Source organism: Delphinus delphis, chromosome 18, assembly GCF_949987515.2.
Source record: "Delphinus delphis chromosome 18, mDelDel1.2, whole genome shotgun sequence".
NCBI classification, from domain to species: Eukaryota; Metazoa; Chordata; class Mammalia; order Artiodactyla; family Delphinidae; genus Delphinus; species Delphinus delphis.
Genome location: NC_082700.1, coordinates 43,112,370 through 43,184,458, shown reverse-complemented (window position 1 = coordinate 43,184,458; position 72,089 = coordinate 43,112,370).

The window sequence follows — 72,089 nt, the reverse complement described above, 5'->3', positions numbered from 1 at the left end:
TAATTCTAATGTTGGTGCATTTAATGTTGTCCCAGAGGTCTCTGAGACTGTCCTCAGTTCTTTTCATTCTTTTTTCTTTATTCTGCTCTGCAGTAGTTATTTCCACTATTTTATCTTCCAGGTCACTTATTCGTTCTTCTGCCTCACTTATTCTGCTATTGATCCCATCTAGAGTACTTTTAATTTCATTTATTGTGTTGTTCATCGTTGCTTGTTTCATCTTTATTTCTTCTAGGTCCTTGTTAACTGTTTCTTGCATTTTGACCATTCTATTTTCAAGATTTTGGATCATCCTTACTATCATTATTCTGAATTCTTTTTCAGGTAGACTGCCTATTTCCTCTTCATTTGTTAGGTCTGGTGCATTTTTATCTTGCTACTTTATCTGCTGTGTGTTTTTCTGTCTTCTCATTTTGCTTATCTTACTGTGTTTGGGGTCTCCTTTTTGTAGGCTGCAGGTTCGTAGTTCCCACTGTTTTTGATGTCTGTCTCCAGTGGCTAAGGTTGGTTCAGTGGGTTGTGTAGGCTTCCTGGTGGAGGGGACTAGTGCCTGTGTTGTGGTGGATGAGGCTGGATCTTGTCTCTCTAGTGGGCAGGTTCATGTCTGGTGGTGTGTTTTGGGGTGTCTGTGGTCTTATTATGATTTTAGCAGCCTCTCTTCTAATGGCTGGGGTTGTGTTCCTGTTTTGCTAGTTGTTTGGCATAGGTTGTCCAGCACTGTGGCTTGCTGGTCGTTGAGTGAAGCTGGGTGCTGGTGTTAAGATGGAGGTCTCTGGGAGATTTTCACCATTTGATATTATGTGGAGCTGGGAGGTCTCTTGTTGACCAGTGTCCTGAAGTTGACTCTCCTACCTCAGAGGCAGAGCCCTGACTCCTGGCTGGAGCACCAAGAGCCTTTCATCCACACAGCTTAGAATAAAAGGGAGAAAAAGTAGAGAGAATTAGTAGAAGTATGAGGAAAAAAAGAAGGAAAGGAGGGAAGGAAGGAAGGAAGGAAGAAAGAAAGAAAGAAAGAAAGAAAGAAGCAAAGAAGGAAAGAAGGCAAGAAAGAAAGAAAGGAGGGAGGAAGGAAGGAGCGAAAGAAGGAAAAATGACAGAAAGAAAGAAGATACAGTAAAAATAAAATAAAGTATAATAAAGTTATTGAATTAAAAAAAATACTTATTTAGAAAAAATAAAGGGACAGATAGAACCTTAGGACAAATGTTGGAAGCAAAGCTATACAGAGAAAATCTTACACAAAAGCATACACATACACCCTCACAAAAAGAGGTAAAGGGGGAAAAATCATAAATCTTGCTGTCAGAGACCACCTCCTCAATTTGGGATGATTTGTTGTCTAAAGGAGGGAAGGAAGGAAAGAAAGAAAGAAAGAAAGAAAGAAAGAAAGAAAGAAAGAAAGAAAGAAAGAAAGAAAGAAAGAAAGAAAGAAAGAGAAGTATAATAAAGTTATTAAAATTAAAATTAATTATTAAGAAAAACAATTAAAAAATAAACAATTAAAAAATTAAAAAAAAAACCCATGGACGAATAGAACCCTAGGACAAATGGTGGAAGCAAGACTATACAGACAAGATCTCACACAGAAGCACACACATACACATGCACAAAAAGAGGAAAAGGGAAAAAAATCACAGATCTTGCTCTCGAAGCCCACCTCCTCAATTTGGGATGATTCGCTGTCTATTCATGTATTCCACAGATGCAGTGTACATCAAGTTGATTGTGGAGCTTTAATCCGCTGTTTCTGAGGCTGCTGGGAGAGATTTCCCTTTCTCTTCTTTGTTCTCACAGCTCACAGGGGCTCAGCTTTGGATTTGGTCCTGCCTCTGCATGTAGGTCGCTGGAGGGCGTCTGTTTTTTGCCCAGACAGGACAGGGTTAAAGGAGCCGCTGATTCAGGGGCTCTGGCGCACTCAGGCTGGGGGGGGGAGGGAGGGGCACTGTGTTCGGGGCGGGCCTGTGGCGGCAGAGGACAGCATGACGTTGCACCAGCCTGAGGCCCGCCGTGCGTTCTCCCGGGGAAGTTGTCCCTGGATCCCGGGACCCTGCTAGTGGCGGGCTGCACAGGCTCCACGGAAGAGTGGTGTGGAGAGTGACCTGTGCTCGCACACAGGCCCCTTGGTGGCGGCAGCAGCAGCCTTAACGTCTCCCGCCCATCTCTGCGGTCCGTGCTTTTAGCCACGGCTTGCGCCCATCTCTGGGGTCTGCGCTTTTAGCCATGGCTCGCGCCCGTCTCTGGGGTTCGCGCTTTTAGCAGTGGCTCACGCCCGTCTCTGGAGTTCGTTTAAGCAGCGCTCTTAAACCCCTCTCCTCGCACCAGGAAACAAAGAGGGAAGAAAAAGTCTCTTGCCTCTTCTGCAGGTGCAGACTTTTCCCCAGACTCCCTCCTGGCTAGCCGTGGTGCACTAACCTCTTTAGGCTATGTTCAAGCCACCAACCCCAGTCCTCTCCCTGCACTCCGTCCGAAACCGAAACCCGAGCCTCAGAGCCTCAGCTCGCAACCCCGCCTGCCCCGGCGGGTGAGCAGACAAGCCTCTCGGGCTGGTGAGTGCCGGTCGGCACCGATCCTCTGTGTGGGAATCTCTCCGCTTTGCCCTCCACAGCCGTTGCTGTGCATTCCTCCGTGGCTCCAAAGCTCCCCCCTCTGCCTCCCGCAGTCTCCGCCTGCGAAGGGGCTTCCTAGTGTGTGGAAACCTTTCCTTCTTCACAGCTCCCTCCCACTGGTGCAGGTGCCATCCCTATTCTTTTGTCTCTGTTTTTTCTTTTTTTCTTTTGCCCTACCCAGGTACGTGGGGAGTTTCTTGCCTTTTGGGAGGTCTGAGGTCTTCTGCCAGCCTTCAGTAGGTGTTCTGTAGGAGTTGTTCCACGTATAGATGTATTTCTGGTGTATCTTTGGGGAGGAAGGCGATCTCCACGTCTTACTCTTCCGCCATCTTCAAGGTCCCCCCAATGCATCTTTTTAAGCCACATTAAATCATCTTTGGAAGATCAAATTTAATTAAACAGATGAATAAATAACAGTATATAGTATGACTTACATTAAAATCTATTTGATTTTCTTGTTTATTATAGTAAAATTTTTCTTTAAAGGTACATAGTATTGAAAGAAAAATATTAAAAAAGAAATATTTTTAAATGTTAAATATATTAGGGGACCACAAATGAAATCCTAGTGCATAGCTGTTGGTTGTTAAAGCCATTGAATTCAGGGCTTCCCTGGTGGTGCAGTGGTTGAGAATCTGCCTGCCAATGCAGGGGACATGGGTTCGAGCCCTGGTATGGGAAGATCCCACATGCGGCGGAGCAACTAGGTCCGTGAGCCACAACTACTGAGCCTGCGCGTCTGGAGCTTGTGCTGCACAACAGGAGAGGCCAAGACAGTAAGAGCCCTGTGCACCACGATGAAGAGTGACCCCAGCTCACTGCAACTAGAGAAAGACCCAACAAATAAATAAATAAAATTTTTTTAAAAAAGCTATTGAATTCTATGTCTGAATGCAAGTAGAGAGAACCACACTATATTTTGATTACTACAGAAAATGGAAACTTTCCCCAATAAAGAAAAAAACTGATTGCTTAAATGGAAAGAAATAGAAATAGTGTACTCCTCTTGCTTTTGATAAGGCTAAAACTTTCTATTGATTTCCCACTGGGGATACAAGTTAAATTTAAATTACTTTATCTGAGAGGAGATATGAGTATAACTATACATCTATATGCATATATATAGATATAGATACATAAAAAATTACCCCTTATATATATGCTTATAATCCCTAAACTAAGAATCAACCCAGATTCTACTGACTTGGTGACAAGATCCAAGATATTTTCATTATCACTCTGGATCAAGACATCTGAACTCATCATATAATCTTTGATTCTAGACAGAGGACCTCAGAGAGCTGAGTGGAGACAACCATAAAACCAAGAATAAACCATTCCACTTAAAATACTACTGTAAATCAAAGTTATAAATTGAATGTGTAAGATAAAATATCTAACACTACAAAGGAATCATCAAAATAAACAATCATATAATTAGTTTATGCTTTTAAGAATGAATATCATAAAATACTTTCAGTGAAATTTTATTGAATTAGCCTCAAAAGAAAATGATGAAATGATATCCATAAGTATCAAAAAATAATGGAACAAAATTGTATAGAAATGAAAGAAAACCTGAGGGTAGAAAAATAGTAATCTTAGAATGAAAAGTATAGTCATTGAATTGATAATGTAGTTAATCAAGAATGCTGGACATAACATCAATCTTTAATAAAAACAATTCTCATCTACATAGACAATAATCAACCTGGAAATGTAAATAATAACAAAAATCATAAGCTACACGGAAATAAGTTGTATAAATACTGTGCAAACCTTCTAGGAATAAAATAATAAGCCATATTATGGCAGATAAAATGGCATTAATAAATTAGGACATCAAATTGCAATGAAATGAACAATTCATCTTTATAAAGATTCCAATTCTTCATGGACTAACTGGTAAATTCAATGGAGCTCCATTCAAAAATCAAATAGTTTTTTTCTGTTTGTTTGATGGCTGGTAAGTTGTCTAGCTGATACTAAAATCTATAATAAAGATTAAGAGGAAATTCTGTTTCCACCCAAAATGGACTCACATGGACATAATCTATCCTTCTGTCTGAAACAAAATAAAACCAGCCAAAACATGTTAAACAAATTTCAAGAAACTTGGAGGTAGGCAACAAAGGACAGTAACTGTGAGAGACAAGATACAAACAAGGTTAGCCCTATGATTGCCCAAACTCCATTCCTTGAGAGTTTCCAGGCCATGGCACATGGAGAGGGAATAGGGACAGAAGCCATCCTGATTTGAGAAGAGTGAGCTGAGAGCTCACAGAGACAGGCTGGCAAAAGTGATTTTACAGAACAGAGTAGTGAAGTGGAGATAGACATCCAGAAATCTGCAAAGGGTACCTATCCATACATGTGAGAAAAATACATGAGGACAGGGAAAGGACTAGAACAAAAGATTAGTCTTAATAGTGCTAATGCCCTGGACTCACAAGGCCTCTTCACATCACCCAGTAATGAAAATCTCATGATTTATAAGGAATTGGGGTGAGAACACAGAAGAACACATATTTTCTGAGTAGTGAGAAATAATTATTCATAGAATGAACACTACTCTGTCTTACCTGACAAATCTTATCAAATCAGGTCAATTATCTCTCCAAGGACATTTCCCAAGAAACCAAGCATAGCTTCATTTTGAAGAGGTATCCATAGCTGAGGACTACATAATCCATTGTTAGTGTTTCCTCAAGATTAAAAGTCTCTTAAATCCTAGAACACACATGACCATGCTTTTCCAGGAGGAAGGTACTTTAATGACTGACTTCAACATAAGAAACAAAGTCTGATGCCCCAGAAAGAATATTATTTTCTTAAGTTGCTGAGATACGCCCCCCCTACACACACACATATACAGCATATACATCAGTTGCTAAGTACAGGTTGACAGTGTGTCCAAATTTCAAAGTGATTTTTCCCAGGGAGAGGAGATAAGATGGCAGAGGAGTAAGAATGTGGAGTTCACCTCTCTCCATGGATGCATCAGGGATACATCTATAGATGCAATGATTTTCACAGAACACCAGCTGAACAATAGCAGAAGACCTTGGACACTGGAAAGGACTATAAAGATCCCTGCATAACTGGGTAGGATGAAAAAAGGAAGGGAGAAGGAGGAGGAGAGGAAGCCAGATGGGACCTGCACCCCAGGGTGGGGGAGCCAAAGCAGAGGAGAGATTCCCAAATTCAGAGAAACCCCCTCTCTGATGGGGAGATCAATTAGGGCAGAAGGAAAGCATTTGAAACTGTCAAGAGAGGGTGAAGCAGCCAATCTGTGTCAGATGGGACAGATTGAGAAGTACACAGACAGTATGTACTGCAACCCTACATGCACCGGATTGGGACATGTGTTCACAGGTGTGCAAGGGGGCTGGGAGCTGGAGCGTGGGGATTAGAGAACAGACACGGGGTGAGAAATGCTGTTGGCTGTGGGAGATGGACAGAAGGGATGGGAGGGTGGGAATCCACAGCAGGGCATGCCTACGGAGGAAGGCTGGGCTGCCATGGAAGTGGGGTGCTACTGTTGAGTCACATGCAGGGGGAGGAGCCACTATTGTAGCCTCTCTTTCCCCACATGCCGGTGCCTGCAGACAACAATAAAAGAAGCCCTCCCAGGACTGGCTCTTGATTGACAGCCACCAAGCAATAAAAAAAGCCCCCTCAGAGCTAGCCCTCACCCACCTGCTGGTGGGCACCAGAAAATGTTCTCACTAGGGCCATATCTCTTGCACCTGTGGCTGCTGGCTTCCCTGCACATTTGGTGCCACTGGGGCTCCCACAATCCAAGCAGTCATACTACCTCTGCACCCTATCCTCACTGGGGCAGACCCAAGAGCTCCAAGGCAGCCTCAGGACCAGACTCCTCTGGGTGGACCACATGCAGAGGTTGGGAGAAAACCAAAGCTGAACCCCAGATATGAGGCGACTAAGGAAGAGGATCAAAAATCTTTCCATCAGTGTCAAAAGCTGCAGATTAAATACCCAAGATCAGCTAGGTAGACCATGCTTCTATGGAATATCTGAGTAGACGATGAGTGTTCCCACAAATGAAAACAGTTTAGCTCTGGCAGCTGTGAACTTTGTGGGAAAGTACATGCAAGAACAGAGCCAGATCAGAGTCTCAGTGGTCCCCACAGGGCTCACAGCAAGTCCAGAGACCAGCCCATAGGCAGAGGAGGGCCTCTTGGGGAGGTGGAGGTGGGCTGTGGCTCATGGTGTGTGCAAGGACACTTACAGCTGAGACCCCAGAGAAACATAATTATTACTATTATCTTTATTATGTTTTGATTCATTCTGTTGTTGGTTCTGTCTTTTTGTTTTTGTTTGCTTGTTGTTTTAGTTTTTTTTTTTTTTTAGTCTTTTGGGCTCTTTGTGTTTTATAACATACTTCTTATTTTTATTTCTTTTTATATATTTTTATTTTTACTTTGCTTTTCCTTTTTGCTGTGTTCTATTCCTTAATTTCTTCTTCTTCTTTAGTATATATATATATATTTCCATTTCTATTTTGTTTTTCTGTTGTTCTGTGTTTTCCCCCTTTTTAAGTCATTTTTATCAGTTTGTTCTGTTTCTTTGCTTCACTCTTCAGTTGGCACACTGCTTTGGTTTTGTTTATAGGTTTTGTGTTTTTGCTACTTTTCTTTTTAATTGTTTGATTTTGTTCTTGGGTTCTGTTTTTGTCTGGTTGTTCTTTTGAATTTTATTTTATTTGGTTCTGTTTTTGTGTCTTTTGTGTGTGTGAATTTCCTTGTTTCTGTATTTGTTTGTTTGATTTTACTTTTCAACATTTGCCTGGGGTTTTGTTAGTCTTTATTTTTTTTTATCCCCTTTATTGCTGGGATTAGCAACTTGCGGGGTCTTGATTCCCCAACTGGAAGTCGGGCCTGAGGCTCTGGGGTTGGAGCACTGAGTCCACGATGCTGGCCCACTAGAGAATTCCTGGCCCCAAGGAAGATTAAAGTCTGGGAGCTCTCACAGAGGCCTCTACCTGAATGCAAGACCCAGCTCTATCCAACAGCCTACAGCTCCCAGCACTGGACACCTCACACCAAACAACAAAAAAGGCAGGAACATGAGCCCACCCATCAGCACGTAGACTATCTAAAGTCATACTAAGCTCACAGATACCCCCAAACAGACTACCTGACATAGCCCTGCTCATCAGAGGGAAAAGGCTCAGCTCCATGCCAGAATGCAGGAACCAGTCCCTCCCATCAGGAAGTCTATGCAACTACTGGACCAACCTCACTCCTGGGGGCAGATAACAGAGGGAAGAGGGACTATGACCCTGCAGCCTAGGGAAAGGAGACATCAAATACTATAAATTAGACAAAATGAGAAGACAGAGAAATTGCTGGCAGACAAAGGAGCAACATAAAAACCCACAGGACCAAACAACTGAAGAGGAAATAATCAAACTACCTGAAAAGAAATTCAGTGTAATGATAGTAAAGATGATCCAAAATTTCTGAAATATAATGCAGAAATATAAGAAACATTTCACAAGGACCTTGATGAACTAAAGAGCAAACAAACAGTAAAGAACAACACAATAACTGAAATTAAAAATACCCTAGGAGGGCAGACAGCAGAAGCAAGAAGAAGTACAATCCTGCAGACTCTGGAACAAAAACCACATTCACAGAAAGATAGACAAAATGAAAAGGCATAGGACTATGTACCAGATGAAGGAACAAGATAAAACCCAAGAAAAACAATTAAATGAAGTGGAGATAAGAACCTTCCAGAAAAAGAAGTCAGAATAATGATAGTAAAGATGATCCAGGACCTCAGGAAAAAATAGAGGCAAAGAACAAGATATGCAAGAACTGTTCAACAAAGACCTAGAAGAATTAAAGAACAAACAAACAGAGATGAACAATACAGTAACTGAAATGAAAACTACACTGGAAGGAATCAATAGCAGAATAACTGAGGCAGAAGAATGGATAAGTGACCTGGTAGACAGAATGGTGGAATTCACTGCCATGGAACAGAATAAAGAAAAAAAGAATGAAAAGGAATAAAGACAGCCTAAGAGACTTCTGGGAAAACTTTAAATGTACCAATATTTGCATCACAGGGGTCCCAGAAGGAGAAGAGAGACAGAAAGGACCCAAGTAAATATTTGAAGAGATTATAGTCAAAAAACATGGGAAAGGATATAGCCACCCAAGACAAGGAAGCACACAGAGAGTTCCAGACAGTATAAACCCATGGAGAAACAAGCCAAGACACATAATAATAAAATTGACAAAAACTAAAGACAAAGAAAAATTATTAAAAGAGACAGAGAAAAACAACAATTAAATAAAAGGGAACTCCCCTAAGGTTAACAGATGATTTCTCAGCAGAAACTCTACAAGCCAGAAGGGAGTAGCACGATATATTTAAAGTAATGAAAGGGAAGAAACTACAACCAAGATTACTCTCCCTGGCAAGGATCACATTCAGATTCGATAGAGAAATCAAAAGCTTTACAGACAAGAAAAGCTAAGAGAATTTAGCACCACAAAACCAGCTTTACAATAAATGCTAAAGAAACTTCTCTAGGCAGGAAACACAAGAGAAGGAAAAGACCAACAAAAACAAACACAAAATAATGAAGAAAATGGTAATAGGAACATACATATCAATAATTAACTTAAATGTAAATGTATTAAATGCTCCAACCAGAAGACACAGACTGGCAGATTAGATACAAAAGAAGACCCATATATATGCTGTCTACAAGAGACCCACTTCAGACCTAGGGACACATACAGACTGACAGTGAGGAGATGGAAAAAGATACTCCAGGCAAATAGAAATCAAAAGAAAGCTGCAGTAGCAATACTCATATCAGACAAAATACACTTTAAAATAAAGACTATTACAAGAGACAAAGAAGGACACTACATAATGATCAAAGGATCAATCTAAGAAGATATAACAATTGTAAGTATTTATGTACACAATATAGGAGCACCTCAGTACATTAGGCAAACTCTAACATCCATAAAGGGGAAATTGTCAGTAATACAATATTACTAAGGGACTTTAACACCCCACTTACACCAATGGACAGATCATCCAAAATGAAAATAAATAAGGAAACACAAGCTTTAAATGATATATTAGACTAGATGGTCTTGATTGATATTTATAGGACATTCCATCCAAAAACAACAGAATACACTTTCTTCTAAAGTGCACATGGAACATTCTCCAGGACAGATCACATCTTCAGTCACAAATCAAGACTCTGTAAATTTAAGAAATTTGATACCATATCAAGTGTCTTTTCTGACCATAATGCTATGAGACTAGATATTAATTTTAGAAAAAAAAGTTGTAAAAAAACCCAAACACATGGAGGCTAAACAATACGTTACTAAATAACCAAGAGATCACTGAAGAAACCAAAGAAGAAATCAAAAAATACCTAGAAACAAATGACAATGAAAACACGGTGACCTAAAACCTATGGGATGCAGAAAAAGCAGTTCAAGGAGAGAAGTTTATAGTAATGCAATCCTACCTCAGGAAACAAGAAAAATCTCAAATAAACAACCTAAACTTATATCTAAAGCAATTAGAGAAAAAAGTACAAGAAAAACCCAAAGTTAACAGAAGGAAAGAAATCATAAAGATCAGAATAGAAATAAATGAAAAAGAAATGAAGGAAATGATAGCAAAGATCAAAAAAACTAAAAGCTCGTTTTTGAGAAGATAAAAAAATCGATAAACCATTAACCAGACTCATCAAGAAAAAACAGAAGACTCAAGTCAACAGAATTAGAAATGAAAAAGGAGAAGTAACAACTGACACTGCAGAAATACAAAAGATCATGAGAGATTACTACAAGCAAATCTATGCCAATAAAATGGACAACCTGGAAGAAATGGACAAATTCTTAGAAAAGTACAACCTTCCAAGCTTGAACCAGGAAGAAATAGAAAATATGAACAGACCAATAACAAGCATTGAAATTGAAACTGTGATTAAAAATCTTCCAACAAACAAAAGCCCAGGGCCAGTTGGCTTCACAGGTGAATTTAATCAAACATTTAGAGAAGAGCTAACATCTATTCTCAAACTCTTCCAAAATACCTCAGAGGGAAGAACACTCCCAAACTCATTCTATGAGGCCACCTTCACCCTGATACCACAATTAGACAAGGGTGTCACAAAAACAGAAAATTACAGGCCAATATCACTGATGAACATAGATGCAAAATCCTCAACAAAATACTAGTAAACAGAATCTAACAGAACATTAAAAGAATCATACACCTTGATCAATTGGGGTTTATCTCAGGAATGCAAGGATCCTTCAATAGGTACAAATCAATAAATATGATACACCATATTAAAAAAATGAAAGGTTAAAAACCATATGAGGGTCTCAATAGATGCAGAAAAAAAACTTTCAGCAAAATTCAGCACCCATTTACATTAAAAACTCTCCAGAAAGCGGGCATAGAGGGAAACAACATCAACATTATAAAAGCCATATATGACAAATGCAAAACCAACAATATTCTCAATGGTGAAAAACTGAAAGTGTTTCCCTTAGTATCAGGAACAAGAAAAGGGTGCCCAATCCCAGCACTATTATTCATCATAGTTTTGGAAGTCCTAGCCATGGTAATCAGAGAAGAAAAAGAAATAAAATAATACAAATTGGAAAAGAAGAAGTAAAATTGTCACTGTTTGCAGGTGACATGATACTATACATAGAGAATCCTAAAGATACCACCAGAAAACTACTAGAGCTAATCAATGAATTTGGTAAAGTAGCATAATAAAAAATTAATGCACATAAATCTCTTGCATTCCTATACACTAATAGTGAAAGATCAGAAAGAGAAATTAAGGAAACACTCCCATTTACCATTGCAACAAAAAGAATAAAATACTTAGGAATAAACCTACATAAGGAGGCAAAAGACCTGTATGCAGAAAAGTATAAGCCACTGATGAAAGAAATCAAAGATGATACAAACAGATGGAGAAATAAACCATGCTCTTTGATTGGAAGAATCAAAATTGTGAAATGACTATACTACCCAAAACAATCTACAGATTTGATGCAACCACTATAAAATTATCAATGGTATTTTTCATAGAACTAGAACAAAAAAACCCTTACAATCTGTATGGAAACACAAAAACCTCAAATAGCAAAAGCAATCTTGAGAAAGAAAAATGGAGCTTGAGGAATCAGGCTCCCTGACTTCAGACTATACTACAAAGCTACAGTAATCAAGACAGTATGATACTGACACAAAAACAGAAATATAGATCAATAGAACAGGATAGAAAGTCCAGAGATAAACCCACAAACCCATAGTCACCTTATCCTTGACAAAGGAGGCAAGAATATACAGTGGAGCAAAGACAGCCTCTTCAATATGTGGTGCTGGAAAAACTGGACAGCTCCCTGTAAAAGAATGAAATTAGAACACTTCCTAACACTACACACAAAAATAAACTCAAAATGGATTAAAGACCTAAATGTAAAGCCAGACACTATAAAACTCTTAGAGGAAAACAGGCAGAACACTCTATGACATAAGTCACAGCAAGATCCTTTTTGACCCACCTCCTATATTAATGGAAATAAAAATAAACAAATGGGACCTAATGAAACTTAAAAGTTTGGCATAACATAGGAAACCATAAACAGGACAAAAGGACAATCCTCAGAATAGGAGAAAATATTTGCAAAAGAAGCAAATGACAAAAGATTAATCTCTAAAATATACAAGTTGCTCATGCAGCTCAATATCAACAAAACAAACAATCCAATCAAAAAAATGGGTAGAAAACCTAAACAGACATTTCACCAAAGAAGAGATACAGGTTGCCAATGAGCACATGAAAAGATGCTCAACATCACTAATCATTAGAGGAGTGCAAATCTAAACGATGATGCAGTATTACCTCACACTAGTCAGAATGGCCATCATCAAAAAATCTACAAACAATAAACGTTGGAGAGGTTGTGGAGAAAAGACCCTCTTGCACTGTTGGTGGGAAAGTAAATTGATAGAGCCACTATGGAGAACAGCATTGAGGTTCCTTAAAATCTTAAAATAGAACCACCATATGACCTAGCAATCCCACTACTGGACATATACCCTGAGAAAACCATAATTCAAAAAGATACATGTACCAAAATATTCATTGTAGCACTCTTTACAATACCCAGGACATGGAAGCAACCTAAGTGTCCATCAACAGATGAATCGATAAAGAAGATGTGGGACATATATACAATGGAATATTACTCAGCTATAAAAAGGAAAAAACTGAGTTATTTGTAGTGAGACTGTTGGACCTAGAGTCTGTCATACAGAGTGAAGTAAGTCAGAAAGAAGAAAACAAATACCATATACTAACACATATATATGGAATCTAAAAAAAATGGTGTAGATGAACCTAGTGGCAAGGCAGGAATAAAAATGCAGACGTAGAGAATGGACTTGAGGACCCAGGGGGAAGGGGAAGCTGGGACAAAGTGAGAGAGTAGCATTGACATATATACACTACCAAATTTAAAATAGATAGCTAGTGGGAAGCTGTTGCATAGCACAGGGAGGTCAGCTTGATGCTTTGTGACAACCTAGAGGAATGAGATAGGGAGCGTGGGAGGGAGGCTCAAGAGGGCATATGGAGATATATGTATACATATAGCTGATTCCCTTTGTTGTACAGCAGAAACTAACACAACATTGTAAAGTAATTATACTCTAATAAAGATGTAAAAACAAACAAAACAAACAAACAGCAACAAAAAAAGTGATCTTCCAGCCAAGTAGTAAGCCATAAGATTCACAGTTGAGTTTGAATAATTAAGTCAAATTTTTGTTTTTCAAGAACTGTCTGAGGGCAGTCATTCCACCTGTTCTATTGTCTGTGCCATCCTCCAGGTGACAGTTATCCACCCCATGGAGCCACAAATATAAGTAGAGAAGATATACAAAGTAGTTGACAAGGTGTTTTGTGTGGGAGGTGCCAGAGCTGAAAACATCTCTTGTTCCTGATAGGTCATTGCAATGTAACTGGAAATGGCAGCCAAGAATGAGTTAGATTTAAGATTCATGCCATGGTTTGTAAGACCTGCACTGGGGTGTTTTTCTTCATGAGGATGAGTCCAGAGGTGGTTCCAAAAGACAGATGTCACTAATATCCTCTCTTTCCCAATATGTCCTATATTCTAAGGTGGCCCCTCCCCAGATGCAAAGTTTCTGTTCTCTCTCCACTACCACAAAGTCGGTGTGTACCATTCCAATATCTATAGACTTACCTTTTGCCCAGTCATCCTCTTCTTTCACATAGATCTTTCTTCTTCAAGGTCAGTTGTGAGAGGGACAAGGTAATTCTTGTAAAACGTATAGATAATATAAGACAATACCCATTATGTCTTCCACTCTGATCTACTAGTCCAAGGGAAATTCAGCAAGGAATATATTCAACAAAGTAGTAATTATACTTACGGTGTAAGATTGTGAAATTCAAAGAGAAAAATGTAGGTGGCTGGAACAGAATTAACACTGAATCCCCAAGGCCTTATTTTAACTATTCTGACACCTTGGAATTTCTATGAACAAGTTCAGCCTGGGTTGTCATAGGGGAAATAATAAACTGTCATACACAGAAATAGACAGTATGAAATTACAAATTTTTGAAAAAGTCTGTATATCCCCTGTACCTATTGTCTTCATCATTATCTAGATTGAGAAGAGATGATTCCTTTTGGAGGTAACACATTCAGTGAGAAAGCTGTCTTACTAAGGTCAAAGAAGTGAGGGAGATAGAGTCAGAAATCCTTTAGTGGATTTTTTGAGAAGTCCATTCTAGCACTCAACAATACCTTTCTATCAGTGGATGGTGGGGAATGTAGAAGATTCATTAAATAACTCAACATGAGCCCAGTGTTTATTGGCTTCTGTGATAAAAGGTCAGATGGGAAATGGTATAGAAAGGTGAAAAGATGACAAATAGTAGTTTTAAGGGCCAGTGTGATGTAGCCAAAGTCAGATGATCAGACTGAAACAGCATCACCATAACCTGAAAACATATAATCAATTTTCTCACATCTCTGATAGTCCTAATAGGGGGATCAAAATCATACGTAGTCAATCTGCAGGTAGGGACAGCACTCCTCTCAACAGGAGATGACTGGGTCAACTTTTGTCAAGTGTCAGAAATCTGGCAAACCTCTGCATCAGAAACATGGAATTGTTTACTGAGAGCCCAGTTTATGTTGGTGACTTGTTTTCATGCTTGATGTAATGATCAATTGAGACAGAAATGATGGAAATCTGGTTACCTTTTGATTAGTAGCTTGATTTCAGTCAGTTTAATCAGAGAATCTTTCCTTACTAATCAGTGGTTCCAAAGAGAGGTGTTTTAAATCTGCCAGTCATAGTTTTTCAAATGTCAGACAAACATCCAGCTCAATAGCAATGGACCAATGGTCAGTAAAAATATAACAAATTTCATTAGACAAAGTTTTAGACAGAGCAATAAAAACAGCTTTGATTTCTGCCCAGTGAGGGAAGCAAACATATCCATTTTTGGTCCTCCTTAGTTGGTGCTGAGGTTCAACAGCTGTAGCAGCCTAATGGACAACTTCAGTTTTCAGCCTATCTAAACCATCATTGAACCAGGCCTGGAATTTAAGAGAATCTCTTCAAATTAAGAGCCCAGGTGATTCAACAGCTTTGCTTCAACCACCACAGTTGAGGATAAATTTCCCCCTAAATTGATAGTTGCTGATTTTTCATGTACAGGTGAAATAACACTGGGACCCTGCTTTCTGTGTTCTTGAATATTACATACTCATTTCACAAGTAAAGTTTATTGAATTCTTCTCAACTTGTTAAGCATTGAATTTGAATGGCAATGTCATGACAGAGAGTCCATGGGTCAGGAGCCAAGTTTCAGTAAGAGCTAAGTAGCAAGCTAATAGCTTCTTTGTAAAAACTGGTAAAATTGGTAGTCATATCTGGAAGGTGAGTCCAAAACTCAAAGGGTGCCTCCAAGAAGAAGTGGCTTCTCTTTGCCAAAAGCTCCAATCAGCATAATCATCATTCACTGAGACATGTGGCTGTAAGGGATCACCAGGGTTGCAATGCCCCAAATATAATAGAACATGCTAACAGCTTGCTGGATGGATTCTAAAGGTTTGAATCTATTGGTTTGGGTGACACTCAAGATAAGCTTATGTATTTATATAGGTTTATATAAACCTATATAGCTTATAGGTTTAACCTATATAAAGGAACAAGTAGAATACCCAAGTGAGACATATGCTTTCTCCAATATATAAAGAGTGCAGTAAGGTGCTAGGTTTCTATTTAGGTGAAGGGGAGCTGAAGAGAGACATTGTCCCTTGACTGACAGAGGGATCAGTCGTTGCTAAGAAGTCCCCTTACTTTTGTCAGAGTTTATCTTTGGCACCTTCTGAAGGAGGTGTGATAGCACCAGGGCCAGCATCATTGAGACCTAGGCTTCTTATGTGTCATCCAATCATACATCATCTACAAAGTGAAAGTTCTGAACATTAGAAGTTAGAGCCATTCATGCTAAATCCTAATCCACTCAGGGTTGGAAAAACCATGGTAGTTTAGATTCTCCTGTTGGCGTACTACAAACACATATTGGAGACTTTGTGACATGAATGTGAACTTTTCTTGATCCTGGTATGTCCAAGTGATATTAGTCTGTGTAATGAATTTGGTTATAGTTGCAAAGTCTGGAACTGTGAGAGCTATGAGAGCAACAATTGATTTCACTTAACAATAATCCATTGTAAGTTTTCTTTTCCATTGGACATATAAGGCTATTGTATTGAGATATTGCATCTCATACTACTTCTGCTACCTTTAAGTCTTTAAAGTATTTGTTTTTATTTCTCCTCCTGGCATTCTACACTGGTTATGTTGAACCACCCAAGACATTGTAGGGAGATAAGTTGGATAACCATTTATGTATCCCACTAGCACTTCTATACATGTGAATCTTCCTGAATAGAAAAATATCTTTGGCCCTATGGAACAGGAGGCTCATGGGTATAATACATTAATTCCTACTAAACACTCATATGTAGGAACAACAATAATACAAATAACTGACCCAAAGGGAGCCATCAGCATGGTCAAGTTAGTGTTCTTCCCCACAGTGAACTCTGCCCAAACACTGGTAGCTGAATAAGGGCACATTTTCCTTCCACAGTCGTGGGTAAGATAACAACTTTGGATCCTGTATTCAACAGAGCCATAATTGATTGAGTTCTTTGCCTCAGAATACCCCAGCATACTCAGATGGGTGCATATAGACTTTGCTTCTTCCCCTTGATGGCAAGATATCCTTACTCACCTCTAATAATCTTTCACTATAAAGTTCCTGAGCTCTAAATGGAGGAGGATAGATTGATCAGGAGGCACACAGTGAGATAGTTGTTCTGTGTCTAAATAAAACTTAGCACTTAATTTTGTTTAAGCTCCATGGCAACAGTTATAGCTCAACCAAATAAACTTTCCAATATATTTTTTTAAAAAATTATTAGAGTATAGTTGATTTATAATGTTGTGTTAGTTTCATGTGTACATTCAAATGAATCAGTTATACGTATAACCACTCTTTTTTAGATTCTTTTCCCATATATGTCATTACAGAGTATTGAGTAGAGTTACCTGTGCTATACAGTAGGTCCTTATTAGTTATCTATTTTATATATAGTGGTGTGTATATATCAATCTCAACCTCCCAATTTATCCCTCCCTCCTTACCTCTGGTAACCATAATTTTGTTTTCTACATCTGTGACTCTATTTCTCTTTTGTAAATAAGTTCATGCACACCTTTATTTAGATTCAACATATAAGCAACATCATATGATATTTGTCTTTGTCTGACTTACTTCACTCAGTATGACAATCTCTAAGTCCATCCATGTTGCTGCAAATGGCATTATTTTGTTCCTTTTTATGGCTGAGTAATATTCCATTGTATATATGTGGTTTTGATCTAATGCTATATATTAGGTATTGAGGACCTCATTACTAACATCATCTGTTAGCCTTGGGAATCCCTGATTTAGCTCCAGAAGAAGCCACTAGGTCTATTTTCTAAGACTGGTCACTATACAAACATCCTTGAAAAGATGATCCAGAACAAAGACAGTCAGTGATTCTGTTTTCCAGACTTGAAGTAATGCAAAAGACCCATAGTGGGTTGTCTTTTAACAGTTATAATAGACATAATTTTGTTGGTGCTGTTTTTCTTATTGTTTTTTACAGAAATAGAGAAATAAAACCACAATATTTCACTCTTTCTTATATTAAGCGATTCTTAGCCAAACATACTTTCCTGTCTCTCTCTGAGTAATTCTTAACATACTTTTCTGTCTCTATCTGAACAATTCTTTGATAAAGATTACTTATCTTTGTTTGTGCTAAACAATACTGGGGTTAAGGAAAAATTATTTAGCTCTTTTTTGGGAAACACTTGTTTCTGAAAGATAAGACAGGAAACCAACTAAAATAACTTACTTATCAAGAGTCATAGCTTAATCATCAATACACACATCAGGACTATTACCTCCCTGTGCCATCAATCCAAAGCTATATGTTATAAACTAATGCCAACTGAACTGGGTTCCCATCTTGCAAGACTATCAAAATTGCACAGACCAGACTCTAAAATCCATCTATTTTTGTGTATTCAGGATGCTACAGGAAAATGCCACAGTCTTGTGGGGGGGGCTGTTTATAAACAACAAACATTTCACAGTTCTGGAGGCTGGAAGTCCAGGATCATGGTACCAGCAGATTTGGGGTGTTGTAAGGGTTTCCTAGTTCATAGACAGCTGTCCTTTTCCTGTGTTCTCACATGGCAGAAGAGGCAAGGTATCTCTGAAGCTGTCTTTATGAGGGGACTAATTCCATTCATGAGGGTTCCATACTCATGTCCTAGTCACCTACCAGTCGCTCCACCTCCAAAAGCCTCACCTTTGGGGTTAAGATTTCAACAAATGAATTTTGAGGAACTCAGACATTCAGATCATAGCAGCACATGAGACATTCTCCTTCTGAGACACTATTTAGGTTCTGTCAAGGCAGTGTTCCATTTCTTTTCTGTAAGTCTAATACTGTTAGCTTTGCTTGACCAACAATAAGAATGATCAGGTTAGCAATGGGTATACAATAATTTTAAAAGGTCAATATTTTTCATAATGTTTGGTTTTGAAACTTTGATATTAATTTTCCATATTTAATCATCACTTGACAAGATAGCATAGGTAGAAGAAGATGTGTATTTCATATTTAATAAAAGACCCCTAAGATTAATTGGACTAATGCTGGAAACAGGGACTCTGTATTTTCAATACCGAATGCACTAACATTAGATCTAAATTTCTCTTAATGCTCAAAGTATCTGACACTGCTAGTGCTCAATGCTCCACATTGCCTAGATGATTGTAACACAACTTGTGACTGGGGCCCTGGAACTTTTTACCTGGCAAACTTTAATATGATTTTCTTGCCATTCAATTTTTGTCACTGCTTATTCTTACAAATGATGTATTATATTTTAGGAAATTAATAGCTAAAAGAAAACTCTAAAATACACTTAAAATCTGTGCCATTTTTAAAACAAATAAAGTGTATAAATGTGTACAATTTTATTTATAGTAAGTACTTTCTTTATGCCTTGTTTTTATATTACCACTAAACTGAATGATTTTCTTACATCAATTTAAAATTCTATGGCCATTAATATGTTATACCACTCAAATAACAAATATTTAAGCTACCAGCCCTCTTTTTATTCTTCAAAATTCAGCCACCAAATCAAATAATATACAACCAGAAGATTATATATTTTATACTATTAGAGTAAGATTGGAGGTTTGGGGAAATAAAACTAAAATAAATTGCAATAGTGAAAAGATCTCTTTGGGAAACAGAATATAGATAACATAAAACAAGAACAGTAAGTATAACCAAACAATCTATTCATTAAATTATCTTGTTTCTTTATTTCTGAAGTATATTATTTTCAGTGGCTTTTTGATAGAGACTGGGGATTCTGAGATGTATTTTTTATTAGATACATTTCAGGTGCTTAATTAGCCCTAACAACATCCCAGTACTATTTTAATGTTTGTCTTCAAGTGATCACTCTACAAGAGAAAGTAAAATTTTTACCACTTGGTGGTGCTGGAGGATAATATAAAAAATAAATTATTTCTGGAGCACATTTTGAGAGAGCTGGTTATGGTGAGTTATATAAAATTAATGGAAGGACAGCTTCATTCACCTCAGTCATCCCCTATTGTTCATTTCTTGTTTTGACACAAAGAGTATAAATTAGACAGAATAGTTATTATTGATAGCTTTTGTCCTTGCTAACTAGCAAAGGGAACAGAGATCGTTTAACACAAATTTCATGTCATTGGAGACTGACAATTAATGATACTATTATTTTCATTTTTAAATTATCCATGCTGCAGTATGAAAGACTGCTCCAATTACACACTTTATTTTCATCCTCCCAAAAGGACAAGTTTTTGTATAGCCACTCATGTTTTTACTTAGCATGCTGACCAGTCAATTATATTATTCTGTTCTTGATGAGAATGCAAGTATTTTAACATGCTATTGGATGTGTTTATAACAAAATGAATAGTAAATACATGTACAAACTTGAGTATTCAATTACAGTCAATATTGGGATATTTTCATATGGAAAATGATAAGCAAATTACTCAATGCTATTTACTATTTTTATTAGTTATTAGAGCCTTGCCTTCAGAAATATAGTGCTTTATCAAAAGCAGGCACTCCTAAAGTGGTGACAGTTTTTCATATTTATTTGGCAGTGTTATTTACTTAGCTCAGCTTTGGGTTTCACACTTTTAAAAAATGCATATATTTTACAATTTGTATGAAGTGTTAGCAGTCATATATTCCTTCAACCACATAAACACAAGAGAAGAATTATGTCACTGGTATAATTTTTTTTTCTAGTATCTACTAATCAAGGGGAAGTCCATGAATTTCTTATGCCCAGAGTTAACCTAGAGTATAGTGCTCCACAGGTGGTGTGAAATGAAAGAACTATATGGAAAGCATTTTCAATGACAAAATGAAAGTTTTCAGTTTCAGTTCACTCCAAAGAAAAGAATCCAGCAGACATATTCTTCATCACATTTGTAGGCAGATACATTATTAACATCTTTGACATGCAAGAAAAGGTAGCCTGAAGGCCCCAAATTCTGGTTTTATATAGATAAAAGGATAAGCACTTTACTCTGCTACTGAATGACAACTGTTTTAAATATAAGGCAAAGAGTTAACCCGAAGCTTATTTGTAACTCTACGTGCCCATTCAACCTTAGGGTCATAGATTACTTGACTTGAGTTTCCGATGATCCTTATGATTATTTCAAATGCAGTTAGTGACGATGAGCGTAGTTAATGAAAAATAACTCATTACAAAATGCATGCAAAGACTAATATAACAGCCCATAGTTTAAAAATCCACTGACTTGGATGGAATTAATCATTCACTTTCCCTAATATAACACATAATGAGAGTGGGCAGTGTAAGTACCTTAGCAAGATCTACTCAGAAAGGTTTAAAAGAAATTCTACTAGGCTGCCTACTATAAGAATCTGAACTTTTGTCAGAATCTGGTTAATATTAGGAAATATTTTTAGCCCTGCTGTAGAGTAGTTTTTTTTCTCAGTTAATCTTTTACATTGTTATTCTTTTGTTCTTTGTAGATACAGCAAAAATAATTACCTTTATTTGATCAATTACTCTTAGATTTCCTTCACATCACATTTTCTTCTCCCTGTCAATTTTTGGCGTCCTTCCTTCTTCTTCATAATTACTTTAAGCCTAATAAACAAAGAAAACAAACAAGTATAACAAATAAAACATAGAAAATGAAAATTAATATGTTGATACCATGTTAAAATGATAATATTTTGTGTGTATTGGATTTAAAAAAACACTATCAAAATCATTCTAATATTTCCTTTTGATATTATAAGTGTCTATTTAAAAGTTTAAAATTACATATTTGGCTCAAAATTTTAGCATGCATTATCATTCTACAGAACAGCATGGGTAAGGAACAAAAATTTTAAAGGTATTTTTCCCCATGAAAGAAAAATAGATCCCCACAAATCTTAATCAGTTAATCAAACAAGATGCATTTGTTATTTGAAAATGTTCCTTCCATATTTTTTTTTAACACATCACTATTGGAGTATAATTGCTTCACAATACTGTGTTAGTTTCTGTTGTACAACAAAGTGAATAAGCCATATGCATACATATATCCCCATATCCCCTCCTTCTTTTTTTTTTAAAGTTAATATTTTTCATCTTTATTGAGGTATAATTGACAAAGTTAATATTCCAAAAAGGAAAAAATGTACAGGTAAAGTTGTCAGTTACTAATATTTTTACACTTATGACTAAGAGGTTTTTTTAAATAAAAAAAATGGAAATCAATTTTTATTTATTTGTCTAAGGTTGATTAATTAACTTGCTGTACATTTTAAGTTGAAACCCAAGCCTTCTGATTCTTAACTACAGTGCTTTAGTTTTGTTTGTTTGTTTTTTACACCTTTATTGGATTATAATTGCTTTACAATGGTGTGTTAGTTTCCACTTTACAACAACAATCCACTTTGTGGGGGATACAGTTCAACCCATAGCACCAGGATATCATACGACATTTATTTGTATTGTCTCCCCAGTCTGCTCTGGTCTGTGATATTTCAAATATATTTTTGTTTACTGTGCGAGTTAAAAATTGATATCCTTTGTGTTTTCTTCTTTTTTCTAAATGAACGTGATTTTTAAAAACTTGAAAAGTTTTTAAAAAGACTATTATTTTCCCATTGAAATACCTTGCATTCACTTGATGTGGGTCTATCCTATTCCATTTACTAAATGGCTGAACTTATGCCAAAATCATACTATCTTTTTTTTTTTTTTTTTTTTTTTTTGCGGTATGAGGGCCTCTCACTGTTGTAGCCTCTCCCGCTGCGGAGCACAGGCTCTGGACACGCAGGCTCAGCGGCCATGGCTCACGGGCCCAGCCACTCCGCAGCATGTGGGATCCTCCCAGACCAGGGCACGAAACCGTGTCCCCTGCCTCGGCAGGTGGACTCTCAACCACTGCACCACCAGGGAAGCCCAAAATCATACTATCTTGATTCCAGTAGCTTTAAAAAGTATTTTTATTTTATTTTATTATTTTTTTTTACAACTTTATTGGAGTATAATTGCTTTACAATGGTATGTTAGTTGCTGCTTTATAACAAAGTGAATCAGTTATACATATACATATGTTCCCATATCTCTTCCCTCTTGCATCTCCCTCCCTCCCACCCTCCTTATCGCACCCCTCTAGGTGGTCACAAAGCACCAAGCTGATCTCCTTGTGCTATGCGGCTGCGTCCCACCAGCTATCTATTCTACGTTTGGTAGTGTATATATGTCCATGCCACTCTCTCACTTTGTCACAGCTTACCTTTCCCCCTCCCCATATCCTTAAGTCCATTCTGTAGTAGGTTTATGTCTTTATTCCTGTCTTACCCCTAGGTTCTTCATGACGTTTTTTTCCCCTTTGATTCCATATATATGTGTTAGCATATGGTGTTTGTTTTTCTCTTTCTGACTTACTTCACTCTGTATGACAGACTCTTGGTCCATCCACCTCACTACAAAAAACTCAATTTCATTTCCTTTTATGGCTGAATAATATTCCATTGTATATATGTGCCACATTTTCTTTACCCATTCATCCAATGATGGACACTTAGGTTGTTTCCATCTCTGGGCTATTGTAAATAGAGCTGCAATGAACATTTTGGTACATGACTCTTTTTGAATTTTGGTTTTCTCAGGGTATATGCCCAGTAGTGGGACTGCTGGGTCATATGGTAGTTCTATTTGTAGTTTTTTAAGGAACCTCCATACTGTTCTCCATAGTGGCTGAACCAATTCACATTCCCACCAGCAGTGCAAGAGTGTTCCCTTTTCTCCACACCCTCTCCAGCATTTATTGTTTCTAGATTTTTTGATGATGCCCATTCTGACTGGTGTGAGTTGATATCTCATTGTAGTTTTGATTTGCATTTCTCTAATGATTAATGATGTTGAGCATTCTTTCATGTGTTTGTTGGCAGTCTGTATATCTTCTTTGGAGAAATGTCTATTCAGGTCTTCTGCCCATTTTTGGATTAGGTTGTTTGTTTTTTTGTTATTGAGCTTCATGAGCTGCTTGTAAATTTTGGAAATTAATCCTTTGTCAATTGCTTCATTTGCAAATATTTTCTCCCATTCTGAGGGTTGTCTTTTGGTCTTGTTTATGGTTTCCTTTGCTGTGCAAAAGCTTTGAAGTTTCATTAGGTCCCATTTGTTTATTTTTCTTTTTGTTTCCATTTCTCTAGGAGGTGGGTCAAAAATGATCTTGCTGTGATTTATGTCATAGAGTGTTTTGCCTATGTTTTCCTCTAAGAGTTTGATAGTTTCTGGCCTTACATTTAGGTCTTTAATCCATTTTGAGCTTATTATTGAGTATGGTGTTAGGGAGTGTTCTACTCTCATACTTTTACATGTACCTGTCCAGTTTCCCAGCACCACTTATTGAAGAGGCTGTCCTTTCTCCACTGTACATTCCTGCCTCCTTTATCAAAGATAAGGTGACCATATGTGCATGGGTTTTTCTCTGGGCTTTCTATCCTGTTCCATTGATCTATAGTTTTGTTTTTGTGCCAGTACCATACTGTCTTGATTACTGTAGCTTTTTAGAATAGTCTGAAGTCAGGGAGCCTGATTCCTCCAGCTCCGTTTTTCGTTCTCAAGGTTGCTTTGGCTATTCGGGGTCTTTTGTGTTTCCATACAAATTGTGAAATTTTTTGTTCTAGTTCTGTGAAAAATGCCAGTGGTAGTTTGATAGGGATTGCATTGAATCTGTAGATTGCTTTGGGTAGGAGAGTCATTTTCACAATGTTGATTCTTCTACTCCAAGAACATGGTATATCTCTCCATCTATTTGTATCATCTTTAATTTCTTTCATCAGTGTCTTATAATTTTCTGCATACAGGTCTTTTCTCTCCTTAGGTAGGTTTATTCCTAGATATTTTATTCTTTTTGTTGCAATGGTAAATGGGAGTGTTTTCTTAATTTCACTTTCAGATTTTTCACCATTAGTGTATAGGAATGCCAGAGATTACTGTGCATTAATTTTGTATCCTGCTACTTTACCAAATTCTTGAATAAACAACCAAACCTTGAACCTAAAGCAATTAGCGAAAGAAGAACAATAAAACCCCAGAGTTAGCAGAAGGATAGAAATCATAAAGATCAGATCAGAAATAAATGAAAAAGAAATGAAGGAAAGAATAGCAAAGATCAAGAAAACTAAAAGCTGGTTCTTTGAGAAGATAAACAAAATTGATAAACCATTAGCCAGACTCATCAAGAAAAAAAGGAAGAAGTCTCAAATCAATAGAATTAGAAATGAAAAAGGAGAAGTAAAAACTGACACTGTTGAAATACAAAAGATTGTGAGAGATTACTACAAGCAACTCTATGCCAATAAAATGGACAACCTGGAGGAAATGGAGAAATTCTTAGAAATGCACAACCTGCTAAGACTGAATAAGGAAGAAATAGAAAATATGAACAGACCAATCGCAAGCACTGAAACTGAAACTGTGATTAAAAATCTTCCAACAAACAGAAGCCCAGGACCAGATGGCTTCACAAGCGAATTCTATCAAACATTTAGAGAAGAGCTAATACCTATCCTTCTCAAATTCTTCCAAAATATAGCAGAGGGAGGAACGCTCCCAAACTCATTCTAGGAGGCCACCATCACCCTGATACCAAAACATGAGAAGAATGTCACAAAGAAAGAAAGCTACAGGCCAATATCACTGATGAACATAGATGCAAAAATCCTCAACAAAATACTAGAAAACAGAATCCAACAGCACATTAATAGGATCATACACCATGATCAAGTGGGGTTTATTCCAGGAATGCAAGGATTCTTCAATATATGCAAATCAATCAACGTGATACACCATATTAAGAAATTGAAGGAGAAAAACCATATGAGCAACTCAATAGATGCAGAGAAAGCTTTCGACAAAATTCAACACCCATTTATGATAAAAACCCTGCAGAAAGTAGACACAGTGGGAACTTTCCTCAACATAGTAAACATCATATATGACAAAACCACAGCCAACACCGTTTTCAATGGTGAAAAACTGAAAGCATTTCCACTAAGATCAGGAACAAGACAAGGGTGCCCACTCTCACCACTCTTATTCAACATAGTTTTGGAAGTTTTAGCCACAGCAATCTGAGAATAAAAGGAAATTAAAGGAATCCGAATCAGAAAAGAAGAAGTAAAGCTGTCACTGTTTGCAGATGACATGATACTATACATAGAGAATCCTAAAGATGCTACCAGAAAACTACTAGAGCTAATCAATGAATTTGGTTAAGCAGCAGAATACAAAATTAATGCACAGAAATCTCCCCCGCTTCTTGAGCCTCCCTCCCGCTCTCCCCATCCCACCCCTCTAGGTCGTTGCAAAGCAGAGAACTGATCTCGCTGTTTATGCCGCTGCTTCCCACTAGCTATCTATTTTACATTTGGAGGTGTATATATGTCAATATTACTCTCTTAACTCACTATTTGAGTGGAATATTGTTTTTAATGAAATGCTTCTTTCAATGTTTCAAACTTGTATTGTCATTTTCATTCTCTAAGTGTCCAATGACTGGTACTTTCTTAGTAAAACTATTCTTATGTGTTAGATTGATCCTTTTGTGTTAAGCACACAAACAAGTATGAGGGAAATAGTGATAAGTGTGAGAAAGGAAGGGCACCTGCTTAGCCTATCAAAGCAGCCAACTCAACCTAATCCCTCAGTCATGCTGTTGCATGATCCTCAGATGTGCTCCTCCACTCAGAGTCATGGCTACTAGATTTAGATGCTAATGGTACCACCAAGCAGAAACTTCCAACATTAAAAAAACAGCATGTGAAATATTATAACATGATATTTTCTTTTTTCTTTTTTTGCAGTATGCGGGGCTCTCACTGTTGTGGCCTCTCCTGTTGTGGAGCACAGGCTCTGGACACGCAGGCTCAGTGGCCATGGCTCACGGGCCCAGCCGCTCCGTGGCATGTGGGATCTTCCCGGGCACGAACCCGTGTCCCCTGCATCGGCAGGCGGACTCTCAACCACTGCACCACCGGGGAAGCCCTAACTTGATATTTTCTTGATTTGGTTGACGAGTTTCTATTAGGCTTTCATTCAGAATTCATAATATTGAAAGTTAACCCATCTGTCCTTTATCAAGAATACATTTTAAAAATGTGTTGTAGTTTCCCCTGAATTGCTGATTTATGAAAGCAAGAGATTACTTTGAAGGGATACCTAACTCCTCCCTCCAAAAATCCTGTTGTTACTATTTTTTATCTAGAAGTGTCCAGCTGTGTTTGTAAAACATGTCTTTTTCTTAATGTTAAGACGAAAATGAGATTCTTTGACAGCTAATTATATATATTCTACAGATAAAAGCATTTATTCTCAAAGAAACCCTTTCTTTGTTAGTTGTAGCATGTTCAAAAACATCATTTGTTCGGAGCATAGCAAAAATTATTCTCTCTATTATAAAAGTATAGTTTCATTTGTTAATATATGCATACATTCAGAAAATGCTGCTGACTTCCTGCTCTCTGCAAGGCATTGTACTATTTACAGCACCAGAAGGTAAGACTAAACCCATCATACTGGAAACTTTTCTTAATGGTAATTCTTTCAGATGATGAGATTTAGTGTAATAGAACCCAATTAAATTTCTGTTCTTTGTTGAATAAACAAAAACTACTGAATTCAAATTGAATTTTTAATGTTGAGTCATTCTTGTTTATTTGTATATTTTATGGTAACAATGGAGGATGACAACCAGAATTGATCAAATTATTTTAATCATCATGCACATTTGAAAATGCCAGAACATTGTAAATAGACTTCTATTATGATTTTCAAAAATATAAGTGAAAATAATAAAGAATAAATATTTCATAAAGCATTTCAAAATCATTTCAGGTAATCTTAATTTTAACAATGATAATTGGAAGTAGTAATTTTTCCTCACTTAGCTTTAGAATACCGATGACAGAGTCCAGGTAGAGTATTTCCTAAATAATATTGAATAATCACTATAAACTTTAGACTCAATCTTTCCCCCATTTGTTTTATCTTTCAATTCACTATAATTGTTTACAGAGTAAACTGAAATATCTATTTGCACTTAAATACTGCAAATTTAGAGAAAATATATGGTGCACTATAATGTGTTTGCTATGAGATTTCAATGACATCTTAAGCATTATCCCATTAAGACCAATTAATAATTAGTATTATCTAGGTGGTGGTTTTTCATATATTTTATTACTGTAAAACTGTGGATCAGAATATCTAAATCACTTTGCTACATGAATGGTGCATTTAATTGGTGATTCAGTTTATGGAAAAGTAATCCATAATTGAACTATTATGTTACAACTTTCCTTCATATGTTTTAGCTTTTTAAATCTCTTGATTAACAAAGTCTTACTATTCTTTATTTTTGAAAAGTATTCTGATAGTGGTGATTTTTATTTTGATATGTGACTGTAAATGAAAAGAGGCATTTATGACCATCACTACTTTCACAGACAGAATTTTCTTTTGCTTCTTACAGCAAATTTTAAGTAATAAAAATATAGTTATGCTAAAAAAACTCTGACTACTTTTTATTTTAGTGGTTAAAAGAAAATATAATAAAAATCAGTAGATAATAGTGAATTTAAAATGACCCATTGCAGTATTTTAAAAACATATTTTCTTTCTTCCATACATAAAAATGCTCTTCCTTAGAATTATTCTAAAGCAGTTGAATACTTTGGAGACAGGAAGAAATTAAATCTGCAACCAGTGTAGTCACTTAAAATATATGTGACCTTGAATAATTCCCTTTATTTTTAGTGTTCAATTCTAAAGCAATCAAATAATATAACTCTGAAAAGCAAATTTTTTGCTTATATTTTTGCTTAAAAAGGAAGAATGTAGAGGATTTAGAGTAAAATAAACCTACATGTGTTGGCTGCTTAATTGTTGTTGATATTATATTGTATGATAAGATTATCCAAAAAGTAACTAGTAATTATTGGTCAAACCTACCTAAAAGTATTATGTAATAAAAGCATGAGGGCTTTAGGAATTTGCATACACCAAATTCTATGGCAGCATTACTGCTATAAAGTGAATGAGTTAATGTTAAAGATGTGACTACCAGCAAGTGCTGTGAAGAACAAAGTTCCTGTAGATCAAATATGTACTTTGATTTAGCACTTGTAAAGTATTATTTTTCATTGGACTTCAATTTTGTTGTCCATCATTATGACCTTAATGGAAATATCTTGATGAACTCTTTTCTTAGTTTCAAATCATGTCTTTATTGTGGCTTACAAAGGAGCTGGTCCTTAGCTCTCTCTCCAATATTTCCAACTATATTTCCTTTCTCAGTTCCTCAAAAAAGCCAGTTATGGTTTTACTTCAGAGTATTTGTACATGTTCTGTACCTAGAGAATGTCCATTCCCCAAATATTCACATGGTTTCCTCCCTCACTTTATTCAACTCTCTGTTTAGTCTTCACCAAAACCAAAAGGGCTTTTCTGATTATATCTATAACAGCACTTCCTTCCTCTATATATCCCCTTACTGTAATTTATTTTTCATAGTATATACAATTAGCTGTCAATAAGTTACATATTTTCATCTGCTTAGGTTCTGTAACAAACAATGAACAAATCATCCCTGTTTAATCTAGTAAAATTTTATTTCTAATTCACATTATACTTTAGACTCTTGTCAGGATGTTCTCTTCCAAGCACTGACACTTGAGTCATGTATTCTTCCATCATGTGCCTCTGTCATTTTCTAAGGTCCTTGGCATTGTCAGTGAATTAACATAGAGATAGACAGTAAAGAACAAAGCAGGATGGCCAGGTTTAAGAGTGGCATACATTAATGTTTCCCTTAAGCCAGCACCCAGTCATGTGTGCTCATTATAACTGAAAGGGAGACTGTAAAAATATGAGTCTATGTGTGCTGTGTGCTCAGAACAAGGAAATGATACTGGTTATCCCTAAACAAGAGTCTAGCACAATATTTACTTTTCCACATGTTATGTTCTGTCCCCTGAACTACCCTTAGAAGGAAACAGTATTATTTGGTTTGTCTCCTGCTCTATCCCCATTGCCTAGAACAGAGCTTTGCATGTGGTAACTGCTCAATAAATATTTTAAGTGAAAAAATAAATGCAGTCTTTTATTTACCTTTTGCTCCACATTGGTCTAAAATCTGAAAACATACACTAGAGACAAAAGAATCTGCTAGCATCTAGTATTCTGAACTAACTGGCACAGATCAGAAATGTAGTTATAAGCTGGAAGCTCTGGCTCACCCTCATGATGGTCAGCTCAGGTTTTTATTTAATTCCTTTTTGTCACACATTGGCATCAAGTTATTGTATACATAAAATAGACTAAGTTCCTCTCACCATTAAATGGAATTTGCAAATACATAATTTCACTACAAAAATTATTTTAAAATTCAGTTTAAAATTTTGTTAAAAAATGAAAAAAAATCTTTTTGATGAGAATTTTGATTTATTTACTTTCTCATTCTTTTACTGAGAAAGTGGACTGAATATGACATTTAACTCAGCAGGGCACTGGTTTCTTTCTATAACATTTGCATATAATTTAACAAAACACTTTAAAACAGTCTTCTTGACCTCTACAATGATATAAGAAAGCTATTGTTTTATTGCTTCTATTTACAGAAAAGGAACATGGGGCTCAGGATCTGTCACTTCCAAAATATCACCAACTCATGAGTAGCTAGGTTTTAACCTGATATGTGTTCCACTTCACTAAGAAACACTTATGAACAGAGCTCTCATAATCTCCAATAGAATTTGCTCAACAAAATCATCACAATCATTAATTTTCAAATACATGTTTTGATAGTATTGATCACAGTTTCCTAATTTATTGGCTTAAAAAAAAGCATGAATCCAAGCTCACATGGACCTTTTTGTCAGACCTTCATGACAAGTTTTGTAATAGAGAATAAACCAGAAAGGGGAGGGGAGGTGTGATAGTACTCTACAGATGCAGGTCTAGCTCCAAAATGTGGTTACAAAAAGTTGAACTAATTTGCCTCAAATAGTTAGATGACCACCCACAATATGAGAGTAGTAAGTTCAGAAGGTATCCTCTTCAAAGAGTGGTTTTGCAACAATGCTCACTCAGGGTAAATCAGAGCTCATATTATAGGCAAACATTCAAGTGCAAAGTTTATCTTCCATGATGGATGTAGAAATTCACAATTTGAACTGTGACTCAGGGTGTGTTATAGCAACAGTGAGAAATTGAGTTCATATAAAAACAAAAGTCCAGTATTAGGGATGGAAACAAACAAAAGAAGAAGAAGAAGGGGTATAAATGGGATACTCCTTACTTCATAACAGGGCATCCATAAGCTTAGTGCTAGCACTTCAGATTACAGGTTTAAGGGCTGCAGAATCTTTTGAGGCCTTACCTATCAACAAAGAGACAAAGCTAAATATAAAATGTTTGGTGCTTATTGTCCAGATCCTGGACAAGACTGAGCCTGTAAACCAATGGTTTTCAGATATTTGTTTTAGAGCAGGGCCACAAGCAGTGCTTAGGTAAGCAGAATTGGGTGTGACCATGGGAGTATAACATCCTAGGGGAAGGTGCTTCTGGAAGGCAGGATGACTTTGAAAATTGCATAGTTTCACTTCTTAGAATTTGCAAGTGTTGGTTTTTAACTTCTCTATATATAGTTATTTAGAAGAAAGAAAGAGCAACATGAAGTATAGGAAACCAAATTGTGTAAATCCATGATAATGGTTTTCTTATGGAAGGTATGTATGCATGACAGCTATAAAATACTAACCAATAAGAAAGCCTTTTATTAAGAACTTTTTATTTTATAAATTCAGAATTTTATAGTTAAATATTACTTTAAAAAATTCATGGTGTGCCTTTACTTGGTAATAATTAAAAATTATTTTAATACAAAGTACATAAAGATATTTATGACAATAAATGGTCATATTATAATGCTGTGGGAGACAGAACAAGGCTGATGCCTTTTTCCTTCTTCTAATGCAAATATAGCTTTCAGTATTTTTGTTTTGTTTTGTTTTGTTTCAATGTTGTACCAGACAAGTTTAGTCACTATCTTGGCTCTTTATTCGGTAACTACGTGGGTGAATTTTATAAACCTGAAAATTCTCAAGTATAATCTGTCACCTTTTTAATAAAACTAGCCCAGTCTAGTTATTTTTTCTTATATTGAAAATTGAGTGGTTTAAATGAGTTTATTTTTTTTTATTTGGAGTAAATTTGCTTTACAGTGTTGTGTTAGTTTCTGCTGTGCAATGAAGTGAATCAGCTATATGTATACTTATATCTGTATACTGTATACTTATATCCCTTCCCTGTTGGACCTTCCTCCCAACCCCTTTATCTCACCCATCTAGGTAGTCACAGAGCACCAAGCTGAGTTTCCTGTGTTGTACAGCAAATTCCCACTAGCTATCTATTTTACACATGGTAGTGTATTTATGTCAAACCTAATCTCCCAATTTGTCCACCCTTCCCTTCGACCCCTGTGTCCACATGTCCTTTCTCTGCATCTAGATCTCTATTCCTGACCTACAAATAGTTTCATCTGTACCATTTTTCTGGATTCCACATATATGCATTAATGTACAATATTTGTTTTTCTCTTTCTGGCTTATTTCACTCTGTATGGCAAATTCTATGTCTAACCACATCACTACAAATGACCGAATTTAATTCCTTTTTATGGCTGAGTAATAGTTCATTGTATATATGTACCACATCTTCTTTAACCATTCATCTACTGTTGGACATTTAGGTTGTTTCCATGTCCTGGCTATTGTAAATAGTGCTACAGTGAATACTGGGGTGCATATGTCCTTTTGAATTATGGTTTTCTCAGAGTATATGCTCAGTAGTGGGATTGCTGGGTCATATGGTAGTTCTATTTTTAGTTTTTTAAGGAACCTCCATACTGTTCTCCATAGCAACTGTATCAATTTACATTCTCCCCAACAGTTCAGGAGGTTTTATTTTCTCCACACCCTCTCCAGCATTTATTGTTTGTAAATTTTTTGATGATGGCCATTCTGACCAGTGTGAGATAATACCTCATTGTGGTTTTGATTTGCATTTCTCTAACAATTAGTGATGTTGAGCATCTTTTCATGTGCATCTTGGCCATCTGCATGTCTTCTTTGGTGAAATGTCTAGTTAGGTCTTCCACCCATTTTTTAATTGGGTTATTTGTTTTTTTTTTTTGATACTGAGCTCCATGAGTTGTTTGTATATTTTAATCCTTTGTCCATTTCTTCAGTTGCAAATATTTTCTCCCATTCTGAGGATTGTCTTATAGTCTTGTTTATGGTTTCCTTTGCTGTGCAAAAGATTTTAAGTTTAATGAGGTCCCATTTGTTTATTTTTGTGTTTATTTTCATTACTCTAGGATGTGGGTCAATAAAGGTCTTGTGGTTTATGTCAAAGAGTGTTTTTCCTATGTTTTCCTCTAAAAGTTTTATAGTGTCCAGTCTTACATTTAGGTCTTTAATCTGTTTTGAGTTTCTTTTTGTGTATGGTGTTAAGTATTGTTCTAATTTCAGAAATCTTTAGCATTCCTATACACTAACAATGAAAAATCAGAAAGAGAAATTAAGGAAACAATCCCATTTACCATCGCAACAAAAAGGAGAAAATACCTAGGAATAAACCTATGTAAGGAGGCAAAAGACTTGTACTCAGAAGACTATAAAACACTGATGAAAGAAATCAAAGATGACATAAACAGATGGAGAAATATACCATGTTCTTGGACTGGAAGAATCAATATTGTGAAAATGACTATATTACCCAAAGTAATCTGTAGATTCAATGCAATCCCTATCAAACTACCAATAGCATTCTTCACAGAATTAGGATAAAAAAATTTACAATTTGTATGGAAACATAAAATACCCCAAATAGCCAAAGCAATCTTGAGAAAGAAAAATGGAGCTAGAGGAATCAGGCTACCTGACTTCAAACTATACTACAAATCTGCAGTAATCAAGACAGTATAGTATTGGCACAAAAACACAAATATACATTTATGGTACAGGATAGAAAGTCCGTAGATAAGCCCATGCAAATATGGTCACCTAATTTATGATGAAGGAGGAAAGAACACACAAAAGAGAAAAGATTGCCCCTCAAGAAGTTATGCTGGGAAAATTGGACAGCTAAATGAGTTTAATTTGATTTGTAGATATTCTGGATATTAATATTTATTAATTTTACATGTTTTAGCATTATATTCAAGTGTGTATTCTTTCTTAATATTTCTTTATGACATTGCTTATTGTGCTAAAAAACATTTTAATGTACTGTAATTGATTACATATCACATTACTTCAATGATTTATAATACTACAACTGCCTTATATCATTTCTGTATATGATTAGTCTAATTTTAACAATAGTTTTCTGTTACATTTATTGATGTCTCTACTCTCATCAGTACTACACTGTCTTAATTTTTGTAAATGTATAGAATATCTCTGCTAGCATTTATAAAGTATCTCTGCCATCTCTTTCCTACTACCTTTGCAGATTAAATTAGGGGAGGATTAAATGTATTAATTCATTGAGTCAGTCCATGAACAATCAGGTTGCCTTTTTGTCTTTCTATTATTTGTGTACCTATCTCCTAAGACACTTTTTATGTCTTTGGCTAGGTTTATTCCTGGCTACATTTTGATTTTTTTGTCAATTATGAATGGGATCTTTGTCTCCAAAGAGTGATAATTATTTTTACGTAATAATTTTTAGTTAACCAACTAGGTTATTTATCCTATTAATTCAAGTGTTGTGTATAAATGAGTTGCTGGATTTTCTATGTAGTCAACCAAGTCAAGTAAAAGCAACAAAGTTTGTATTTCTTTTAATGATTCTTGTTATTTACATATTGTTTCTGATTTTATGGCATTTGCCGAGTGCCTCCAATACAAGGTTGAGTAGACATGGTGGAAAGAACTATATTCATCCTTTAATGTCAGTGTTTCTCAATGCCAAGTTTACTATTTATTTTTAATGTATGTCATTTATTAAGTTAAGAACATTTTATTTCTCTTTCCTATATTCTCTTTAAATAACAAATGAATGTTGACATTTGTTAATTTTTTTTTTTTTTTTTTTTTTTTTTTTTTGCGGTACACGGGCCTCTCACTGTTGTGGCCTCTCCCGTTGCGGAACACAGGCTCCGGACGCACAGGCTCAGCGGCCGTGGCTCACGGACCCAGCCACTCCACGGCATGTGGGATCTTCCCGGACTAGGGCACAAATCCGCGTCCCCTGCATCGTTAGGCGGACTCTCAACCACTGCGCCATCAGGGAAGCCCTGTTAACTATTTTTAAACATCTGTCTGTGAGAGTCATAATTTATCAATTTCTAAGTAATTTCTCAAAATACTCTATTTAATTAGTTTTCAAAGTTAAATAAGGGCTGTAGACCCTTAAATGTTCAAAAAAACTTCCAAACACTACACAGACTTTAATGATTTTAAGAGAATCAATTTCAATAGTTTCAATGTCAATTGTATTCTTTCTTAATATAGATGTGTCTGAAAATATACCCTTTGAAAATTGTCCTTTTTCATGTAACCAAATAAAATTCTAATTTTAACCCACCCAGAATTTTTCTATGATGAACTCTCACTGATTATAAATTATGTTGGAATACAAAACTGAAGGAAAATTAAACATATTTGTGTCTGCAAATGTCCTTTAGTCAAGGTATCCTGAAGCCAAGAAGGGCATCGTGTCATGTTCTGCCTTATGCATGTTTTACTTAAGCATGCCTCATGTGATGTAAGGTTTGGCTATGTCAACCCATATTGAGATATTCAAGATCCAGATATATTGTAATGAAGTAGGAGATATGATAACTTTCATTTAATAACTTCACCTCTTCAACTTCTCTCTTATTGTAAAAGAATGGTCACTGCTAAGGGAGAATCCTACAAGAGAAAAGAAAAGAGAGCATACTTAAGGAACAATGAATGCTATTTATGTGATATTTATTTCATGTTAAAAAATCAGGACAACACTTTCTACTCTATCTATCTATTATAGATTAAATTAATGCCCCACACTTTGTATTCCCTCTCTGAAAACCAAACAAACATCCAATGCCTTTGTCATGTGACATTGCTTTGGTTCCCATTAGTCAGGTGAGTATTTATCCCTGATCCCTTCACATGGGGTTTGGCCTTCTTTGACCAATGGAGTTTAAGAAAAAGAAGAGAAATTGGCAGTTTTAAGTGTTGAGGCTAATACCATAAGAAGCATCAAAAACTTCAACCAACCTTTTTGCATGTTTGCTCTGTACCACAAGAAAAACACAGTGTTGCTTCTTAAGCCTGGATCCTGAGAAAAAATCAGTTGGAGGAAACCCAAATTGCCCCAAAGCCTAGACTACTTTCAAATAAAAACCAAGAAGGCAGACTGAAAGCTCACATTTGCTTTGCTGAAAGTGTGAGGGCAGGGTTAAGCTAAAAACTTATTTTCTCTGCCTCATACAAGACCAATACCTCAGACAGCAAGAAAAAACCAACAACTAAACTAGCTGCCTTCTCATGTATAATTGTGTGATGTTTAGTAATCATTGAGATGTCTCCCTATTTAATCATCGTGACTAATGAACACTGTTATGGGTAAAATTTATTTTGAACTTGATATTATCTGTGTTCTATGAGTCAAGACAAGGCATACAGCTCTAGATTTTCCCATGAACACTTGAAAAGAAGACAACAGGGACCCTCAAGGCAGATGCATGTTTTATGCATACGTGTTTTGTATTCCACTCTTCATTTAAAGAATAGACTCATCTTTAGTGTTATTATAAAGTGTATCTAAATTTAAAGCACTGCTAAAAGTTGAAACATAGTGTAGTGTATTTCTAAATGAAGATTTATTCACTGACAAAGCAAACTGTCACACTGTGAGGAAGAACAAGACAAAAAAAAAGCTTATGTGAAAGCTAATATTTTTCTGCAAAAAGAAAAAAGGGATGTGGCTGAAGTGGAAAACTGAGGATTATATTTAGGTACTGGTGTTCTTGTACCAAAAGAATGCACAGAAAGATAAAATAGAAAGTATTGGGACTAATGCATGTGTTGTAAATTCTAGTACTGGAATTATAAATATCCAAAGAACAACCTGGATTCATTAGGAAGGCTAAATTTAGGACATTTTAACATTGCTTCAAAGTTCTGATAAAAACAATAATTAAAAAAAAACTATAAGTACTTATAAGCACCAACAAAAGAAGTAGAGTCTCATGACATATGCATAATAAATACATTAGTCAACATATTTTCTTTTGAGAAGTTACAATTCAAGATACATATTTCTGAGGCTTACAGATATCCATTGAATATATTTTATTATCACATAAATCACCATATAATCAAAATTTTCTACAACAAATGAAAAATAAAACAGAAAATTGAACTTTTTTTTTAGTTAAAAATATGTATTCAGAATTATACTGGTCATTGCACTGGTAAAACAAAACACTTATTACTTATAATAATTAGATAGCATTATGAGAAAATAATGAAGAATAACAGAAGTATAGGCCACAGACCCCAATTCATCAGAGATCTTCCTGGAAAGACAAAAAATAAAAGGAGCAATTACAAGTGAGAACAACGTAACACTTGATAATTTATGTTTATACTTAAATGTCAGTACAGGAAAAGGGGGCAAATAAGATAGAATACTGGGCTTAGGCTCAAGCCTTCCTTAACTTTCTTTTCTCCTCAGTTCTCACTCAAAATAAATAGGCAAAGCATGAGAAGAAAGTGTCCTGGATCACAGGAGAAAGGGATGTTTGACACTCTCTCCAAAAAGAGCATGAATCCATTTCCCACTTCTGAAGACTGTGTGTGAGAGAGATAAGATATCTTGGATTAAATTATTTTATAGGTACTCAAATAATGAAAATGACATTATCTTTGATCTAGAATCTGACAAATCAGATTAAACTGCCCATCTTTAGGGTGGGATAGGAAAGAGTAAAGAAAGGAGTGAGTAAACTAAAATGTATATTTGTCAAAATCATGTTTACAAATAACTTTGATAAATACCTACCTTAAAAGAAAAACAAAAGAAGTAGTGTGTTATTTTTCTAGAATGTAGTAGAAATTCAAAGGGAAACAATATTTCTAGAGTTTTCTGAGGAAAAGGAAAAAAAAAGAAAAGAATTAGCTAAGAGTTAATAAGAAACTGCTAAGAAAATGCATAGCATCATAATCAGAAATGAATCAAATAAGGAACAAAAACAGAAATATGTAAAAACAAACAAACAAACAAAAAAACACACACAGCTGCAGCAAAGACTGTTATTAATCAGATTACAAGGCTTGTGAGAGAGAGGAAGATATCTTAGCAAAGAATGTACATGACTAATGTATATAAAGGTTAAGCCAAATACAACTTGAGTTTTACAAAAGTTTTAAGGAAAATTCAATGATTTTAACTATATAAAAATATCTATTTTGAAGAGAATGATCTATAAGTTATAAGCCATAGGACATAAATATTTAAAATACATAACAGTCTTGTCAGTGAAGACTTATGCAAATGAAATCAAGTTTCTAATTTCTGACAAATATTATCTAAAGGCAGAATCTAAAAACAACAAAAAAACAACAACAAATGGCAAAATAGAACTCTTATTTCAAAGAAGTATCATCACCAAAATTTAGGAACTCAAGAAAAGTTAGAAAAACACAGGTAAGCAAACATCCTTCTGATATAGTGTGAGCTGTTGATATGGAAATTTTGGACCAAGGGCATTGATATAAATAACTAGTAAAGCTCTAGAATCATTTAGAAAATATGATTTGGTTACATTTTTAAAGAAAGATCAATGACTAATACAATTTTACTGAGGAAAATTATGCTAAGCATAATTTTGAGTATGCACCCCTTTTGAGTATGCATAAGATCTTTTCTAGATTATGAAACCATGAAAACATAGATATATATCAATTAAGATTGTAATAAAGCAAAGTCTCTCATAAGACACTCCAGGACAACATCTACACTCTAAACGTGGAATGAAAAGGTTTAGTAATCTTCTACAGTTTTGTTCTTGCCCTTCTGTTCACCATTGTCAGAAGCAATAAATATATAGTAATACAACTTGAAGCTGAAGTAGAATTCATAAAAGCTTCAGATATTGTATTGGGCATGATTAAACAACAATCCAAGCGCTCCAACTGAAAGGAAGGTAGGTTAAAAATGTTAATTAGGAAGTTGCTGGTATCAGAGTTTTACCTCACTGAGATAAAGAAATTTAAATTTGTAGCACACATCTTAATAAGGAAGTGACTTTAAAAACCTTTAGTATGTATTGATATACCACAGATATTTAGCAAAGTGATATAGAACCTTCAAAAAAGTGAGAATTCAGTATAGTTTTCTAAATGATTATAAGAATCACTGTCATGTATTAAGAAAGAGGCAATGAGAATGGAAAGCAAGGGCAGATGGTTATGAGAGAGATCATGGAGGTGTGATTAACAAAATATGTTCCCTGCCTAAATGTCATAGCAAGAAAAACTAAGAACTTAAGGTGATTCTTAAGTTTCAAACCTTGTTAAGTAGAAACAGTATAATATGTACGTTTAAACTAGAATAGAGAACTCCTGAAGGAAGATTATTTTAGTTTACGTTTGTGTGTGTTGATTACCATCTTGTTAAGTGCACTGAATTTGCTAAGTTATGGAGATACATTCTTCCTTAATTTAAAAAGCCATTTATGTAACTTTCATGGAGAACACAATTTATACAAAGAATCCCTGTATATATCAGAATGGGAAAATAGGAAACTGTGAGAGTTTAACACTTACCAAACATCACAAATTAGCAAGGGTAAGATTATAACTCCTGCCTGTTTGACTCTAAATCCAATGTTCTCTTTCTCTAACCTAAACCTATTTGTAAAAATGATGAGTTAAATATTTGTTCATTCATTGCTTCATTTCTAAATCCAGGCTTTGGTCCTGGAACTCACAGAGTTAATTCACCTTTTCTCAGCATGGTTTTGTCTTCTGAGCCTTCAAAGCTCAGAGTTGAATTGCTTTCAGTCAGATGTGGTTTCAAAACCAGACTCCCCATTAAATAGGTTTATGACCTTGAGTGACTACCTTAACCTCCCTGAGGCTGAACAAAGCTGTCAATGAGCTCACAAAAAAGGTCACTGAGAGTAGTCCTCACATAGTGCAATTAGGGAAAGGAAGCAGGCCAAATAGTAATTAGAAACAGGAATTGATTCAGATAAGCATCAGGAATACAAAGTGCTGGGTTAGATCAATCAGCCAGTCAATTAATTTGGGTTAAGAAAGGAGGAAGAATCATGAAAGATCGCTTGGATATGTACGTATTAATTCTGACTTCTTTTGTATCTTAACTCTTATGTCATCTGTTTTTAAGGAGTGTTCCTCTGCGAAGCAGAGAGCAGTTTGAAAAGCTAGAGCACTGAATTAAGAATTAAGAATAAACAATTTAATTTATCTTAAAAAATTATTTGCTCATTTTCAATATTTGGGATTAGATTATAGAAATAGCAATGGATTAGAACTAAGGAGATTTGCTTCCCAGTACTTATCTATTAGGAATATGTTGTTGACCTCTACTGCCTGTCCTTGAATAACTCTGAACCGCAATTATCCACTCTGTGGAATGAGGGATTTGGATAAGTAATTTCCAAAGACTCTTTTGAAATAAAATTTCTGATTCTATCCTTGGGTTCTAATGAAATCACAGAGATAGAAAAGGAAGCTTTAAAAAACAAAATATATGCAAATATTAAAGATAAACTGGGATTGAAAAGGAATTGTCCCACATTAAGAAAATGATTTTAAATTAAGGAACCCTTTAATCAGTCATACTACTTTAGAAAAAGGGTGCTTTTATTTATAATATACAAATAAAAATATAAAATATAGATGCAAAAAGAAACCAAAAGTGGATAAACATTTGGAAATATTAATTTGACAAGTATAAGAATATATGTATAAACAATTTGTAAATTTATAGTAATAGTGGAAGGATAAAGGTGGGTAATAAATCCTACCAAATAAAGAAATACAAGATGGTTGCTGTGTTATAATTTAAATAAAAGTATCTAAATATTATTATATGTAAAATAATGGTACACATGCTTAAGGCTTATCACATTTAACGGAAAAGAGAAAAGCTTCTGATTATTAATAAAAAGAAAAAAGCATATCAGAGATGTAAAATTTTAGATCAGTTTTTAGTGAAATTCTACTGAGACAAAATGGTATCTAAAATTGTAAGTTTGCTCATTTTTATCACATAATTCTAAGAATTAAAAAAAAATCATCAAGTGCTCTGCATTTCAATCCATTTTTTCATCATTTCATCAATTACATAATGTCCAAACGTGATAGAGACATATATTCTGAGGTTGTAAGATGTTGACAATGAATTACATTGCCACCTGATCCCAATTCCATTATTTAATGCTTTTTTACTTGCTATACATGGGCTTTTTCTATCATTTTATTTAATTCAACCTGAAAGTGCTGTTAAAAGTGGTGTGTTTGTTGTTCTTGTATCCTACCAGCATGGTTGGCTATAAGGCATGGTTTGAAATTGAATTTCATTAATAGCTCAGCAGCCCACTAGTATCCTCTCTATATGAAGGCATGTCAGATTCATAGAGAACAAGCAGGGACCTGTCTTAGTTTGATCTCACAAGTACCATCCTTTCTAAAATAAAGGAAAATGCTTAATCAAACCACAGGCCTTGATGCATCCTCGTTTCTGAAGACCAAAACCCCAGGCACATGGGTTTGTCTCATTTTTAGATACACATAATAAGATGGTCATTCTGAAAGTTCATTCATGTGTGTGTGATACAACTGTTGACACAGTAGCCTTGCATTCTTTTAGAACATGGGGCACAGTGGGAGTTTGCAACAAGCTCTATTTGTTAGTCAGCTCTCACAATGGATCAGAGTCTAAGTCCTTTCGCCCCAGGTTTCAAAATTGAAACATGAGCCCTCTGAGAACTCTTTCATGTATTTCTTTTACACCGGACTGCAAAAATAATGAGCAATTAGCTCTTGTGATGAGGCACTGTTGTTTAAATGAATGACTTGTAGATATTTCAAGTAGTCCATTTGAATCCTGCAGAAAAGAAAGGAAGTCTACCTAGAATGAGCCTTCCTATTTAGTCTTCAAAGTCCTAGGTTGCTCACCACTAAGCTGAGCTTTTGAATAAAATGGTTGCTTTTAGCCTCCATGAAATGAGGGCACCCTGTCAGAATCATGTTTTTCAAGTTTCATTTCCTAGTGCCAAATTTTCATGCTATATAACTCTTTAGGTAACCTCCAAGAAAAGTTAAAGCTTTAATATAGAAAACCATATTCCTTTTTGACAGACTTAGTTCTATTTAACAGATTTGTTTGTAGGTTTTACCAGATGTAGAAATTTCATTTGAAAAAAAAAAATTGAAATACTCTATTCTTGAGCCCTTTCCTTAAAAGCTAGTCAAGGACATATCTGGAAGCTGATATTTTTTGTTTTGTTTTGTTTTCCTGCCCAATATTTTTTTAAGCTCATAATGGATCTAAATCATATTAGATTTAAACTGATCTGAAACCCTTTAATCCCAATTTATATAGTTTAGTAATCCATGATTAAAGAATCAATTTCACTTTGATTTTTTTTTCTTTTGTAAAATGTGTGAACACTTTTGGAAAGCACTAAAGTTCCAGTATTAGCATTTAACAAGTTTAGGTTTGGAGACTCTTAGAGGGACAATTGTTTCAGCCACAAATACTTGTACAGAGAGAAATCAGTTTCTCATTGTGAGTTATGCCATTCCATTTCTAATTTTGTATAAATAGTGTCTTAAAATAGAGTCTTATGACAAAAGAGCAAAAGAGTTAAAAATGCTTTCTCTACTCTGCCATTTCATCATGTTACTTCTTTAGGTTACTTTATTTTTTAAAAAAAAAATTAAAAAATAACACATTGAAGCAAACACTGGCACTGTAATTTATTAATATTGGGTCAGATTAGTTTATCAGATCCCTAAGAGAAATACAGAAAAAAAGATGAGTAACTGGTAGGAAATTTTTAAAGGAAAAAATATATATCCACATATGTATAGTTAGAATATGGGGCATAAGAGCCAATCCTGAACGTCTACTCTAATAGATTTTTGGTAACTATAAAGAAATGGTTCCCATGAGAGTGTAATCAGAACTATGTGTTTTGCATCTTTACCTAACACAAGATACATCATTCAATCCCTAGCACCTAGCACTTAGAAAGGATTCAAACTTTGCTGAATTAAGAATGTGTGACATCTGTTGTATGAAGTAGTCTTCTGGTAAATTGTACTGATTGAAAATAGGGGACAGAAAGTAGAATAGGGTTCTAGTAGAATCGTGTGCTATAATCAAAGGATTTTGTTTCATCATCTGCTTTCATAGATAAATTCTTGTGTATGACTTCCTTCCTGTGACTATAAGAAAAAGGCCAATCTTTAAAATATCTGTAGAATCTTATCCTGTTTGAATAGAAAAACATTTTAGCTCTTGCTCTCTGCACAATGCTGATGACAACATAATCAGTGCTGATGACAGTCCTTCTAACAGTCTTTCCTGTTAGAAGGACTACCCAGGACAATGGGGAAAGCGTGCTCCCAGAAGCTAATGACTGCAGTGCTCTAGAGTAGGAGTTGGAGGGACGAAGTCCCCTACATAGCATTCTTCATGTTTTCTGTAAATCTATTTTATCCTCTCCAGGGAAAGATTCAATATGAATGACATAATTTGGATTTCTGCAAAGCAAGAGTATCTCTCTAGTGGAGGATTAAGGACTGAGAAAATTAGAAACACTCCAGGAATTGAAGAAGGTAGGAAGTTAATAGATGGCGAGTAATGAAGAGATCAGAACAAAAGGTCTGGGGGGGATTTTGGGTTTAAAGACCACTTCATCGAAAATTTGAAGTGAAGAAAACCTATCAAGTTGGAAAGTAATGGAACCGTTTATTCAGCTCACAAAACAGACTTTATATGATTGGTATAGAGACTTCCTAAGCAAAAAATTTGTAGTGTGGGCACAGCAAAAACTGCACACATGAGAATCAAACAGAATAGAAAGTCCATCATTTTTCTGCATGGCAGGACTTCAATGTCAGAAAATTTCCTGACAAAGAAGATACAAGGCCCACACCTTCCTTGTTCTGCCCCCAATAATGATCTCATTCACTGCAGAGCTACAGGCACGTGGGAGCACAAAATGCTTACACCTGGAAAATAAGTTTCTGGCTTCTCTAAGTTTGCAGCAGCATATGTCTGTCTTATTTTTGGTATGTTTATCTGTCTCAAAACAGTCATTTTTAAAGCAAGTTTCCTGAGCATAGTTTCAGTATCATTTTTATCCAACTACTTGTAAAATAAATAAATGCTGTTTTGCTTTTGTTTGTAATTTTACCCAAGCAGCTGCTTGAAATAGCCATTCTTTGGAATCATTAACTCCCTGGAGGAGAGGTTTGATAGTGATCAGACAGAAGCTGGATGAATGTGGTTTGTGGTTTCCCTGTGTCTGTCATGAGCAGAGAGCCTCTTTGTGTTGTTCTGACTCTTCAGTCTTTCTAACAACCCATGATCCAATCCCTCCCTGCTTCCCAAGCTAATTCAAATGGAAAATTATCATGCTATAGCTACTAGAAGTATTGTGGAACAAATCCAAATGAATAAAGCTTGTCACCTAACTCACAAAATCATCTCCTTTTTTACATTTCCAAGAGATCAGTGAGTAAGAGAAAAGCAAAATTAGAATAATTTTTCATCCTTTCTTTTCCTGAACCACACACCTGGACGATATTTGGGGTGAATGAAAGTGTGAAACTTATACCATACCCATTAACCTCATGATTGCTGGCTCTGATCCTCTAGCTTTACCTTTTTCGACCACTTATCCAAAGACCCTGCATTCATATTGTACCTCACAGAAAAATGCAGATATTTGCAATTCCAGATATAAGTAACTTTGCCTGGCATCCAAGCCATGACAAGCTGTTTTCTTCATATGTAAAGAAGAGAATAAATAAGAGTGATTTTGATAGAGTGATTTAGGGATTCTGAAGATTCAACTAAATTTAAATATACAAAATTTACTTTTAAAAAGAGTTAAAGCACTGCTTTTAAAATAAATGAGAAAGAAATCCCATTTTTATTTCATTAAAATTGTCATGAGTCTTTCTTCATTTAATTAGAATCAATTATAAAATGGAAGTCATTTGATACTTGAAACGACTACTTATAAACAGAAACATTTCTCCAACTACCATGGGAGATAGATTTTACATGCTTAATTATTGGAACTTTAACAGAAGACTTAGAGCCTAAGTCAACCAAGATAATCTAACTGTCTCCTCAAGGATTGAGCCTAAGAGCAACAGATTAAAGACAAAACAGATGAAGTGGCTTGATTAAAAGGGAAATGCAAGTGCCATTGGAGCTGACTAAGGAAAAAGACTGTACAGCAGAGAAAAATTTTCCTGATTTTTCTGCCAGTCTAATATCAGACTGATTTTTTTTTTCTTTTTTTTTTGCTGTATGCGGGCCTCTCACTGTCGTGACTTCTCCCATTGCAGAGCACAGGCTCCGGGCGCGCAGGCTCAGCGGCCATGGCTCACGGGCCCAGGCCCTCCGCGGCATAGACCGGGGCACGAACCCGTGTCCCCTGCATCGGCAGCCGGACTCTCAACCACTGAGCCACCAGGGAAGCCCCAGACTGATCTTTTATCTCTCCGATTTTTACCCTTAAACTTTTCTATCTCATTAGAGAATTGTTTTCTAATTTTAATAATTAAGACTTTTATAACTTAAAAGTGTTTCCAGGAAAGGGATCTTGAATTCTAAATGAGAATATCTCAGGCAACAAGGGAAACGAGGTCAAGCTCTGTAATCAGATCAAGATCATCCTATCTACTGCAGTGTTCCCATGATCTTTCCGTTGTCTGATCTCTTAGCAGAAGGAGCTCTGCCTATTAAAATTCTTCCAAAGATCATGGTGACAGGAATCTGAGTTAAAAAGACAGGGTGAGATTTCAACTTCTTAAGTGCTACTAGGAAGATATTTACTTTTGCATTTTACAAATTTTAAACTTCTTAATAGTTTTTTTTTTTTCCTTTTTACGATTGTATTCATGAGGCTCTTATTTATTTGCTAAATCGTGTTCTTTTTTTTCTTGGGAATTCTAAGATATAAAAGGGAAATTCCCAGCTCATATGTATTGCTCTTTGCTTATTTTCCTTTCCCTTCTCTGACTAGAGACAGCTATCCTGTAGGTTCCCTTAAACACCTCCACTCCTTACAGGGGAGTGTGTTGGTTTGAAACTTCAGGAGTACCTGGGATGAAATTCGAAACTGGTCCCTGGAGGGCAAGGGTAATGAAAAAAACCACACCAGATTGGCATGTGGCATGTTTAATAAACAAGGAACTTACGTAAGAGGCTTGTCTTGGGAGACTACAAGACAAGTAGATCTCCACAGCCCACACTCCTCTTCCTCTCCATATCTTAAAAATGTATAGATAAACCTTGAAAAGTGTTCAGTCACATATTCAGTCCAGATGGTCTCAACAATACATTACTCTCATGACTGCATTCTTGAAGTGGCTCCTAGTGTGGGCAGAGTGGGCAGAATGCCCATTCCAAAGACAGGGGAGAAAATAAGGAGCCTCTAATTTCCGGGGTCCCTCTCGCAGTTTACCTTGTGGTCATGTCCTCTTGATGACCTCCTCCAACAAAGTGGTAAAGAGTAGGATGTTTGGGGCTCAACTTTTAGATTGCCCAGGTGCTGGTTGTCTTGTGTTACACTGACCAAGTGCCCTGCTTTTCTTCATTTGTTTTCTTATCCCTATTTTATGGATAATAATAACAACAATAATAAAGCTTACCTCATTGAAATGTTGTGAAAAATGTTCTAAGATATTCCGATTAAAGCAGTTACTTTAATGTATGGCACCTAGGAAGTACTTAATACCAATTTCATTAGTAAGACTAAAGTGTGAGGAAATGGTGTCGATACAGTGTTGGAGGGACTAGAATGTGGCGTGATGCTCTATAAATAGGTAATAAAATGGAGGTAATGCATCACATCTGAACTAGAGCAAGCCTGGAGGATGAAGCACTGGGCAGCCACATGGTGCCCAAAGCCTCTGTATAAGAAGTTTGTGCCACATGGGTAAGAGATAATAAATAGTAAAGAAATAAAACACAACATTTAAAAACAAAATTTGCTGACTTCTGACTGTTTTGTTATAGTTGTAATTGGTTATAATGTTATGAGATGCAGATAATGAATTAAACATATTATAGAAGTAAATTGTATTTATTGTTTTCTTATTAGGTCACAATTAATATTATAAAAATAAAATATATTTTATAAAATTATTAAAAGTTATACAAATTATTTCTTTCTGCCTTTAGTAACCTGAGAGGAAGATATTATTCGGATATACAAATAAAGAATCTATAGCACAGAGTGTCTATGGTACTAAGTCCAATATCGGTGGTTGAACTTAAATATGAGTCAGGACAATTGCCTAGTTATGTCTCAGGTTCCATTGGTCAGCATTTTAATGTTTATCTAATCAGTAATATTCCCTAAATGTATACTGATTAATTCATTAAATATTTATTTGATATTTACTATTGGTGTGTGCTCTTTCACAATACATAGACAGGATTATATTCTTAAATAACTTATCATGTCATGGAGAAAACACGTGTATTATTATTTTTAATGTAAGTTCTGATACCTTAAGATGACAAAAATTGCTATACATGTCAAGAGGGCAAGAACTTAATAAAGACTCAGATTTTGTAGTACATCACTTGGCAAGATCTTGTTAACAAGTCACAGCAGTTCTGTGGGGTCAATTTTATTATTATTTCCTTTTCTTGATAAGATCACTGAGGGCAAGAATGAGAGTCACAGTAGCTTGGCCAAAGTCACAAAACTGGCATGAAGCAGAGCTGTGTTGAAATTCAGTGGGTCTAAGTCAAAAGCTTGGGTTCTTAAACACTTGTGAAAATACCTTCACATACTTAGGGGAGAAATTAAAGGCTTGATAACATTGGTAGCATTTAAAATGGGCTACAAAAAAATGGATAGATTTTTAATACAACCATAGAATTTCACAGAAAAAAGGGCTTTTGCGATCCTCTACTTCCACTCCTTTATTTTACTGATGAGGTAAAGAGAATTGTGACAGGCAGAAGTTTGTGGGAGTATGAGACAAAGGTATATTTTATGTAAGTGAAGTGACATAATATAGATCTATTAGGGAAAGGTAATATTTTAGGTAAAGTTTGGTAGTTTAATTTGACTGGACTATAGTCTGTATTGTGAATATATATATATATATATATATATCACTATATAGTAGATTATATATCTGTAGACTATTCTAGCATAGTCTATATATGTAGAATAGGCTACATATAAAATTAGTGGGATATAAGACTGAAAATACAGGTTGTGGCTAAAAAGTGAAGGGCTCAAAATGAGCAGATGAGTTTAGAAATGACTCAGTAGTATATGTGGAACCACTGACTAGTTTAGAACAAAAGATTAGCACTGATAGTGTTAAGTTTGAAAATTTTCACCTGGGTAGCATGCAGGACAGGAAAGGGGTGAGAGATCATGAGTAGTTCAGGAAAAAAACAGATGATTGAAATAGAATGATTAATTTGGAAAATGAAAAATGAGCATACATGAACAGTTTATTTCTAGTACAGAATCAATAGGACTTGTCAAGTATTCAATACATGCAGCAGGAAAAGAAAAAGAGCTCATGAAAAGCTAAAAAAAAATCAATGCCTAAAAGAAGGGAGATACCATTAATAGAAATTAGCAAGTCAGCCTTTCAATAATATTACCTGTCATTTATTAAGATCTATTCTTGTATTAGTTTTAAGCTAAGATTTTTACAGACTTGGCTTCATTGAATCTTTAATATAAGACTAATAAATAACTGTATTCTGCTCATTTTACAGGAAAGAACTTCAAGGCACATAAAAGATAGACACTTTCCCTCAAATTGTAGAGGTAATAATGGGTAGAGTCAGGATTTTATTACAGAATTTCATTATCTGGTTCTTAAGTTTCACTATAACATTTTTTGAGAATATAATGAATACAAGTGTCAGTATTTTGAGTCTGAGTTACCAGTATAATATTTATTTTGTAGTCAATGGGAGCTTAGAATTAGGAGAAACATAAAGCTTAATAAATCATTTTGTGAGTTGATAAATTTAGATGTTTTAAAGTCTAGGAGCTGATAACAAGTGAAAAGAGTGCTAGAAGAGAAAAATGCAAGGAAATAGATTTATGGGAATACTTTTATTGTTATTATTAGAAGAAGAGGAAACAGGAGTGGAAGGACGCAAAGGGAGAAGAAGAGAAAAAATAAAACTTTTGATACAATAAGAAAGAACAGCATGAGAAATAGATGGAGAATTATGAAGAATGCAATTTTGTTACAAAGAAAAAAGGTAAAAAGTACTATCTTACAAGTCTAGATTAATATGATGCTCATAGTCTTTGTATTATTTAGTTATTATCCTAGCTCATGATATATCTAAATTAAATTTTAATAGTTATGTAGCTTGTATGTTTAACTAAATCAAACATTATAACATCTAACTTACCATGCACCAGAGTGTGTGGTGGAATCTAGAGATAATAGGATGAATATGGCTCAATTTCAAGCCTCTCATTGTTCACACTACATGATCCACTGAAGAAGACAGACATATTAACACACAGTTGTTCATTTTACTATGGAAAATGCTATAGCACAGGTCTGTAAATGAATTGCGTGAAAGTAGGGATCATCCATTCAGTCTGTAACACATGTGTTCTTCATGGAAAGATGGCTTTTTAGATGATTCAAAGGACGATTCAGAAGAGATCATAAGGAAGAGGTGGGCTTTAGAAGGAGGGAAGTTTATGAATGACAGATGTATAAAGGTATGTGATATGTGGCAGGGAATTTTGTGACTCAGGGATAGGAAAATGGGGAAAAAACTGGAAAGAGAGACCACAGCTAGAACAATGTGAGCATTTTGTATTATGTTCAGAGCTTTCTATATGGAAAAGTGAACCATGGAGGGATTTAAATAGAACTGCATCATAAACCAATTGACATTGTTAGAAGTGCCCAGTTTGCAGGCAGGGTTAACTTCAGATTGAAAATAAATGATCGTAAATGATACCAGAGGCAGAGAGGCAAAGAGGTGGTGGTAGAAGTCACCATGAGAGGGAGGTAGAAATATAGGACCACAGTAATTACGGTGGGAACTTTAGGAAGCTGAAAAGTTAGTGTGGTTAGAAAATAGAGGCTTTTTTATTTATATTAAAAAATTGACTTCTTTATGGGTTATCCAAATATGATGGTTTATAGTTGTGAGTTAGAATATGTATAAATATGTGCTTACATACTCCGTACATTCATATTATCAGGGAAATGGTAGACAGAGTGAAGGTTAAATCTCAATCTAGAGGATGTATTTAAGATGTTATCATAACATTCTAAACGTAACCTTTACAGAAAATACATCAACTTATCCAGGCAATGATAGAAAGTGTCTAATTTATGAATGACCTTGCAACTCACTGAACATGTAGAAGGCATTACTGGGCCTAACTGTTTGATTGTGGGAGGCTGAGCCTCTCTATCCAGAATTTAAGTTGTATCTCTGATAAACGAACTGAAGAGAAGAGTAAGTGGAATTAATAAAACTAACATATTGCACAAAAAACATATATTGGATATAAGGTATTTAAAATTTTTTATTGCAATAGTATCAAAGTACTATGAATAATGAATTCATTTTGAATGCAATGATTTTTCACTAAAGTTCACAGCTTCTTGAAAGTCAGTTCTACATTCCAAAGTCAGTGCTTTATATTCAATTTAGTATACACTCATTGATCTCTTTCTATGTGTCAATCAGTGAACTAATTCTAGGACTATAAAGGATGATGGAAGGAGATAGACTCATTGAATTATAGACAGTATGTAAATCAATCCATTAAATTAAAACAGATTGAGGAGACATATAGAATACCCTTCTTTACAGTGAAAAAGATGCTGACTATCAACTCTAGAGGTAATCTCAATAATCTAATGATTAATTAGGAATAATAATAATATTAATAACACCTCAAAACTTTAATGAGAAAGGGATTCTAATAATAGAAAATATTCACATTTGATTAAAATACAAATATATGTGAATTGTTATGGCAAATAGATATGAACATAATTTGAAATTTGAGCTTGTTTGGGTAAGTAAATTATGAGTAAATGTCACCTTTTAGACATGTTCAGATTCCATCACGTTTTGCTTTTTTTGTTTATAAATCAAAATTAATTCATCCTTGTCAACACTCAAAATGAAGGTAAATGTAATAAATAGGTTTTAGAAGCACAATAATCGAAATAATCCACAGCTTTACTGTGTTCTACAGTCTCCATGAGTCCTACTTAGTTTCTTCTTTCTTTTCTTTATTTTTTCTTTTATAATATATTTTTTTAATTCTTGCTGTCCTTTTCTTCTTAAATCAGTCCTCTTGAAGTTATTTCAGTTTTATCCAAGTTCTGTTTTAATTTTTGTCATGCCTATTTTTCTCTAGCTTTATTCAGGTGTAACTAACATACAATAAACTTTGCTAATATTTTTAATAGATCTTTATTGGAGTATAATTGCTTCACAGTACTGTGTTAGTTTCTGTTGTATGCCACAGTGAATCAGCCATATGTATACATATGTCCCCATATTCCCTCCCTCTTGAGCCTCCCTCACAAACTCCCTACCCCATCCCTATAGGTCATCTCAAAGCACCAAGCTGATCTCCCTGTGCTATGATGCTGCTTCCCACTAGCTAATTATTTTACATTCGGTAGTGTATATGTGTCGATGTTACTCTCACTTCGTCCCAGCTCCCCACTCCCACCCCATATCCTCCAGTCCATTCTCTATGTCTATATCTTTTTTCCTGCCCTGCAACTAGGTTCATCAGTAGCTTCTTTCTTTTTTTTTTTTTTTTAGATTTCATCTATATGCATTAGCATACAGTATTTGTTTTTCTCTTTCTGACTTAACTTCACTCTGTATGACAGACTCTAGATCCATCCACCTCACTACAAATAACTCAATTTCGTTTCTTTTTATGGCTGAGTAATATTCCATTGTATATATGTGCCATATCTTCTTTATCCATTCATCTGTCAATGGACATTTAGGTTGGTTCCATGTCTTGGCTATTGTAAATAGTGCTGCAATGAACATTGTGGTACATGTCTCTTTTTGAATTATGGTTATCTCAGGGTATATGCCTATTAGTGGGATTGCTGGGTTGTATGGTAGTTCTGTTTTTAGCTTTTTAAAGAACTTCCATACTGTTTTCCATAACGGTTGTATCAATTTACATTTCCACCAACAGTGCAGGAGGGTTCCCTATTCACCACATGCTTTCCAGCACTGATTGTTTCTAGATTTTTTGATAATGGCTATTCTGACCGGTGTGAGGTGATAACACATTGTAGTTTTGACTTACATTCCTCTTATAGTTAATGATGTTGAGCCTCTTTTCATGTGCCTCTTGGCCATCTGTATGTTTTCCTTGGTGAAATGTCTATTTAGGTTTTCCACCCATTTTTTAATTGGATTGTTTGTTTTTATGATATTGAGGTACATGGGCTGTTTGTATATTTTGGAGATTAATCCTTTGTCTGTTGTTTCATTTACAAATATTTTCTCCCATTCTGAGGGTTGTTTTTTGTCTTGTTTATGGTTACCCTTGCTGTGCAAAAGCTTTTTAGTTTAATTAAGTCCCATTTGCTTCTTTTTCATTTTTATTTCTGTTACTCTAGGAGGTGGGTCAAAAAAGATCGTGTTGTGGATTATGGCAAAGAGTGCTTTTCTATGTTTTCCTCTAAGAGTTTTATAGTGTCTGGCCTTACATTTAGGTCTTTAATCCATGTGAACTTTATTTTTGTGTATGGTGTTAGGGAGTGTTCTAATTTCATTCTTTTACATGTAGCTGTCCAGTTTGCCCAGCACCATTATTGAAGGAGCTGTCTTTTCTCCATTGTATGTTCTTGTCTCCTTTGTCATAACTTAGGTGACTATATGTGTGTGGGTTTATCTCTGGGCATTCTATCCTGTTCCATTGATCTATATTTCTGTTTTTGTGCCAGTACCATACTGTCTTGATTACTGAAGCTTTGTGGTATAGTTTTAAGTCAGGAAGCCTAATTCCTCCAGCTCTGTTTTTCTTTCTCAAGATTGCTTTGACTATTTGGGGTCTTTTGTTTTTCCACACAAATTGTAAAATTTTTGGTTCTAATTCCATGAAGAATGCCATTGGTAGTTTGATAGGGATTGCATTGAATCTGTAGATAGCTTTGGGTTGTATAGTCATTTTCACAAAATGTATTCTTCCAATCTAAGAACATAGTATATTTCTTCATCTGTATATGTCATCTTTGATTTCTTTCATCAGTGTTTTATAGTTTTCTAAGTACAAGTCTTTCGCCTCCTTAGGCAGGTTTATTCCTAGGTATTTTATTATTTTTGTTGCAATGGTAAATGTGAGTATTTCATTAATTTCTCTTTCTGGTTTTTAATTTGTGGTGTATAGGAATGCTAGAGATTTCTGTGCATTAATTTTGTACCCTGCAACCTTTCCAAATTCATTGATTACTTCTAGTAGTTTTCTAGTGGCATCTTTAGGATTTTCTATGTATAGTATCATGTCATTTGAAAACAGTGACAGTTTTACTTTTTCTTTTCCACTTTGTATTCCTTTTATATCTTTTTCTTCTCTGCTTACCATGGCTATGTCTTTCAAAACTATGCTGAATAATATCAGTGAGAATGGATATCCTTGCTTGTTCCTGATCTTAGAGGGAATGTTTTCAGTTTTTCACCATTGAGTATTATGTTTGGTGTGGGTTTGTCATATATGGCCTTTAGTAGGTGGAGGTCAGTTCCCTCTATGCCTATTTTCTGGAGAGTTTTTATCATAAATGGGTGTTGAATTTTGTCAAAAGATTTTTCTGCATCTACTGAGTGAGCATATGGTTTTTATTCCTTAATTTGTTAATGTGGTATATCACATTGATTGATTTGCATATATTGAAGAATCCTTGCATCCCTGTGATAAATCACACTTGATCATGGTGTATGATCCTTTAATGTGTTGATGGATTCTGTTTGCTAGTATTTGTTCAGGATTTTTTCATCTATGTTCATCAGTGCTATTGGTCTCTAATTTTCTTTTTTTGTGATGTCTTTTCCTGGTTTTGTTATCAGGGTGATGGTCGCTTCATAGAATGAATTTGGGAGTATTTCTCTTTCTGCAATTTTTTGGAAGAGTTTGAGAAGAATGGATGTTATGTCTTTCTAAATGTTTGATAGAATTTGCCTGTGAAGCCATCTGGTCCTTGTCTATTTTTTGTTGGACGATTTTTAATTAGTTTAATTTAATTACTTGTGATAGGTCTGTTTATATTTTCTAATTCTTCCTGATTCAGTCTTGGAAAATTGTACCTTTCCAAGAATTTGTCCATTTCTTCGTGGTTGTCCATTTTATTGGCATATAGTTGCTTGTAGTAGTCTCTTATAATCCTTTGTATTTCTGCGGTGTCAGTTGTAATTTCTCCTTTTTCATTTCTAATTTTACTGAGTTGTGTCCTCTCCCTTTTTTTCCTGATGAGTCTGGCTAAGGGTTTATTAATTTTGATTTTCTTCTCAAAGAACCAGCTTTTAGTTTTATTGATCTCTGCTATTGTTTTCTTCATTTGTTTTTCATTTATTTCTGATCTGCTCCTTATGATTTCTTTCCTTCTGCTAAATTTGGGTTTTCCTTGTTTTTCTTTCTCTAGTTGTTTTAAGTGTAGGGTTAGTTTGTTTATTTGACATTTTTCTTGTTTCTTGAGGTGAGATTGAATTGCTATAAACTTCCATCTTAGACCTGCTTTTGCTGCATCCCATAGGTTTTGGGTCTTCATGTTTTTGTTGTCATTTGTTTCTATGTATTTTTTTTATTTCTTCTTTGATTTCTTCAGTGATCTCTTGGTTATTTAGTAGTGCATTGTTTAGCCACCATATATTTGTGTTTTTTACAATTTTTTTCCATGTATTTGATTTCCAATCTCATAGCATTGTGGTCAGTAAAGGTGTTTGATATGATTTCAATTTTCTTAAATTTTCCAGGCCTTGATTTGTGACCCAAGATGTGATCTGTCCTGGAGAACATTCTGTGTGCATTTGAGAAGAAAGTGTATTCTGCCACTTTGGGATAGAATGTTCTATAAATATCAATTAAATCTATCTGGTCTATTGTGTCATTTAAAGCTTGTGTTTCCTTATTTATTTTCTGTTTGGATGATCTGTCCATTGCTGTAAGTGTGGTGTTAAGGTCCCCTACTATTATTGTATTCCTGTCAATTTCTCCTTTCATGGTTGTTAGCATTTGCCTTATGTAGTGAGGTACACCTATTTTGGGTGCGTAAACATTTATAATTGTTTTATCTTTTTCTTGGATGGATCCTTTGATCATTATGTAGTGTCCCTCCTTATATCTTGCAAGAGTCTTTATTTTGAAGTCTATCTTATCTGATATGAGTATTGCTATTCCAGCTTTCTTTTGATTTCCATTTCCAATATCTTTTCCCATCCCTTTACTTTCAATCTGTATGTGTCCCTAGGAGTGTGTCTCTTGTAGGCAGGATATATATGGGTCTTGTTTTTGTAAACATTCAGCCAGTCTGTGTCTTTTGGTTGGGGCATTTAATCCATTTACATTCAAGTTTATTATTGATATGTATGTTCCTATTACCATTTTCATAATTGTTTTGGGTTTGTTTTTGTGGGTCTTTTTATTTTCTTGTGTTTCCCACCTAGAGAAGTTTCTTTAGCATTTGTTGTAAAGCTGGTTTGGTGGTGCTGAATTCACTTGGTTTTTGTTTGTTTGAAAATCTTTTGATTTCTACATTGAATATCAATGAGATCCTTGCTGGGTAGAGTAATCTTGGTTGCAGGTTTTTCTCTTTCATCACTTTAATTATATCCTGCCACTCCTTTCTGGCCTGCAGAATTTCTGCTGAAAAATCAGCTGATATCCTTATGGGGATCCCTTTGTATGTCATTTTTGTTTTGCCCTTGCTGCTTTTAATGTTATTTCTTTGAATTTATTTTTGTTGGTTTGATTAATATGTGTCTTGGTGTGTTTTTCCTTGGGTTTATACTGTATGGGACTCTGTGCGTCCTGGACTTGAGTGACTATTTCTTTTCCCATGTTAGGGAAGTTTTTGACTATAATCTCTTCAAATATTTTCTCAGACCCTTTCTCTTTCTCTTCTTCTGGGACCCCTATAATTCGAATGTTGGGGGATTTAGTGTTGTCCCAGAGGTCTCTAAGATTGTCTTCAATTCTTTTCATTCTTTTTCTTTATTCTGTTCCTCAGCAGTTATTTCCACCATTTTGTCTTCCAGCTCACTTATTCTTTCTTCTGCCTCAGTTATTCTGTATTTTTTTCCTTCTAGTGTATTTTTCATTTCAGTTATTGTGTTGTTCATCTCTCTTTTGTTTTTCTTTTGTTCTTCTAGATCTTTTTAAACTTTTCTTGTATTTTTTAAATCCATGCCTCCATTTTATTTCTGAGATTCTGGATCATCTTTACTATCAATACTCTGAATTCTTTTTCAGGTATATTGCCTATTTCCTCTTCATTTATTTGGTCTTGTAAGTTTTTACCTTGCTCCTTCATTTGATGACCTTTTTTTGCCATTTCATTTTTTTTTTTTTAAATGAGTGGGATTGTGTTCCTGTCTTACTTGTTGTTTGGCCTGAGTCTTCCAACACTGGAGTTTGTAGGCTATTGGGTAGAGATGGGTCTTGGTCCTGATGAGGACCTCCGTGAGATTTCACTCTGATGAATATTCAGTGGGGTCTGAGGTTCTCTGTTAGTCCAGTGGTTTGGAAGTGGAGCTCCCACCACAGGAGCTTCAGCCTGACCCCTGGATCGTGAACTAAGATCCTGCAAGATGCATGTGGTGGCCAAAAAAATTTTAAAAAGATAGAGAACAATAGCAAAGCAAAAAATAAAATTAGACTAGGAAATTAACAGATATGTTAGAAAGAATATAAAAATAAATACAGAAGAATCAACAACTGGAATGTACAACAGTACCAAAATAGTAAGAAAGAGGAGGAGGGAAAAAAAAAGAAAAGAGGGAAAAGACCTTGGCTGTGCTGGGCCATGCCTAAGGACAGGTGAGGTTTGGGTTGTGTGTGGGGCTTATGCTTACGAACCACAGGGCTAGAAAAGGCCCTGGAGGCTGTGGGTGGTGGGACTCTGGCTCAATGGAACAGAAGGGGCCCAGGTGTGCACCCAACCCCTGGTATCAGATGTTGGAGGACATCACCTGGGAGCTCAGCAGGTTACCCATGCCTGAGTGGGTGGGGCAAACATGCTCTCCTCCTCTCCTGCTCCTCCTGGAGAACCCCTCCTGCCTGCCTCTCCTGATCTCCCCAACCACAGGGGCGCTTATCCCGTCTGGCCTCCACTTCTCCTCCCTCTTCAGTCCCCCCACATCCTATCGGTTCACTTGGGGGTTCCTCCCATCTCTTTGGGTGTCCGGGTCTCCCACCAGCAGCGGGCAGCGCCCTAGTTGTTGGGAGACACTAACTCAGTGTCTTCCCACACCACCATCTTCTCTTTTCTTTTATTTTCTATCCTTTCCTTCTCTTTCTTTCCCTTCCCTTCCCTTCCCTTTCCTCCCTTCCCCTTCCTTTCTTTTTTTTTGTCTAGTTTTGAAGGGACTTACAAATTCACAAAAGTATTATAAGTGAATGGATACAGAATTCATACCTGTGACACTGTCACCTGTATAGATCAAATGTATTCAGTTAAACTGCCATTTCTCAATGTTAAGAGGGAAGAAAAAGTATTTATTTTTTATTCCATTCATGGTAGCACAGTGAAAAACAAACAAACAAAAATTCACAGAACTTTCTTAGCGCTTTGCAAACAAAGAGTAAAATTACAGAAATGTGCAATGGAGCAGCATGACCAAGTCACAGTTCAGTGGCAATTAGTGAGGATGATTGTGCTTGCTCTCTCCAGGAGATTTCACTAAAGAGATTGGCAAGTACATGCTTCACCTATTTGTGGCAAAATATATAATTGGGGGTGATGCAACTAGCAAGGGAGATGTAAAGCTTCACTCATACTGAAAATATATTTGTCTGTTTTAACTGTATTCTTCCTCTGAGTAAAGAGAAAAAAGAAAAAAAAAACATTGGGTAGCTTAATTTATATGAATGATTATTTTTTGTAACTGTTAATTAAGGAAGACCACTTTTATCCACATTTATAGAAGTATCACTGGAAAGGGGAGTCCTTGCTGTTGTATACTGAAATGGAAGAATTTTCTCTTTTCCAAAGAGAAGTCTTATATATTTTATTAGAGCCTCAGGGCAAGAGTTTGCTTGTAAGGTTTCAACATATTATTTATGCATTTACTTCCTTGAATATAAAGGAACATAAATATATTCACTTGGTAGAGCAGAAAGCTTATCTAGTTATCCATTTCAAGTTATCAAACTTTTTTTTTAACATCTTTATTGGACTATAATTGCTTTACAATGTTGTGTTAGTTTCTGCTTTATAACAAAGTGAATCAGCTATACATATATCCCCATATCTCCTCCCTCTTGTGTCTCCCTCCCACCATCCCTATCCCACCTCTCTATGTGGTCACAAAGCACTGAGCTGATCTGCCTGTGCTATGCGGCTGCTTCCCACTACCTATCATTTACATTTGGTAGTATATATAAGTCCACAGCACTCTCTCACTTTGTCCCAGCTTACCCTTCCCCTCCCTGTGTCCTCAAGTCCATTCTCTACATCTGTGTCTTTATTCCTGGCTTGCCCCTATGTTCTTTATAACCTTCTTTTTTTTTTTTAAGATTCCATATATATGTGTTAGCATACAGTATTTGTTTTTCTCTTTCTGACTTACTTCACTTTGTATGACAGACCCTATGTCCATCCAAATCACTACAAATATCTCAATTTCATTTCTTTTTATGGTTGAGTAATATACCATTGTACATATGTGCTATGTCTTCTTTATCCATTCATCTGTCAATGGACACTTAGGTTGGTTCCATGTCTTGACTATCGTAAAGAGTACTGCAATGAACATTGTGGTACATGACTCTTTTTGAATTATGATTATCTCAGGGTATATGGCTAGTAGTGGGATTGCTGGCTTGTATCATAGTTCTATTTTTAGTTTTTTAAGGAATCTCCATAATGTTCTCCATAATGGCTGTATCAATTCACTTTCCCACCAACAGTGCAAGAGGGTTCCCTTTTCTCCACACCCTCTCCAGTACTTATTGTTTGTAGATTTTTTGATGATGGCCGTTCTGACTGGTGTGAAGTGATATCTCATTGTAGTTTTGATTTTCATTTCTCTAATGATTAGAGATGTTGAGCATTCTTTCATGTGTTTGCTGGCAATCTTTATTATTTCTTTGGAGAAATGTCTATTTAGGTCTTCTGCCCATTTTTCGATTGGGTTGTTTTTTTTTTTTAATATTGAGCTGCATAAGCTGCTTGTAAATTTTGGAGATTAATCCTTTGTCAGATGCTTCATTTGAAAATATTTTCTTCCATTCTGAGGGTTGTCTTTTTGCCTTGTTTATGGTCTCCTTTGCTGTGAAAAAGCTTTTAAGTTTCATTAGGTCCTATTTGTTTATTTTTGTTTTTATTTGCATTTCTCTAGGAGATGGGTCAAAAAGGATCTTGCTGTGATTTATGTCATAGAGTGTTCTGTCATGTTTTCCTCTAAGAGTTTTTTAGTGTCTGGCCTTATATTTAGGTCTTTAGTCCATTTTGAGATTATTCTTGTGTATGTGTTAGGGAGTGTTCTAATTTAATTCTTTTACAGGTAGCTGTCCAGTTTTCCCAGAATCACATATTGAAGAGGCTGTCTTTTCTCCATTGTATATTCTTGCCTCCTTTATCAAAAATGTTGACCATATGTGCGTGGGTTTATCTCTGGACTTTCTATCCTGTTCCATTGATAAATATTTCTGTTTTTATGCCAGTACCATACTATCTAGATTACTGTATCTTTGTAGTATAGTTGGAAGACAGGGAGCCAGATTCTTCCAGCTCCATTTTTCTTTCACAAGATTGCTTTTGCTGTTAGGGGTATTTTGTGTTCTTTTTCATTTATTTCTGATCTGAACTTTATGATTTCTTTCCTTCTGCTAATTTTGGGGATTTTTTTGTTCTTTCTCTAATTCCTTTAAGTGTAAGTTTAGGTTTTTTACTTGAGATGTTTCTTGTTTCTTGAGGTAGGATTGTATTGCTATAATCTTCCCTCTAATAACTGCTTTTGCAGCATCCCACAGGTTTTCGGTCATTGTGTTTTCATTGTCATTTGTTTCTAATTATTTTTTGATTTCCTCTTTGATTTCCTCTTTGATTTCTTCAGTAATCCCTCCGTTATTAAGTAGTGTATTGTTTAGTCCCCATGTGTTGGTATTTTTTACAGATTTTTTTCCTCTAATTGGTATCTAGTCTCATAGAGCTGTGGTCCGAAAAGATACGTGATAGGATTTCAATTTTCTTAAATTTACCAAGGCTTGATTTGTGACCCAAGATATGATCTATCCTGGGGAATGTCCCATAAGCACTTGAGAAGCATGTGTATTCTGTTTCATTTGGATGGGATGTCCTATAAATATCAATTAAGTCCATCTTGTTTAATGTATCATTTAAAGCTTGTGTTTCCTTATTTATTTTCATTTTGGAAGATCTGTCCATTGGTGTATGGTGTCAATGTCCCCTACTCTTATTGTGTTACTGTCAATTTCCACTTTTATGGCTGTTTGCATTTGCCTTGTGTACTGTGGTGCTCCTACGTTGGGTGCATAGATATTTACAATTGTTATATCTTCTTCTTGGATTAATCCTTTGACCATTATGTACTGTCTTTATTTTAAAGTCTATTTTGTCTGATATGGGAATTGCTATTCCAGCTTTCTTCTGATTTCCATTTGCATGGAATATCCTTTTCCATCCTCTCACTTTCAGTCTGTATGTGTCCCTATGTCTGAAGTGGGTCTCTTCTAGACAGCATACACATGGGTCTTCTTTGTGCATCCATTCAGCCAGTCTTTTGGTTGGATCATTTAATCCATTTACTTTTAAGGTAGTTATCAATATGTATGTTCCTATTTCCATTTTCTTAATTGTTTTGGGTTTGTTATTGTAGGTCTTTACCTTCTCTTGTGTTTCCTGCCTAGAGAAGTTGCTTTAGCATTTGTTGTAATGCTGATTTGGTGATGATTAATTTTCTTAGCTTTTGCTTATCTGTGAAGGTTTTAATTTCTCTGTCAAATCTGAATGAGATCCTTGCTGGGTAGAGTAATCTTGGTTGTAGATTTTTCCCTTTCATCACTTTAAATTTGTCCTGCCAGTCCTCTCGCTTGCAGAGTTTCTGCTGAAAGATCAGCTGTTAACCTTATGGGGATTCCCTTATGTGTTATTTGTTGTTTTTCCCTTGCTGCTTTTAACATTTGTTCTTTGTATTTAATTTTTGATTGTTTGATTAATATGTCTCTTGGCATGTTTCTCCTTGGATTTATCCTGTGTGGGACTCTCTGTGCTTCCTGGACTTGATTAACTATTTCCTTTCCCATTTTAGGGAAGTTTTCAACTATAATTTCTTCAAATATTTTCCCTGTCCCTTTCTTTTTCTCTTCTTCTTCTGGGACCCCTATAATTTGAACGTTGGTGTGTTTAATGTTGCCCAGAAGTTTCTAAGACTGTCCTCAATTCTTTTCATTCATTTTTCTTTATTCTGAGCTGCAGTAGTTATTTCCACTATTTTGTCCTCCAGGTCACTTATCTGTTCTTTTGCCTCAGTTATTCTGCTATTGATTTGTCCTAGAGAATTTTTAATTTCATATATTTTGTTGGTCATCATTATTTGTTTGTTCTTTAGTTCTTCTAGGTCTTTTTAAAATGTTTTTTGTATTTTCTGCTTTCTATTTCCAAGATTTTAGATAATCTTTACTATCATTACTCTGAATTCTTTTTCAGGTAGACTGCCTATTTCCTCTTCATTTGTTTGGTCTGGTCGTTTTTTTCCTTGCTCCTTCATCTGCTGTGGATTTCTCTATCTTCCTATTTTGCTTAATTTACTGTGTTTGGCGTCTCTTTTCCATAGGCAGCTGGTCCATAGTTCCCATTGTTTTTGGTGTTTGCCCCCCAGTGGCTAAGGTTGGTTCAGTGGGTTCTGTAGACTTCGTGGTGGAGGAGACTAGTGCCGGTGTTCAGTTGGATGAGGTTGGATCTTGTCTTTCTGGTGGGCAGGACCGCATCCGCTGGTGTGTTTTGGGGTGTCTGTGACCTTATTATGAATTTAGGCAGCCTTTCTACTAATGGTGGGGTTGTGTTTCTGTCTTGCTAATTTTTTGGCTTAGGGTGCCCAGCACTGTAGCTTGCTCGTCGTTGATTGGAGTTGGGTCTTAACATTGAAATGGAGATTTCTGGGAGAGCTTTTTACCAGTTGATATTATGTGGAGTAGGAGGTGTCTTGTGGACCAGTGTCCTGAACTCAGCTCTCCCACCTCAGAGGCAAGGCCTGACACCCGGCTGGAGCAACGAGACCCTGTCAGCCACACAACTCAGAAGAAAATGGAGAAAAAAGAAAGAAAGGAAAAATAAAATAATTTTTAAAATAAATAATAAATAAAACTATTAAAAATAAAGAAGAGAGAAACAAAACCAAAAAACAAATCCACCAATTATAACCAGTGCTAAAAACTCTACAAAAAAATAATAACAAAAGAGAAAATAATGACAAAAAATGGAGAGATAGAACACAGAACAAATGGTAAACACAAAGCTATACAGAAAAAAACACACAAAGGAGCATACACATACACACTCACAAAAAGAGAAGAAGGAAGAAAATATAATATTGCTTCCAAATTCCACTGCCTCAATTTTGGGTTGATTCGTAATCTGTTCTCGTATTCCACAGATGCAGGGTACATCAATTTGATTGTGGAGATTTAACCTGCTGCTCCTGAAGCTGCTGGGAGAGATTTCTCTTTCTCTTCTTTGTTTGCACAGCTCCTGGGGTTCAGCTTTGGTTTTGGCCCCACCTCTGTGTGTAGGTCTCATGAGGGAGTCTGTCCCTCACTCAGCCAGATGGGGCTGGCAGCAGCTGATTAGGGGGTTCTGGCTCACTCAGACCAGAGGAAGGGAGGGAATGGAATGCAGGGCAAGACTGTGGTGGCAGAGGCCAACGTGACCTTGCAACTGGCTGAGGTGTGCCGTTTGTCCTCCAGGGGAATTTGTTCCTGTATCACCGGACCGTGGCAGAGGTGGACTGCATAGCCTCCCGGAATGGGAGGTGTGGATAGTGACCTGTGCTTGCACACAGGCTTCTTGGTGGCTGAAGCAGCAGTCTTAGGATTTCCTGCCCATCTCTGGTGTCTGTGCTGATAGCCGTGGCTGGTGCCCACCTCTGGAGCTTGTTTAGGCAGTGCTCTGAATCCCCTCTCCTCTTGCACCCCAAAACAATTTTCTCTTGCCTCTTAGACAGGTCCAAACTTTTTCCCAGACTCCCTCCAGGCTAGCTCTGGCACAGTAGCCCCCTTCAGGCTGTGTTCAATCAGCCAACCCCAGTCCTCTCACTGAGATCTGACCTCCGAAGCCTGAGCCTCATCTCCCAGCCCCCACCTGTCCCGACGACAGGCAGATGAGCAGATAAGCTTCTTGGGCTGGTGGGTGCTGGTTGTCAGCACCAACCCTTTGTGAGGGAATCTCTCCGCTTTGCCCTCTGCACCCCTGTTGCTGAGCTCTCCTCCGTGGTTCTGAAGCTTCTCCCTCCCCCATCCCCACACCCATCTCCACCAGTGAAATGACTTCCTAGTGTGTGGAAACGTTTCCTCCGTCACAGCTCCCTCCCAGTCACGCAGGTCCCATCCCTATTCTTTTTCTGTTTTCTTTTGCCCTACCCAGGTATGTGGGGAGTTTCTTGCCTTTTGGGAAGTCTGAGGTCTTCTGCCTGCATTCAGTAGGTGTTCTGTAGGAGTTGTTCCACATGTAGATATGTTTCTGATGTATTTGTGGGGAGGAAGGTGATCTCCATGGCTTACTCTTCCGCCATCTTGAAGGTTTCTATCAATCTCTTTAACACATTTGTGACTCAGCTTTATAATAGAGATTACAGATTTTATCTATGAGATTTTATTCATACTTCTACAAATATTTTAATGTAGATATTGCCATAGGAGAGCATATATTGTATTGATTGCAATATAAATGTCAGAATCAAAGACTATATTTAGGCTTTCAAAAACTACAGGACTAATTTTACCTGATGTACTTAATCAACTTAAAAATTTAGAAGTAGTTCTATTGTTTTTTCTCTTTTTGTATTTCTCAAAAAATGTGGATTGAAACTTTATTTAGATATACCTAGAGACAACTGAATATCATAAATTTAAAAATTATTTAATGTCATACTATTTGTCTTTCATTACTCTACATTAGCACCTGTCATATTGCTTAAGATAGGGAGGACTTCAATAGATATCCGCTTCTCTAATAAGTGAATTAATAAAGTATATAGTCACATTCATAGAAATTAATTTAGACTTGCTCATCATCATCTCATAATTCTTATATGGGTTGAACAAAAAATGGGTAACAAGGAAAATTTGTTTTTTAATTATTTGAAAGTCAGTGAGATTTTCTACAGGAATATATCACCACATCTCTGTGTCACCATTATTATTTGTATCAATTCCTCTTTCAATTTGAGGAAACTGGGCTGAAAATTACTAATATTAAGAGTTTTTCTTGTTAAATATAAATCTTGAGCAAATTATCAGGAAATATTTTGTTTCTGCTTGTTTTTCATCAAGGTAATTATTTTATACATGATAAATGATTTGAAATTTAGTAAAGCCTCTAGTGCATCAATAGCATGATAATATCATGTGTAAGTTTTACATATTTTATAACAAATAAGAGTAACTTTTCATTATTCATAAATTTACCTAAATATCAATTAAATTTTCAAATTTATTTCAGTAAATTAGTATATAGATTTCTCATGTGTATGATGACACAAAAGAAACTTAGATAGAAAACAGTGACATTTATCATAGGTGTGTTTAATTTAGGTGACTATGATTATATGTATTAGAGAGAGAGGGAGAGAGAGAGAGGAAGGTCTAAATAGAGTGTAGAGGAGAGAGATATTTAAATAGAGTGGACAGGTTGACATGTAAATTACTCAATGAGCTTATGCTAGTGAGTAGGCATGAGAAGGAAGACAGAAAACTGTTTTCTATTGGTTAAATTCAACTGCAGCAAGACCTGTAATGGTTTGAGCATCTCACAATGCAGTGTATAATGTAGAGTGTTCACATGTATGTTACAGATTTTTCATATCACTTGCTTACTAATTTTACCTCTAACCATTTTAAGAAACTTCAGTGCCAGAAGATAAACTAACTGTAGAATCTAATTAATAGGGTTCTTTATGGTTGACTTATGTGACTTTTAGAAAGATTTTGCTTATACTAATTCATTTTCCATACTTGTATACTTCCATACTCAAGCTTACTTTCCACCTTTACACTTGTATTTATAACTCTAAGCTACCTTCTAAGGCAAGTGCATATTTCTAAATTTTAAAAATCTCTTATTTATTAAAAAAGCCAGAATAATATAGTATTATATTCTCTATATCCTTGAAGAAAACATTCTATTGTTATACTGAAATGAAAAAAGAGAGCTATTTTAAGTAGTGTCTTGATTACTAATTAATAAATTACCATAGTGGTCCCCAAAATTCTTTTCACCACTCTGACAAACTTGAGAAATATTTCAGAGTTCCCATTATGCAAGTAATTTTCAAATGGGAATTAAGCACTCTGAAATGAATATTAGAAAAGTGAAAGGACAGAGAACTATAACTAGGGAGAAGACTTCTCAAGTGATTCTTACACATTTTTGGGGAGTTCTCTTAAGAATCATTGACATGAAAAGATTGGCATATGTGCTGCATAATTGATTCACATGCACACACACACATTTAAGAAAGAAGAATGACAGTAAAGAGGAAAGGGGACAAAATACAATGAAAGGCAAAAACACACAAATCAAATATTGAATAGTTTATAGCTTTGTCTAGTGGTAACTTATTTGTACCATCTGACTCATCTCTCTCAGATACTTTATGAAAATGTCTAAAGTGAAGGAATTTATGATAGATTCTTAATTGGAGGCCAGAGGCCCAAGGAAGTAACATTGGCTGTGTGGCCCTTGCTGCTTTGCACTTTTCCCTAATACTTGAACTACCCAGTCACTCACATTCCATTTTAAATATCTTATCATACAATTGCAATAAAATACATGAAATATTTCTTCCTGTTAAGTAAATTATTAACAGCAAAACAAGTTAAAAACTCTCCAGGCTTCAAGGCAGATGATATATCCATGGACACCAAACAATAAGCATAAAATAGAAGACTTTATGCATATGATAATGATGACATTTCATCTTGTCTCTTTAGCATTCAAAATCTTACAAATATTTGATGTCACTTTGGCTTAGGATTTATTAAGATCACTGTCTTTTCTATTTACCCATAAAAGAATTTGCCAGAATATTAAAATCAACAATGCCATGGATTTTAAACTAACTACAAGAGATAAAGTCCAAGAAAACCTTAATATTTCTGTCAGCTTGACTAAACCTCAGGCAGGCTTCTTGCTGCTGTTAGGTTCCTGACCTTTTCTCATAGCAGCTCTTACAGATTCCAAATGCCCTAACCACAGAGGTCCCTCCTCTTCCATTTCTTAAACTATTTTCTTGAGAAAACTTGTCTTTCTTTGTGCCTTGAAGTGTATGTAAATTCTTTCAAAAAGTTTCTTGCTGGTTTTACAATCCAGGGATATCTTTTTCAAGGACCCAGGAACCATCACTTTGAAATGTAAATATCGATCAAGATAGTGTTCCCATGTGCCAGTTTCTCTAGGAGGGTAAGGAGCCAAACTCTTATGACAGCCTTGCTTCAATTAGTAAAACTTCCTCCTGTCATGAGATATCTGGATAAGGCCAATTAGCAAACATAGATAGCCTTACAATTCCCTCCACCCCAGCTCTTAAAAACTCTTCTGCCCTTTTTTCTGTGGAGTTGAGTTCAGAACACACTCTGGTCTCCCTCTAATTGCAATAACCTTGAATAAGTTCTTCCTTACCTATTTACTTTTTCCAGTGAAATCTTTTCTTTGATAGTTATTATCAAGGTTTATAGAATACTTTGGTATATTAAAAGCCCAAAAGAAATTTAAGTCTTGCTGTCCTCTGAATTCTAATGAAGAACATAATTTATTTGAAACCCATCAATGTTACGATTATTCATATATTTATATATATTTTGTATTAATAAAATTATATTATTGATTTAAAAATAAATCTTTAGTGAATCTTCAAATTTTAAACAATTTCATTGAATATAAGTATCCGTATAAAAACTGGTAATAGGAGCTGAGATTTAATAAATAATTTGTCATGCAATATAAATTGTGCCTGTTTTCACACATTGCCAAATGGTATTCTTGTATCTCCCTGTAAAGGAGATACTATTATCATTCCAACAGAAAACTGAGGTTTAGACTAGTTAAGAAAATTGACAGAGGTCACACACTTTGTGAATTTTGAGCCTGAACAAACTTGAAGCCTGAAGTTTTCTATGATTTTGTTTATTTGTAGGGGTAATTATGGTATTTTACAATCATTTTTGGTTATTTCTATAATGATTACATCAGAACATATTCATCTCAGAAATGCCATCTCATTAACTGTACACACATTTGTTTATTCTAGGAATGATGTTTTCCACGTATATTCATTCTGCAAATATCTGAAATTGCACATTTAAGTCTCAACTTTGTTTAATTATTTCTAATTAAAATTATCTTAGTTAAAAATACTTTTAAAAATGATACAATGTTACTTTCCATTTATTCTAGTTTTAGTTCAATGATATTATTTTTAATGGTGTGATCTTTGATTCATATAAAGTGGTTTGTCCCTACATTAAATGAGTCCAAATTGCTGTTGATGTTTTGCTGTGCAGATTGATAACATATTCAATTTTTCTTCTTTTCAGGTTTTATAAGCACTATCAAATAAACATGTTCCAGCTATGAGTCTACCATTCACAATAAGTAGGTTAAGATTGAAAAAGCTAAATAACTATTTTGTGTGAAAAGTAACCCCAATTAATATAATATTAAGTGAATGCCTGTGGTTTAAAACCATCTATGTATTTTCTTTGGCATATATATATATGTATATATATATATAAACCCTAACCTAATTATATACAATACATATAGGCTTGAGGCAAATGAAATTGAGTTTCAATCCTCTCTAATACATAGTTTCATGTGCCACAAATTTTCACATATACCAAAGAATCTTCCACATAATGGAAGTAAAAATAATAATAAACTTTCTATACAATAAGGTTATTTAAGATTAATTTATAATACAATACTATTCTCTATTTGTTTTTATCTTTACTTACTTTATTCTGCATCATTTTTTTGAATTTGTATAAAAATCAAATATATCTTGTATAGTCAGGCCTCTTTCAATTGCAACTAATGGAAATTCACTTCTAAGAAGCCAAAACAACAGAAGGCAATTATATTTCTTAATTAAACAAAAAAGCAAAACAAAACATGATATCAGAAGTGGCTAGCCCAAAGTTTTTAATGAAATCAGGGACTTTTTATTCTCTTATCTCTGTTTTTCTCTGATGGTTTTATGATCTCAAGTCAGCTGGATTCATGGCTGGCTATTTCCTAGGTTTATATTCTTAGAGTTCTGTGATCAAAGAGGAAAAGGAACGACTTCATCCTCAAAACAATTTGAAAATTCCTAGGAAAGGACACAGACATACTTGGATCATGTCGTATGCCTACAGCTTGAACCAACATCACTGCTGAGGAGGGGATGCATGTTTATCTCTGTAACAGGGATAGAATAAGATGAATGGATGGCTGGTGTGAAAGTCTAAGTGACTGGTTAGTGAAAAACAGTATACAAGTGTTTCATACTCTAGTAACAGAAATAAGTGACAAGGGTATATAGTAAAGAACTGAAATTGAAGTTTCCTCTGAAAAAGTATGGTGTGCTTAATTTTTATGTTCTTTATCAAGAATTAACATTTCATATACAGCATTGTTAATTGCAAACTTCTCCACAGAGTAATGTAAATGACATAGGCTAGCTTCATTAGATTAATAAGCCAATGACTTCAATTTTCTAATTATGCACAATGCACTGTTTCTTTCAAAATAAGACATCTTTTAATTAGATAAATATGTCATCTATAGGTCATTGACAGCTAAGATGATCACTGATGATTCAGTTTAGTCCAAGGTAACTTAATACTCCCATGGGATTTCCAGAAAAATTTCATTCTTTTCTAGTAAAGGATAATAGAGAAGCAAAATAAATTTCCAAATCCTTAACTTTTTCATACAGAGTAATCTAACTCAAAAGATAAATGCAATCTTTCCCAGAAACACGTGTGAAGATATCCTTTCAGTGGTGCAAACTAATTGTTTGAAAGAAAGCATATGATTGAAAAAGAAAGATTTTATTTAAAAATAAAATATTTTTTATTGTCAATATTTAATAAAATGTCATTCTTCTTAAGAAGAAAAAATATAAAATGTACTCAAAAGAAAAATATTTGGACCACCAAATAGTCATGGAAAACAATCCTTTCCATTTTTTATGTTCATCTATAAGAATATTAAAATTGATGCTCTGGGAATATTTGCTAAATATATTCTTTTTAAAAGTAACAAAATAATAGTACGTCAATTGAATGATTGCAAGTGGTGTAAATATTATTGCAAACACATAACAAATTATCTATTTAAAACAAGTATCATGTAAAGATTACAATTAGAAATAGAACAAAAATTTTTCATTTCCCCCCAGTCTTCATGCCAGTTGTCCAAATAGCATAATGCCAAATAATAAACCAAATAGCATAAGGCCAAATAATTAATATGATTATTAATATCATAGAATATTTTCATATCTATAGTTCTTACACAGAATATTATCAAAATGTTTTATATTCTTACTTATGGTGTCTTATCAGATTTGGCATGTAAACTAATCTTTATAAAGTTACTTATTCCACAAATGATATTGCAACAAAACACACTTATTTATAAAGATAAAAACTTTAGATATGAGATTTGGCATAATATTTTGTGTTTGTTGCAAAAGGATAATTTCATTTTTTCTCAGTGCTTTAATATCCTAAAAGAACAAAATCTTATGTTATTTGTGGACTTAAAGTTTAAAACTCAGAATAGGGATACAATACATATATGTACATTATGTTAATTTTTAATAAACGTCCTTTTTAAAAATATTTTGGAATTATTATTCCATTTCCTTAGGATATGATTTAACTAAAATTTGTTTTTCTGCTAATCTTTTCATTCAAAAGTCCAGATTTATTACCTTTTTTCTGTACTTATAATGCATAAACTTGAACAAACTATTCCTATAAGAAAATATTGCTATATGTTAGCTGAGTAGATTCTTCAGGGATTTCTGGATTCTAGCACACATTTCCATGGATTTTTATCAAGCATCTCTCTGTCTATATAAAACAGATTTAGATCATATGCTCTCAAAAATAACTGAAATGTGAGAATAATTTTTTTTTTTTCCGGTACACGGGCCTCTCACTGTTGTGGCCTCTCTCATTTTGGAGCACAGGCTCCGGATGCGCAGGCTCAGCGGCCATGGCTCACGGGCCCAGCCGCTCCGTGGCATGTGGGATCTTCCTGGACTGGGGCACAAACCCTTGTCCTCTGCATCGGCAGGCGGACTCTCAACCACTGCGCCACCAGGGAAGCCCGAGAATAATTTTTAAAAATCACTTTCACAGAACTTACAATCCAAAGAGGTCACTAGGCATACATATGTTATTAAAATTTTAAGAAGTTTTCTAAAGCACTAGGAATATTGCTAGAATCAAGGAAGATATGATCAAGGAATAAAGTGCCATTTGTTTCGGACCTTTAGGAGAGTTTATTACCAGATGTGATAGCATGTGGAGAATAATCTAGGTAAAGAGTTGGACCTTGACTAAAGACATAAAATGCAAATAGAAAGTGACATTTCTAAGAAACGACAAGGATTACAGAAATTTATTGGTCTCTAGAATGCATAAATGGGTGTATACAAGAGAAAATGTTTTAAAAATATGCTGGAGATAAATTATTATGCTCTATAAATTACTATTTAAATGTTTGGTTTATTTTGGTCAAAGAGTTTTTATTCAACAAACAACTCATTTGGAGAACTTTTGGAGATTAATTTCATAGTTTGGTGAAGGTTAAATTGAAGAAAAGAATCACATGTAGCAATTCTCAATTCTTTTAATATATGTCCCCCATTTTAATTAATTGTATATACTCATGGCTTCCTTTCTATTATACTGTAATATAGAATTTTTCTGAAATTTAAAATAAATAGTATAATAAAAAGAAAAACAAAATAAAGGGAAATGAGCAAAATTACATGCATATAAAGATTAATTTTTAACTAATTAGAGAGCCTAATGTTTTGGAATAATGCTAAGATACTCTTAAAATAGTATGTCAATTTACATTATTTTAATTTAAGCTTTAATTACAAATATATGTATATCTCTACATGTTTGTGTTTTATCTAAGGAGAAAGATTTTAGGCAGGATGTTATTTAAATAGGGAGCATGATCAACAAAAGTATTAAATGGTGTACTGTTTACATTACAGTCCACAATTTTTAAATTATGCATTTTGATTTTATAAAAGAATTAATAATTTCAAAATACTACAGATTAAGTTCCACTTTGAATTTTATACCAAGAATTGTCCAACATAGATTATATCCATTTAATTATTGAGCTCCCAGTATATTACTACATTAACTGTAATTGATAGGAA